Source organism: Phalacrocorax carbo, chromosome 1 (assembly GCF_963921805.1).
Source record: "Phalacrocorax carbo chromosome 1, bPhaCar2.1, whole genome shotgun sequence".
Lineage (NCBI taxonomy): Eukaryota > Metazoa > Chordata > Aves > Suliformes > Phalacrocoracidae > Phalacrocorax > Phalacrocorax carbo.
In genome coordinates, this window is record NC_087513.1 from 121,029,644 (window position 1) to 121,090,591 (window position 60,948).

General features: G+C 47.8%; 1 protein-coding gene and 1 long non-coding RNA gene across 2 annotated transcripts in view; both read right to left on the reverse strand.

Annotated features, from left to right (window-relative positions):
* The window catches only part of SIK1 (salt inducible kinase 1), a 13,623-nt gene extending 10,194 nt beyond the window's left edge, over positions 1 to 3,429 (reverse strand). The window contains exons 1-3 of the mRNA XM_064472599.1: positions 3,269 to 3,429; positions 2,779 to 3,012; positions 1,792 to 1,908 (exon numbers count right to left, since the gene is read on the reverse strand). Coding sequence (XP_064328669.1) covers positions 1,792 to 1,908; positions 2,779 to 2,931 — 270 coding nt within the window. The 5' untranslated portion in view covers positions 2,932 to 3,012; positions 3,269 to 3,429. The remainder of the gene's footprint in view (positions 1 to 1,791; positions 1,909 to 2,778; positions 3,013 to 3,268) is intronic.
* A 20,459-nt stretch (positions 3,430 to 23,888) lies between these two features.
* LOC135317053 (uncharacterized) lies at positions 23,889 to 60,335 on the reverse strand. Its single transcript, XR_010376185.1, has 2 exons — positions 59,957 to 60,335; positions 23,889 to 27,977 (listed from the first exon to the last, which is right to left on the reverse strand). It is a non-coding gene; the product is annotated as an uncharacterized LOC135317053 (long non-coding RNA).
* Positions 60,336 to 60,948: the final 613 nt, after the last annotated feature.

The following is a 60,948-nucleotide window of genomic DNA, read 5'->3' on the forward strand; positions in this document are numbered from 1 at the left end:
TGGCACACCTTTCAAATGCTGCATTTCAGATTTTAAATTACAACGTTTCCCTGGAATTGGACTCTCAAGGAGCAGATATTTTGTTTTGGAATCAGAAGGCTCACAACAGGTTAACAACCAAAAAAGTGTCAATACTACTTCAAAGGTGGCAATTTCCAGGATCCTAACATGTAACCTTTCTGGAAGACTCTTGTTCTCCCCTCACTACAAGTACACACAGACACAAAATAAAAATAAACAAAGAGGGAGCAGAGGAAAAGAGGTTCCCAGTTTAAAAAACTGAAGGAAAGTGTTCTGGGAAAGTTGCCAGCTGGATGAAATTAAGACGCCGTGCTGAAACTAAAACAATGATGAAATAACACAAGAACACACACCCTACATTGGTATGTCATCCAATTCCATCCCTGCTTCTCAGTCTCCACCAAACAGGTAAAGCATCACTTACAACAACAAAGAAAAGAAAACTTCACTGAAAAGAAATTATGGTCCACTACCAACGTCATTTGCTCCATCAAGTGAAGTGGTTCAACCAGATGGAATTTAACCTGCTTTTCTAAAAGCTTCGAAATAGTATTTTCACCCACATCATTCCACCGAAATGAAATCAACCGAACTGTTAGAATGTTTCTCTATATCCCAGACCGCCCTATGGGCAGCAATGACGTCAGATGTTAACACAGAATAATTTTTGTTATGATGGTTAATACTATAAATATCAAGCACTCCATGTGTGTCAAGGTCTTTAAAAATAATGCCTTGCCTAAGCACCTGCCATACTGGCTCTTCAGCCTTACACATTAATTAAACTCTTTTTTCCTTGTCCTTTTTTTTTTTAAGCTAACAAACCCAACGGTAAAATTGTAGCTGATAATAGTGTTTACTAGTGCACACGGACTTTCAGACCTGCTGCTTCATCCCTCTATTCCTCTCTCCCCCCACTGCCCTTCCAGACAGGTCCAGACAGATTGCAATACTTGTCGTCTTCTTAAATCCACATGGCACTATTTAAGATGATTAAGAAGAATTTATACCAAATGCTAATTAGATCAAATATTTAGAATTTGCAAAGCAGTCCTTGCTTACTAGACAGCTGTGATCTTGTTTTCTGCACAAAACATTAATTTGTTCTTACTGTTAGAAATACCCAGCAGTGCAGAGACTGAGCAAATCAAAACTAAAATTCATGTTGTGAAACTCTACAAGGGGAAGGATATTTAAAATTCACTTTTAAATCTACACAAACTGGAAATGAATAACCAAACGGGGCATTTTCTTACATATTCTAAGACACCAATGTTTACAGGCATTTTCTTTTCTACTTCGATTAGAATTCTAATTCTTAGTTTGATTTGGTTTCTTTGGTTTTGATTTTAAATCCCTTCCACTTATGGCAAACTCTACTTTTGTGCTTTCTTCTCTGCTGTCCTACACGAGTTTAAGTCTTCCCCTTAGCAAAAGCACGTAAGAAGTTCCAGTCCTCCAAACTGGAACAGCAACAGAGTTAAGAAAGGCAAGTAAATCACAGAAGCTCAGAGAATCAGTTCCTTGATCTGAAACAAACTTCAGAGTGGTTTTAATTGTAGATTTTACAGTGCGTTTTGTCAAAAAGCTGTCTAACATATCAGTCTTGTTCAAAGAATGACGAACAGCTTTTAAAAAACCGAGAAAGTGTTTTTCAAAAAGTATTTCAATATGCATTCTCTCTGCAAATATTTCATGTAAAATCACGTGCAAGAGAAGAGCACAAGCGTATCTCATCTGCGTGCTGCACTTCAAAGCAGCATCTCTTACCTGATATAGCTTGATAATGTGAGGATGATTCAAAAGCTTCATTATCTGAACTTCTCTATAAATCTTCTCCAAATTGCTTGGGTCTAACCTTGTTTTGTCTATTATTTTTATTGCAACCTGCAGATTTAAAAAAAATCATAAAATAAAATAACCCCGGACATTAAAAAATAGGTTCTCTTACTGCTAAGACCTCTTAAAGAAAAAAAAAAAAAAAAAGAAAAAACACTGGCACACACACACAAACTCACAAAACCAAGTAAAGTAGCTTTTAAAGTACAGACTTGACAAAGCTGGTTCTGTTTTTTCTGAACTGCACAGAATTCACGGTACAGAACGTTTTCATTTTTCTTTTCTACGTCAAAGGATTACACATAAAGTAGCGAACAGAACTGCAGAAATTAGCACCGGACAGGATTCAGTAAATCTTTTAATCCATCCCATGCCAGTGAAAAACAGATTCCTGTAACGGGCTATTTTCTACTGTAGCGACCGATATGATTTTGGCACGCACTACAAATGGAGATACGGTTGCACGCCCGCTAATAAATTATTTCTGCAGATAACACTGCGAGTTCTTTGTTCTTGAAACATACACATTGAATGAAAAAATTAAACTCATCTGAAGTCTTCAGGAGATCCTTAATTTGTTGGACTCACTAGAAAACTAAGACGGAGGAATGCAGTGAAGGTACCGTAACACTCAGAAATGGTGTTTTTTTATATATTCTTGTTCTGTCTTAATTTTATGTGAAATCCTGTGGACACACCAGTAAGTCCTGGAAGCTCCAACCAACGGCCACATCAACCACCGGTGTGCAGCCGACAAGGCGGGCTAAGCCTTGCAAAGCTCGGACTTTGCAAAGCTCGCTGCCGCTCTCTCCACCTCCCGCGGCACTTCACTCCCCGACGGCCGCAGCGGCAGCCCGCCGCCGCCGGCCCGGCGGGTGAGGGGCTCCTCGCCCCCCGTCCCCCCGCCGCCGTACTCACCTGCGTCTTGGTCACCCTGTGCCTGGCCAGTTTGACCACCGCGAAGTTGCCTTTCCCCAAGGTCCTCTCGATATCGTAGAAGCCGACTCGCAGGGGCCGCTGCTGGCCTTGTCCGGCGGCGGGCAGGGAGGTGCACTCTGACATGATCACCATGGTTCAGGCGGGTGGCGGGCAGCGCACGCCGCGCCTAGGAGGGGAGCATCCGCGCTGCCCCGGGGAGGCGGCCGCTCGCACCTGCAGGGAGACGGCGCGGCGCACCCCGTCAGCACCGCCCGCCGGCGCCGCCTCTCGCGGCTCGGCGGGGTCCTTCTCCTCCTCCTCCTCCTTCTCCTTCCCCGGCCCCGCAGCGGAGACGCCGCCGCCGTCGCCCCGGCCCCGCTCACCCCCGGCCGCTCGGCGCCGGCTGCCTGCCCGCCCCGCGCTACCCGTCAGCTGCCGCCGCGCGCGCGGCCGGCGCCCAACCGTCGGGGCGGCCGTTGAGCGGCCGTACCTGACGGGCGGGCGCTTCTCCGCGGCTGCTTGGCGCCGGGCTGTGCCGCCGCCGCGGTGGGGTGTGCGTCAGCGCGCGCGCGTGTGTATGTGTGTGTATGTGTGTGTGCGTGTGCGCGCGTGTGTATGTGTCTGCGTGCGCCGGGGGGCAGGCGGGAGCACGCGGGATGTCCCGGCCCCCACCCCCACCCCCGCCCTGCTCCGCCGGCCCCCCTCCGCGCACACCCCGCCCTCCCTCCCGCCTCTTCCCCCCGCCCACCGCCGAAAGCCGAGACGGGCTCATTGACGTCACTTTGACGCCAGAGAGACGCGCGCCCAGGCGCGAGGCTGAAGGAGAGCGAGACACCGGGCCGTTGCCAAGAAACGGGCGGCGCTGACGCGCGCGCTGATGGAGCCGTCGCCCGGGAGACGGAGGGGCGGTGACGTCAGGGCAGAGGGGGGAGGGACAGCCGGGCGGGGGGGGGCACTGTCACGTGACGCCTCCGTTCGCCCGGCGGGGTCGCCCCCTGCCGGCGCGGCCGGTGCCCGCCTCAACTGCTGGGGCGCGGGGTGCCGGCAGCCGTTAACCGCCCGGCGGCCGCTCGTCGCGGATAAGGGCGGGGTCTCCCCTCAACGCCCCGGGCGCCTCAGGCCGTCAGCGGCACGAAGACCGCCAGGGGCAGGGCGCGCCCGCAGCCGCCGTGCCGCGCCCAGGGCTCGGCGGAGATGAGGGGGCGGCGAGCCCCGCATCAACGCGGGGGCAGCGCCCGGCCAGCCCCGGTGACCCCCACCTCCGCCCCGGCCCCCGGCTGCCAGGCCCCGCTCGCCCCATCCCAGCCACCGAGGCACCCCGCGCCCTGCGCCGGAGCCCGCCGAGGTGCGGGGCCGGCGACAGGGGCCGTCCCGCCGGCAGCAGGGCGAGCGTGGCTGCAGCCCGGCGGAGGGCATTTTTTCCTAGTCCCGAAGCAGAAGCAGGGCTGTGGCCGCTCACCCTTCGCACTAATCCCTGCGGCGGGACACCGAGCCGCCTTCCCCGCAAAAGGACCTACTCCGTTCCCAGTTGTCTCCAGAGGGTGATGGGGGGGGGAAGCTGGCGGGGGCTGCTGCCAAAAGACCCTGCAGGCACCCACGGCTGGGGCCAACGCAGCCTGGGGACAGCAACGCTCTGGGTCCGCCAGCTGGGCAAAGGCAGGAAGGGAAGTCATAATAAAGAGTCTATATATCTATATATGTATATGCAGTCCTGTGATACTTCGGCAGCTTACTCATGTTCTGAATACACCTGTGGCTGTTACCTCTGGTCAGTCTGGAAGCGAGGAGTGGAAGTTACCCTTTGGGGTTGAACCTCAGCATCCTGGAAGCGCCCAAGAGGTTCCTCTCAAGGTCAAATGTGAAGCAGCAGATAGCACCAGGTTCGATCATGTAGGTCTTCAGCCTTCACATAGTAAACGACCAAAATGTTTGTACGTTTGGTCTCAGATTCCAGTTTGACCTTGAAAATAAGTCTTGAATGGTGCCTGCCACATCTGTTACTCAACTTTATCTTCTCTGTTAGAGTCAGCTTAGGGTTTTTTCAGACCAGTAATTCTCCAGCCAGCAGTTGGGCTCCTGACTGGAAGACTGTCCATCTTAGGCTGAACCCCTAGCCTGACCAGCATGGCCAATGGCACATGGGGTAGTGACCCTCTTCTTCCACCCAGAGGCACCAGACAGACTGGATTTGCCAGACTGCTTGAAATAAGGCGATGCCTTGGGTGGAAGAGGTAACAGCTCTTCTTCACGCTGGAGATTTCAAAGCAATCGGTATGGCTGTATTCACCCGTAGTTGGTGGTGTCCTTAGGGTATGTGAGTGACTTCTAAAGGGCTCAAGAGGGACCCACTATGGGAGGAAAGCAAGCTTTTTGTCAGTTTTTGTAAATTTAAAGAAGAGATTGGAGAAATGTGGTGCTCTCTATAAATCAAATTACATGATCTATGAGCTGTGTGTCATCCACACTTGAGAGAGATCCATCAGGACGTTCTAGTGAAGCAAACAGGTCTTCCACCGCTTCTCTTATCTAATGAGCTACACTGCTCGTGTTACCTGCCATAAGCGTGGGTGCTAGCCCTTTGGGAGGCAAGTTATGCTGCAGGCTCTTTCTCTTAGAAACACCGAGGAGTAACACCTGAAATTAACCCCCAAACTTTGTTTATCATGACCATTGCACAAAACTCGTGCTGCCCCTATGCTTATTCACTGCAAGCAGGCAGACTGGCAGTCTGCAGGGCTTGAATGGTGCTGGGTGAGGGCAGCAGCTTGCAGAGCTGGTGGTCGGGAGCTGAAGGACAGGAGCCGCTGACGTGGAGGCAGCGGTGTGACCCAGGTTGCGGTGCTGCTATGCCATTTGCTGTAAGGGGGGTGATAGCACGCAGCCAGACTGGGCTATCGTAACATTCAATTAGTGCTTACACAGTGCCTTGAAAAACTCACATGAAAAGCTGGCTTATTATTATTATTAAGCTAACAGTATATTCTCTGTGGAGCTCCTGAAGAGGAGGTGACGCACAAACAGCACATACAGTAGCAACTGCATGTGAACAGTGTCCCAGGAGTTATAAAGAAAAAAATTACCTTAATAATGGTTCCTTTGCTGTGGTGGAATTTTTCTCCCTTCAATTATAGTTGCTGTTTTCAGTTGAAATTGATTGAGTGTTTTAGGACGGCAAACAGAACTGGGCTTTTTAGAAAGAATGCTCAAGACAGCCAGCCCCAGCTAGGAGCCTAACATTTTTATTTCTTTTTCAAGGACTCATAGATTTTTTCTTCTCAAATGGGAAGGAGTGGACTGGATTTGGTGCTCTCCCTAACATCTCACGTTTTTCCATCCTAAGGAGAGGTGAATGCCTGTGCCATGGGACTGCCTGGAAAGCATTAAGACCTCACCAGAGGGCTACACTGAGGAGAATCCACCATCCTGATTTTAATTACCCGCATTGGATGGAAGAGGCAAGAAGAAGTGGCAAGCGTTACTATCTGTGGGAGGTACCTGCAGTCTCTAGGCCAGAGGGTTGGGTACATAGAGCTTCTGCACTGATGGAGGGAGCCCGTAATTTTTAAGAGTTGTAACACTATTGTATGATTTATTGGAAGTTAAAGGTCTGCATCTATCACTTTTAGCAACCTTTCAGTATTTCTCTTCTGTTTCATACATATGGGTCACAACAGCTTCCAGCAGTGCTGCTCAGAAGTAGTCATTGCACTATTTTGGTAATGTCATAATTACCTCATTTTTCTACCGCTTTCACTACGAATTGATACTGTCAAGGCATTGCGAACCTCTTACACAATCCGTTTTATCATCATAGAGGTGCTTCTGTTGGGAAGGTTGATGCTTTTGGAATTTCTGCTTTAAAACTTCTGCTGCCCTCTGGTGTTTTGGATATCCTGAACAGGGAATCACCTCGGAGAAACATCCCTGGTCAGGAGAGGTATAATTACAGAGCCGGCTCATACATAACGAGGGTAGAAAAGCAAGGAAAGTGGAGAGGTACTTTCCAAAGCTTCTCCACAAGGATGATCCTTTGATTTCTCTAGGAAGAGGGAGAAACCAGGAGGACACAACTGCTAAGATTTTCCATTGCAGTAGCCCTCCCTAAGGGTGGCATAGTCTACAGAGGAGAATATGCATGAAGACCACTGCCTTCCAGAACTCATCTTGCAGATATTTCCAGCAATTCAATCTTTAGTCATTTCACTCAGCATTTTCTATCAGTTTCAAAACAAACTAACAACAATAGCAACTTTCTTCGCTTGGCAAAAAAACCCCAAAACCGAGAAACAGAAGCATTCCTTTCTACCCATTTAACTCTCCACAGCTGAAGTCAGCTGGGTTTGCTGTGGTAGGATTGCTGGGGCAATGCTTGCAGTATAGCTGTTTTTTTCTCTTTTTCTTCTTCTTCTTTTTTTTTTTTTTTTGTGTCCAGAAAACACCAGTGTGATTATTTTGAAAATCAGATTTGTTGGGCTATTTTCAGCATCCTATCATTGACACAATTTAATTGAGTAAAACCTTGCTGAAGTTGATGGAGTTTTTCCTGGTCAAACCAAGACTGACTCTGCCCTAGAAAAAAGTAAAATGGAAGGTGTCACGTTCCAAAAAGTACAGTGACATTTAAATTAAAGAAATTGAGATATTGAACTAAAATACTCAGAGGCTTATTTTAAAGACAAAAGCATTATCTTGGAAAAAAGGTGCATGACTATTTCTAATATGACTTCAAAGTGTCTTTGAATTTGAGAAAATCCAGGCTGTCACTGCAATTTTGGCAAAAACAGTTTAAAGCTAGCATATCCTTACTGAGGCACCACAATGGTATCCAGAAATATATTTCAGACCACTGGAATGTCTTTGGTCATAGTATTGCATCACAGTTACATAATTATGATCACAACAATGATCTTTTGTCATTAAAGTTTATGACATTTCAGAAGTAATGAGGCAATGACATTTCACTGACATAATACATTGAGCCTGTTTTGCAGAATAAAGGTACGTGGGGCTTCTCTTCAGCATTCATCCTTATCTAGGGCTATAAATTAGCTTTTTAAAGGGTCACTGCCAGGTATGGCAGGGTTCTTTACTTTCCTAAATATAACGTGCTACAAAATCTGCCATTAATACCAAGTCTGTGACTGTTTGTGTTTGTATGAAGGGAAGTGCAAACACGGAACAAACAAGGTGGTCTATGCCCTTGAGAGCGTCTTTCTTTCATTGTAATCATTTCCCTTCCATGTTTGTCACTCTAACAGTGCTCCACTGTGTTGTGGCATGTGAACCTGACTGACAACTGGCAAGAAACACATGAAAAGATTATGTAAAAAGAGAAGTGGGCCAGCTTGTTTCCATTGCCCAGGAAAAATAAAATGCAGAAGCTAAACAACCAACATTGAATAGTGGCCTTTGAATTAGGGTTTTTTTCAGTTTTTTAAGCTTAATGACCAAAGGTGGTCATAGAAGTAAACACACCTGTAATCTAACCATGGCTATTTGAATTTAGCCGAAAGTCATTTTTTAGTATGTGGGCTGATTTTCAGAGACAGTGAGCATCCACAGTTTCTGCTGATTTTAATGGAAGATGCAACTGCGCAACATTCCTTAAAACACCCATCTACTAGGTATCCTGTGAGGTGAGGCACGTATTCTACTGAAGGCTTTGACTAAAGAGGAGCCCAAGAACCTTGGGGGCTGAGTACATCTATGTTCAGCTACTCTTACTGTTAGCATCAGGGTTAGCCAGGTAGGCGTCTTCCTGGGTCAGAAGCACATGGAGTTCAGATGCCTATAGGCCGATGCTTGGAAATGGCACTTTGCCACCAAGAGCAGATGTTTTTTATAGACAAAATTGACAACAGATAAGGAAAATATGTAATTCGCCCACTTACTTCATTACTAGAAGGCCAAAAGGACTACAAGATGAAGTGTCTTGCCCATGGTGGTGACGTGGCAAGTCTGTGGCAGAGCTGTGAAATACATTTCTGTCCCCTGACCCCAGGCAAAGTGCTTCAACTGCAAGACCATCCTTCACACTGCAATTAAGTGATTAATGTTAATCTTACAGCTGGTGTAAATAAAGCTATGTACATACTGGGTTTAGTACAGTTTATGCAATAGGCAGTTCTTACATGTGATTTTTCACATCAGGCTGGGCTTTCTGTAAGATTAATACTTGTAATTTAATGTTATTCTCCCACTTCCAGATGGAGTGTGGATGGAGAAGCAGGTCAAACAGAGTCAGCTAGCTTTCTGGTAAACCCAAGGCTTTGTGACTCTTTGCCAGCAGTTTCTGTTGAGAGGGTGCATTACCTCTCACTGTCCCCTGAAACATCCTACACACTGTAGTAGCTCATGTATTGTTTTGTTGTTTGGAGTTTTTTAGGCCATACCTGACAGGGCGGTTTAGCAGTGTAATATCAGTCAGAAGCTGCCAGCTCCAAAGCAAAAAATAAATGGTAAGTAGGCTTCAGACATGAGAGCAGAGGTGGGAGGAAGACATGCCCATGATCCATTTGGCAGGGGGCTTCTTTCCTGTGAAATTATCCTTCCCCTTCTCTGGCCCAGCATCCTCCCTGCTCACTGCTAAACCCCTGTGCCATATGCACAGCTCTGATTTGAAGCTATGGGCCCCCCAGGGCCCGAGGCGGAACTGGAGGCTGAGAAGGAGGCAATGGGTCCAACACTGAAGAGGCTATGGACAGGGTGAGCCGGAAACAACATGCAGCCGGCAGCAGCGGGGAAGCAGTGCTGGATACCCCTTCCAATGGTGAGGGAAGGAAACCCACTGACTCTGCTGCAGGAAGGTTGGTTGTGTGAAAAAAACATGCTGGGGTAGGGACAAGCTGCAGAGGCTGCTCTTTGTGGGTCCCGAGCTGTCAAACAGGAGCTGGGACACCTCGTCACTCCATCGTCTGTGTCTAGTGGTTTCACGGCCCCAGGGCTCCCCCAGCCTGAGGCAGGGCTATTGGTGGGAGCTCCACATTTGAGCTCTGAATAAGCCAAAGCTCAAGGCCAAACTCTCTTGTGCCCCTTTTCCCTTGCCTTGCCTGGGATCTTTTTGGGATCCCTACAAAAAGGTTGGGGCAATTCTGCCAGCCTGATGGAAGTGGTGGGAAACCAGCCCCCATTCAAAAAGTTTGGGAACCCTCCCATGGGCAGGCCAGAAGACTGAAGGCTGTTGCCCTTGGCTTTACGGCTGCTGGGGTTGCCACGAGGTGTTCCTACCTGGGCAAGGCCTACCAGTTATTCTCTAGCCAGTGCAGATGCCCCCACCAGGGGACTGGATGTCTGCCCTGTGCTGGGCCAGAGGGACAATCTCTGAAGGCAGGAAGGTAATTCAGCCTCGTTCCTTTTGGCCTGACCTTCACCAGCATCCTATTGCTTTTTACAGGAGTGCCATAGGATGCGGAGGTGCCCCAGCGGTGCAGCTGTGGGCGATGTGGACACGTGCCCAAGAGGAAGTAGCTTCAGACAATGGAATTCATTGCACACGTATGTTCTTTGTTGATTGCTGTGCTGGAAACAGTGACCAAAATGTGGCAGTTTTGATGTCCCCTCGCTCCAGCCTCCCCTCCCCTCACTTGTGAATGATTCATGCAGAAAGCTACACATCCTTCCCCAGGGACAAAACGAAAAAGGGCCCCCTCACCTTTCCTCAATATCAATGCATTAGCATCTGAAATCCACCATGCTCTTGTTGCAGTTCCAAACGGAAAGGCTATCCTTTTCCTGGTGTCCCAAGTAATTGCTTAATCTGCTTGTGCCTGTCTGTACCTCTGCAAGGCAAGGGGGTATGCACTGGTTGCTTTGAAGAGGGTATTAAGGGCATTTGTCTACTGTATATAGAAAAATCGGGAGCTTCTCCCCACCCCCTTCCCCTTCTTCGCTTTGCTCACTCTGAAAGAAAATAGAAACAAAATAAAAGTCGCATTTGCAGCACAGTGCCGGTGGTACAGTTATTCCACGGGGAAAACCTGATATATCCACCTATTGTCTGAGCCACTACTAAGAGACCTTAGTGAATGAGCAAGTTATGAAAACAGGTATCCTTCCTTAGAGATTAATGCGATATTTGCGTCTGATGTTTCCTTCCATACAGCACAGATTGTTTGTGCCGATGGACAAGTGAGAAATATGGCTTTCCAGAGGGGGGAAGGACTGTTGCAACACACCTTTATTGTCCTTCTCTGGAACAGCACATTAAATTCATTTTCCATCCATCCCTGTAAATACATTTCCTATAATTGCTACTATGTCAGATGCACTGTAATCCGTCCCCTCCTACGTCAGCTGCATTGTTGTAACCCCCCCTCCAATGTCAGGAAAACTGTATTCCTCCTCTTACGTTACTTAGGAGGTGCATCTCTGACATTTTCAACTGCATTCACCCAAAGTCAGACAGAGAACAAAACACCAATTTCTAGACCATGAATGTAATGAGCTCTCCGGCATTTTAAGTGTGCACGTGGGTGTTTGAAAGTAAGGTCAAACACGTTTTACACACTCGGGAGTTGTTTTTTTCCAGTCACAGACCAGACAAAGGTGCCGAGCACGAGAAGCTCAGCAGAGTTTTTGCATGGCATTGAATCATGCATCATACATTCTTACATACTGGTTCTGCACGTAGGCTGTGATGAAGGGGAATACAATAATGTTTCAGAGAAGAAAGGGTTAGCAAAAATCTTGCTTCGTAAGCCCCAACCGATGAAATTACTCCAGTGAAGAAGGAGTGGGGGAGTTGGGGTGGCTCACAGTTTGTGAGTGGGACACCAAGGCAATCTATTTTCCAATATGTATGTGCATGTTATGCTTCAGTCCCAGGGGCTGAGCGAGAGCCGATGAACAATAACACACACAAGACAAATTTCTTATGTGCAATTCTTGGCACAAGCCTACCCTGAGTTTCCAGGGGAGGAGAGTACAGGGCATATGGCATCTAAATATATGCAATCATGGATGACAAGAAACATGGAAGAACTTTTTGGATGGAGCTGTTTGTTAACATCCTGAAAATATCGTTCACAAGACAGATACTGACAAGACAACTCAAAACCAGATGGTTCTCCAGGGATTGTTTCAAAAGAGCTTTAACTTTGGGGTGGAGTAAGCAGTTTGTGCTATTGGACAAGATTGATTGTGACTCCCAAATAGGAAACCAGATGTTCATACTTCACTTAGAACTACCCCTCTTGTTATGCAGCTGATATAACCAGAAAGCACAGAGCTTTGTCCTCGGATTCAGCAGGACGTGTTATCTTCAGCAAGTCTTCATGTTGCACATTCTGGATCAGTTTTGTGTTGGCTCAAACTGTGATTTCTTTCTCTCGATAGCCATTACCTTTCAGAAGATCAGTGACAGAGCTTTTATTTCCCTGTTCAGTTTATGCTTTTCTGTTTGGCAGATGATTCCCCAACCTTGTATTACCTACCTGGAGAAAACCCTTACAATTAGGTCTGCAACTACTGATCTTGGTGGTTAAGATAAACTGGTGTCTTGGTTTAAAGAGATTTTTAGAGACTTTTTAGCAGGTAATTTGGGAGCAAGTATCCTTAGAATCTATTTTCCTTATTAGCATTTTATGTTTTTGACACCATCAAGCTTATGTGAGTATAGAAAGATCATATTCTATAGCTATTTATTTTAAAGAATAACATTGCTAGGTGCGTAAAACTTAGAGGGACACATTAGGAAGAGTTACACACCAATTCTAACTGCAAGGAAGGGTGAGAAGGTCAGGAGCTGAATTCAGCTGAAACTTCTGGTCACCTAGATGTCTACAAAGGACCTGAGCTCTGTGACACGGATTCTTCCAGCCAGAATGATCCTACTTTAGTAAGTCGCTCATGTCAGCAGGAATTTTTGAGCTGAAATCCTCTAAATTCTGTCATTCGTAATGGAAGGAGGAAGAGTGTGAAGAAGGAAGAAAAAAAAGGGTATTGATTTGCACTGGGTTCCTGTGCAAAACCCCTTCTGGCAGGTCTGTATGTGGGCATGTGTGTGCACTACCTGTTGCTGCAGATGGCACATCGCGTCAGGGGTAAGGATCTGGGTTTGAGAGAACAGGCGGTAACAGAGTGTATAGTCTGGAAGGCCTCCGGAGGCATCGTCTTGCTTCACTGTGTGTCAATAAAAACGAACCTGATGGCTAAGCCTTTCTGCAGACTTGTTTGTTAATGACAATAAGAGATACCAGATAAGAAAGACAATATATTTTCTAGTTTGCCCTGTTGACAGCATGAAATGATACTGGTTGTTTGCAATATCAAATGCAATCTAACCTAGGATTCAAGGCTTTAACCTGCTAACGATATTGGTAAATATTTTCCTCAGTCAAAAAGTAAATTTCTCACCTTTGAAGTCAAAATGGTAAACCATAAAGGGATATGTGCCTCTCTGTTAGTGCTAGAAGGCACTTCTGATGCTTTTTGGAAAGCAGAATCAGCTGCCTTACAGAACACGCATTGAAAGGGATAAGCACAAGCTCGCAGTGAACAAAGTATGGGACGGAGCAACACTTATCACCACAAGCAGGATGGGGCTGTGGCGAGAACATCTATTACTGCATCTTCACAAGACAGAAGGGCATTATGGAGGAGCCTACAGCGGGCTCCTCTGTTTTCAGAATCTCCAATTTTTTCGTTGTTTTTCATAAACAGGAGGCTTGTTAAATAACGCAGCAGCCACATGAGTGTTTAGAGAGAATGTACTCATGCAACAACCTTTATGAAAAGGAGATATTGGTTTGGGAATCGGGGGTTAGAAAAAAATGCCAAGACCAAACCCACAGAATGAGGAATGAGTACTGAAGGCATGAAAGGCAGCGCAGTTCACCAGGTGATCCAGTGCCGCTCACTGAAGCCATTCACTGAGGAATTGCCAGTGATAATGAGCTCCCAAGAATATGCATCTAGCTTCATAAACAGAAAGACAATTTCTCTTGATCACGTTAATGGTAAACTGTTTGCCTGCATCAGACAAGAGCAGAGTGGGGATACGTGGCTGATCACCCCTCAAGAGCCTGGGGCTTGAGGTCTCTGACTGCTCACTGCATTTTGAGGAAAACCTGGGAATGCCTGAAGGTGAACTGGAGGAGGTTATCCCTGGAGCCTGGGTGGTGGAAATGCAGTGTCTGAAGACAGCAATACTGGACAGGTACTACAGACTGCGGGACGTCACATCCTCCTAAGCGGAAAGAAACTTGCAAAACTTTGCTGCCTCTCACCAGAGAGGTGGCTACTGAGGAGTGATGCTATTTGCAGTGATGAAGGAGCACCTTTTCCCAACAAATGAGTCAAGGATCCACAAGAACTTGGCATTCTCTGTAGGATGGGCTACTCCAGCTGGAAGCACCACCCTGAATCACCACCAGCTTTCTTCACCCAGGGCTTTGCTCTCAGGCCTACCACATGCAAATAACGTGTGTGCAGACACACACCTGCATCTGGAAGATGAATCCCCTCTCAGTCAGCTTGCTGCTGCACATGGAGGCAAAGCACCCAACGCCTGGCATTACCTACGCCTAGCAGGGGGGAGGATGAGCTACGAGGAGACAGGTGCAGACGCCCCATGTACGGAGGATTTCCACATTTTGTCAGTTCACATTTCCATTTGGAATGAACACTCGGAGGATATGTCCTTGCCAACTGCACCGGCGTATCATCATGTCCTGACACAGAGGGACCAGCAGTTCTGCACTGCCCCAGCAAATGTCACTGGAAAGGACAGGGAAACTGCAGAAATATCGTTCGCGTAGGCTGGTGGCCTTTTCAGTCTCATCGGTGAATCGTTTTACATAAAAGCCATTAGTGGACACAGTAAAAACACAGCGAGTCATAAACCAGTCATCTTAATAAACCTAAGACAAAAAAGGCTAGGTCCCAGCCTGGAGTAATGGTGGCAGTTTTTTGTCACTAGAGTAGCATGAGAAAGCTGGAAGACTCATGCTGGATACGCGTCAAGGAATATGCTGGAGCAGGGAGCAGCTGAGCCATCCTGGGGAGGGAAAACACAGCCAGGCTGTGCCCCAGTCCTGAAGCTGTGGGTGCCAGCCATTCCCCCACCAGATTGGAAAGACCAAGGAGGGACAGACTAAAGCACACAAGGATGCGTTGCAGCTCTGCTTCCTGCGCACCAGTCTGCCCCGCTCCAGCACCTGGCTGACGCGGCCCTGATCACAGCCTGTCCTGGCATCAGTGCCTGGTGCTCAGCGTGCTGCTGGTTAGTTATCTTCCCCTGGCCTGTATCTCTCCCAGCCTGCCCTTGCACCTGTCCAGGTAGGAGACTACACATGTGCATCGTCCCTACCCCTCAGGCAGAGGGGAGCCACATATTCCCCATAGCCAGGATCACCCCAGACCTCTTTGGCAGCCACAACTTTACAGCAAATGTAATGAGATCCTACCTATGTTTCTGTAACCTACAGTCCCCAAGAAAGATGGGAGGAGATCCTATGTTTGTTTTTCAGAGACGTTCCTTCATTCTTGCCCCATCTGGAAGCTGAGCTGGCAGGAAAGAAAGGAGATCAAGCGCTCATGCAAGCAGTGAAGAGCAAGCCATCTGCACTGGAATATCTTGTTTGGATAGGACCTTCACAGCCATAGCTGGGCCACTGGCCATGAGCTTTGCTGTAACTACTGCGCCAGTGTAAGGGATGTTGCGCCTGATCAACTCCTGCATCTGTCCCACCAGTGCTGGCCCACTGCGGGCAGTGCGGCTTAAGGCACCCTTGCCTTAGAGAGAGGGCATTTCCCCCTACTCTTAGTTTGCTCCAACAGTGCATTCCTACCCACAACATAGATGCTGTCTTGGGATGGCAGACCCCCCAATAAAAGAAGGAAAAGAAAAAAACAGCTTTAAAAAGTTTAAAAGAAAGAATATCGTCAGTGACCCCTGCTGGACACAGACACAGGTAGTCCTCTTGGGCTTCCCACAATAGCAAGAGTTAAACCAGAATAATAAAAAAAAAAAGTGGAAAAAACAAAAATTGCAATGTTTCCCCTTCTTCCTGTGTATGTTTCAATGCTTTATGGAAGCTTGCATTTTTCTCTCTGCCTCAGTTGCCAATTGCCCCTTGTTGCAAGCTTTTCCCCTTCATCGCCTTTCTCTCTCTGCCTTTTTTCCCCCATCTGTAAGGTGTTAATGGATCTGTCCCTCCTGGCAGGAACAGCATGTCTGTATGGCACAGGGAGAAGTGTGGACATGTGTAAAGCACCACTGTGCGCTGTTGGCACAGCCTCTCGTTGGGGAGGTGAGCGGAAAGGCTCTGTGGCTGCTTAGGTTTGCTCCGCACAGCAGTCCTGCAGGCACACTACAACAAAATTGCCTTCTGCCATTTGCCAGCAAGCACGCTCTGCCCAGCAGCGGTGACCTGCTCTGGAGGGGCCCTTTCCTGGCAGCCTTGACCTTTCCCTTGCTGCCGGCTGTCTCTGTGGTCTCCATGTAGCTCCTGCCAGGGCCAAGCTCAGGAAGCTTTATATACCTTGCCACCTCCCTCTCCCAGGAAAAGTCCTGGTCCCTTACCCTCTGCTGTTGGATCTTCTGACAGTGAAAGTCTTTGCATAGGCATACAGGGTGCACACCTGAGCCAGGAGGGACCCCGTACTCTCCTTCCTGCCTTTTAAAGCAAGCTCTCGATGTCCAGGCAGGAGCAAGCCAGGCTGACAGGGCAGTCTAAGGGGAAGGGTTGCTCCTGGGGTTCCCAAATGGCTCGGCTTTGTCTCTCAGTGACTCCCTGGCCAACGCAGTTGGTTATCCTTGAAAGCACTTGCAGCTGTCAAGTCTTTCATTAGCTCTTGAGCCAGGATAATTGGTGTGCTCCAGGTTCAAAATAGTTTAAGACAACTGCATCCTGTCCACCTAAAAGTCACCCTGCAGGTTCTTGCAGACAGCCCCCGGCAGCTGGTTAATGTTTACATTTGCTGTTTAACAGCTGTATTTTGGAAAGGGAGAGGGGACTCCTGTAACCTGTAAGCTTTTCTCGACTGCCTTGGAAAAAAAGCAGCATGCTGTCTGTCCTGGCTTGACTGAAAATGCCCTCAGCCAGTGCTAACTGTGCCAAAACCATAATTATCTCGTCTTCCTTGTTCTTCTGGGATAACCGAGAGCTGGTTTTTATAGGCAATAAGAGCAGTGCTACTTCTTTCCCTAACAAGCTTGTGTGAGTTGCTTCTGACGTCTCCATTTCTTGAATCCATGCTCACAAACAAAAGAAATCCCCTACCTGCTCCATAATTACGTGGTAACCGCTGAGCAGAGAGGCGGTATATTCTGCCTGCTTGGAGGCCGATGGGCTTTTGGCTATAGCATCGCCTGCTGTTCAGAGGTAATGGAAGAAGGTGCATACTGCTGCCAGAACACAGATCATGGTGGTGCGGTCTTCAGTTTCCAAAGCTACAGTGCCTTTCTGCGTAAGCAACCCCACGCAGTCAGTAGATCAGTGCATCCTCATTATTCACCCTGCAAAAAATATGAAGTGTCTGCAAAATTTGGCTGAGTGCTTACAAAGGATTTGGACAAGTTCCGGTAGCGCTCCGGGTACCCCCACAGACTGGATGTGGTGAGTCTGGCAGGGTTGACTGCCCACCCACTACGTTAGATTTTCTGCTCAGTGACCAGCATTAAGTTTTGACTTTAATTAATCTATGCACAAGAAGAAAAGAAAAGAAAAAAAAAAAAAAGGGGCACTTCTTTTCTTTCTCATTGCTGTGATCTAGCATTCACCTTCCTCTCTCCCAGCTCCTGGGGAAATAGCCTTTATATCAAACAGTCGTGTCAGCACAAAGATGTGTTTGCCAGGTCAGTAAACAGCAGTTACATGTGAAGCTGCAAACAGTCTGAACTTCTGTTTTAATGACTACAGAGTTTGAACAAATACAGGCAAAGAAGAGTGCGACCCCTCTGCTTCCACTGTCACCCCCAACATCAAAGGCCCTGCTGAGTCGAGACCGACACAGATGTCTGTGGATAGGAACATCCTTTTTGTCACTAGACCATGAAGCAGTAAGTCATGAAGGAGACTGATTCATGAAGAAGACTTCCCTAACACACAGTCTTTGGAGCAGGACCAAGCCCCTTGGTCCTTGGTTGTGTGGAGGAGCCCAATGCAGTAAATGAGCCACAGATAGTCACTTACAAGTAACCTGCATTAATAAACAAAGGAGGACACGTAGCCCTTCTTGCCCATGCTGCTTAACTGCTAGCTCACTCTGTGGGTCTGTTTTGGACTGCCCCAGCTGGCTCTCTCCAACACAAGTCTGCTTGGAAGGGGCCTAATCCTGCACAGTGGAAAAGGGAGTGAGCAAGTGGCAAGTGCTGCATGGGGTCAGTCTCTGGCTTTTTTTGTTTTTTTTTCTTGACTAGTGGGAGTGAGTGCCAGAGGGGCTGAGGTGCTTTTACAGCTGAAATCAGTGAGCTGCTCCCCAGTTTTCAGGATCTGGCCCCTAGGATCTGATGCACAGCCCAGAGCATGTACACTGATTCAATGGGCCCTGGACAAACAATGCTGATTCCCCCCTCCCTGCACATGTGGCATTTTTAATGTCTACATTGTGTTAAATGGTGAAAATGAATGCTCCCCTAATAACTGCTCGCAGGAAAAAGTAACATTATAGTCAAGGTGTCCTGCAGAAATACCATGAGTCACAGGAGGGGTAATTCCAAGACAATCTTGCTGTTAGCTGGGGTCCGAGCTATGAAGAGTTTGTGCAGCTCTCTGAAAACAGATCCTGGCAGGACTCTAAGAGTCTAATGTCCTTTATTTTCCCTTTTTTCTACAAAGATGTGCCTGCCTTGAACCCCAGACCAGCTTTATTGCATTGCCTGAGTTTGCAGGGGTAGAAGTACCCTTTGGATACGTGGCTTGCATCATTAGTCACAGACTTTGAACCTTCTGCTCCCATTTCCTCTGTGGCAAGAGCCTAATCTCTTTCTTTCTGTCACTACTCTGCAGGGCTCAGTCCTTTTGCCACTGCACTGAACAGCACTGCAGCACTGTTTTCAATAGCTCGTCAGGAATCCAGTGACCCAGCTGCAGATGGAAATGCCCAAACTCTTCCAGTACGTACGTGTTAATAACATCCAAACAGTGTTGAGCAATAAAATGCAGCGGGGCTAGTGCCATACTCCTGGAGGACTGCAGAGCCCTGTCTTGGGGGTAGGCACATGAAATGGCCGGCTCTCTATACCGTGCGAGCTTCACTGATGGGTTGGACATGTCGGACAGATGGGCCAGGCACCAAGCCTCATGCATTTAATCTGTCTCTTGGATTGGAAACTTCCTGTGCCAGGGGTTGTGTCACACAGGCAAAAAGTTAAGCATGCCATTGGCTCTTTGTAAATACCACATTAGCAGCTGGCATTGTCAGTGGCCAGAACTTCAAAAGCACAAGCCAAGGGATTGGAGTTCTCTGGGCATAGGGGGGTGGTGGTGGAAACAGACAGGGACAGGATGAGAGGCAACAGAACTGGGTTGTAAGAGGGAAATTACGATTAGGAACTAAAAAAATTTCTTTCCCTGTGAGGGTGGTCACGCACTGGACCAGGCTGACCACGGACACTGTAATCTGCAGCCTTGGAGATACTCAGAGCTCACCTGGATGAGTCCCTGAGTCTCTTGATCTATGTTGGCCATGCTTTGAGCAGGGACTGGGACCAGGCGTCACCCAAGGTCCTGCCTGACCTGCACTTGTCAGTGGTTTTATGACTCTGGCCAGTGCTGGCCAAGATACAGTGATTCAAGAAGACATCCCAAGGATGGAGACTGAGCTAAATTCTCCTCTGCTTTATAACTATTAAATGAGAAGGTACAAAAATCATCTTGCTCACCTCGGGGACTGTGGGGAGCTACTCTGCATCAGGGGTTGTATCTGCTATTGCTTGTCTCTAAGCTACAAGTTTATTAAGGCAGGATTTCTCTTCTGGCTGATAGCTTATTCACAAGAAACATGGTTCCAATCAGCCGTGGAGCATGCAGTTCCTGTTCAGCAGCTGACATTTCAGAAGGGATCACATAAAGCCGTTGGGACCCTGCAGCAGCAGCATTTTGTGGTCAGGGCACAGAGCTGAGCTGTGGGAAACCCGTCTGCCTCTTTCAGACTGAGCAGTGCTGCGGGATGTCCCATCACACAAGGAAGTCTCTTAACTCCTAGGTCATCCTCTCTTTGGTTCCTGGCTATTTAAAGAGCCTGTGGAAAGTGGAACAACTCCAGCAGGAGGGCCTGAGAGCAACCCACTCCCAGAGAGGGCAGAGAAGCAGTCAGGACGCTGTGGAGGAGGCTGGAGACATGGGTTTCCCTCAAGGGGTGAAGCAGTTGGCTCTGCATCGCCCACATCCTGTGTGAGAGCCCTCAGCCCGGGGACATGGAGGCACCGGCATCTTCACGCATCCTGCACCGTGTCCTGCCGCTTCTGCAGGGAGCACCCACAGCAGGAGGGGAATGGGCACCTGGGGGTGTTTGCTGAGGATCAGATGAGGGGCTCCATCCCCAGCAAAACTTAGTGTTCGTTTTTGCTGCCAGAAGGACAAACCAAACAGCCCCCCCAGCAGGAAGGGGGGGGGGGGGGCACAGTGATGCCCGACACACCTTAGCCAGAGAGCAAACAAAAGAGGGAGAGGTGATCAGGATTTATGACTGTGACCCTTGAAGCTTTCAGCACGTCTTACTCTATATAATGGGTAATTTTCTTTGAATGAATTGCAACACCCTAACAACCTCCTGCACTCATTAATGGGGTGGATGGGGGTGTGCCTGTGCATCTGAAAATAAAAATCAAGGATTAAACTGGTGAAAATTATTTAAAAAAAATATGTAGGAGAAAAGCAATAATATGAGAACTGAGCACCAGCATTTTCACAGGAACCGTCTGCTCTTTCCCTTTGGGTCAGTATATTTGCCCAGCACATAAACAACATTGCTCACACAACTCACAAGGAAATCTGACCGGCAGTGCGGGCTGCCTGGGAAGGGAGATATTTTTGTCCTAAGGCCCAAAAGAGGAACAAACAATATTGAACAGAGAGCATAGGTGAAATGCAAAGCAAAGGAAGGCAGCTCCGGGGCAGCGTGGGGAAGATGGGTACATTGCTCAGCAGATGAAAGCAAGACCCCTCATGTTCAGACGGAGCAGCCTGGAGAGATGGGAAGTGGGAGGCGGGAGCGGGAGCCAGAGGTGGGGAGAGTTGAAGAAGAGATGAGCCCCACAGGGAAGGGAAGAGTAGGAGGAAAGTTGAGCAGAGTTGTGGGCAGAAGCTGCTCAGCCCAGAGATTTAAATGTCAGGGTGAAGAGCTTGACCAAATGTGGAAGGGAACCAGATGGCAGAGGAGGGAAGGGGCAGCCCTGCAGGTAGGGAGGGCACCAGTACTGCTGGACGTTGCCGGGGGACCTGCCATGCCCAGCACAGGGTGAGCACAGAGAGAGAGGGGAGGAGAGGCAGCAGAGCAGTGCTCCCATGGAGGTGGGAGACCTCCTGACATCCCCAAGAAGTGCTGGGTGCTGTGGTGGTGGGAACAAACAGCCCTTTCAGGGACCTCCGCAGTAAACAGGAAGGAGGAGATAAAGCTGCAGCTGGAGAGTCTGCTTCGTTTTGAGGGAGATTTCCTCTGTCTTAGAAAGACCAAGCCATGCTTGCAGCTCAATGGCTGGGCCTGAGGGACACACAGCCTACGGATGGAGGGGAGAGCCCCGCTGGCCCCTCGCAGGCAGGCCTGCACTGAGGTGCTTTGTGGTAGAGTGATGAAGGGTGTGGGTGCAGCTGCCCTCCCTAATAACAGCTTCACCCTATCTGTCGTGTTGGCACCTTCTCCATGCTCAGACCCCACCATCACAAACCACCCTGATCTCACCTCCCAGGAAGAGCCCCCTCAGCATTTTGAGATCAGCTTCACACATCCCAGCCACCAGAGGAGAAAGTTTGCCTGCAGTGGCCTCCACCAGGGCTGCTGCCCAGATGCAGTGGCTCAGCCTTGCTGGGTGGCTGCTGGCAGTGCTACTCATACCTTGGGCTGCCTTCCCCTGCATGCTCAACCCTTGTCCCATCCAATCCCATCCCATCCCATACTATCTTACTTCATCCTATCCCATCCTCAGGATAGGAGCAGGAGCTGTGGGAAGAGCTGGCTGTACAGAAGCAGCAGCAATGCAAAAGGAGAAGCAGAAAAATATAAACTGAAGACCCACTATGAAAGTACCAATAGATGGGGCTGTAAACGTCTGGCCCCAGGGAGCACACCTCTGCTGGATCACATCTCTCACCCTGTCTCCTAGTCCCTCTGTGTATGGAGCCAGGTAAGGAGCAGTAAACGGTGCTACATGACCCAGGGAAGCCACGCTTTAATGGTTTTGAAGAACTCTCACACATGGGCTTTCTTTGAGTTCTCACCCAGATTTGTTCTTTGATCCTCCCCAGCGATGGCTGCTGTCAGCATGTATGTCCTGGGCGGCACAGGCAGGGAAGACAGGGCTGCGGGTGCCTTCCTTACTCTGCGATGTAACCTGGCCTGGTGGGAGTAGGGGAAGTCCTCCTGCAGCCTTGCCTGCCATACTGCGCTCACCCTTGCTATCAGCAAGCAGTGGTAATGGAGGGGAAGTGTTGGTTTTCCAGCAAGGATTATTTTCCTAAGGATTCCCATCCCTTGTGAATCACTGGAGTTTTTTCCACTGACTGCAAGGAATGAAATCCTAGCACTGAGGTATTAAAAATTGTGTGCAGTGGTCAGGAATGCTGCTTTATTAGCTTTTAGGACACCATTTGGTTATAAGACCACTTTGATTAGAGTGGAGATACAGCTAATTACAGTTTAAAGGGCACATCTTCAAGTGAAACACATGGGCACAGTTTTCTCTTTCCGAAAGCTCTGCACTACCCCAAAACAAAGTGCTAAGCTGGTATATATTTAGGCCACTGTGGGCTTAATTAAATCTTTTTGTCCATGAGAAGAATTTAAAGTTGGGCTTCAGTGCTAGATGACCATGATCCCACTATGAGTTTTGTACACAGAGGCACTTTGCCCTTTCCCAGAGCTCACTGTGATGGGGCGATGCCAGTCACGGCACAGAGTGCAGCACAATTTCATAGCGCAGTCCCTTCCTCCCAGCTTCCCCAGATGTCAGCAGTCGAGCACTTCCATCCCACACTGTCAGAATGACATGTCAAAGTATTCTCAAACAAACAGACACCAAGTAAAAGTTCAGGGTTTAAAAAACCAACAGTTTGTGTGCAGCTGAAGAAATTCTCTGGGTGGTTACTGCATATCTTTAAAATACCTACTCTGGGGGAAAGGGCTGCATTTACCTACAAACATCCCTTTTCCTGCAAAGAGAGTGCTTTTTCTCTGCATTCTTGGAAAGAGCCCTCCAGATGGGATCATCCTAGCCATCACATGGGAAGGATTTTCAACCACACTAATGTGTGGCGAGATGGAGACTCTAAGTGCTGGTTTAGACATTCTGGAGAAGGTCAAGACCCTGTTTAACTTCCATTAGCGTCACTCCAGTCACTTTTGATCATACTGAATAGCAAAGGAAAAAAGAGAAGGATAAAAATAATCTTAAAGGCTTTTAAAAAAATACCAACTTCTTAAAGAAAGCAGCATTTGCTTTAAAGTGGTGTTAAAGGGAAAGAAAGTGTGAAAGAACAAACATTTCTTCACTGATTCCCAGACTATGGTCTGGGTACAGGGACGACTGAGGTGTGGTTCAGTACTTGTTGGATGCTGGGACCGACTGAGAGCTGCCCTTAGCACTGCTGACGTGGCCGAAAGAGATGGTCAGATACCAGTGGGGAGGTTGGGGTGGGAAATGCCCCGTGGTCCCCCTGCACTTCTGGAGTAGCACAGAGTAAGCAGAATGAAAGTCAGGCTCTGTACTGCATAGCAAAGCACAGGGTTGGAGAGAAAGGCCGTAAGAAATGTTTTCTGTCCAGAAGGAAGAGAAACAGCAGTCGCAAACTCAGAGAGACCACAACAGCTTTGTGCAACGCATAAATGTCACATTGCATTTAAAATACTTGATCATCAGCCTTGCTCAACCAGCAATAAATGCACTGTACTACTTTTTCATATGTTTCCCTCAAATGATCATCTAGCAACAAACACTGTGTTCAGAAAAGCTCCACAGTTGCAGTTCGAGATTTATTTTAACTTTTCAGAAAAACAAAACCTCAGAATCAAAACAAAAAGATCCAGAAGGGACTGTGGGAAACTTTTTCCTAGATAAACGTGAAGTTATATTATTTTGCTCTTTTCACCCTGGCAGTGCTGTTGGGATGCCACCTGGCGAGGATAGAGGATTGTGTGGTCTAATGAATAACAAGGCCGGAGGACCTGAGTCCAGACATTGCCAACATACAGAAGCACCTCAGACAAATTGCTAATTTCCTGTGACTTATTCGCGACAGCAGCTCAGTCCCGGGAATGCGGTGAGCATTTAATCAATTAAGGCTTGATTGCTGCTTCGAAATCCTGGCTTCCCAAATGGAACGCGTGGGGTAATTGCAGAAAGTCCTTTATTCTTCCCATCAGCAGGGACCACACCGCGCTTGCACACATGGCTCAGATGCTTCCCAAGCCTGGTCGGTCCCCCTACCCGTCTGGGTGCCCTGCTGATGTGATGGTTCATGGCTAGAAGAGATTGGTGTGCTGCCCATCACTAGCTGGAGATTTCTCTGAACCCCGCCAGATGGGGCTGTGAGAGGAGGGCCACAAGCAAGCTGAGGACATGCAACCAGAGGAACAGTTTGCGACCCCATCCCTGAGGGGCAGCACTGAAAGGAAGCAGAGGACATGGCTGTTTTCCTGGAAGGAAGGAAGGGACTTGACTTAGAGATAGAGATGGAGGTCGAGATGGAGCAGTCTGCAGTGACTACAATCAATGGAAATGTCAGTGGCCTTTAACAAAAGTCCCCCTTCGCTTTGCAGACCATATAGCCAAAACACTCAGCTGGATGGCGAGCGGAGGCAGCAGCGAGCTCTGCGCTGCCCTCATGCCCCTGTCAGCACTCATCCTGTCAGCTCCCCAGCGGGGGAAGCAGGACCACCCGCAGGGACCCTGGCTGCTGTCCTGGGCCGCAGAGGGGTGAGCCCATGCCCCCCACACAGCGCCCATGATGGGAGGCAGCGCAGCCAGCACGCAGCCACAGGGCTGGAATGGGGTCGTCAGTCAGCTGTGTGGAAGGAAGCCAAGTGAAACTTTTTTAGGCGTCTCAGACAAGAAGAAGGTTAACTATTAATACTAGATAAAGCATTTTCCATCTAAGTAGAACATTTTTAAATGCCCCATTCCCAAACAAGCATTTCTGAGAAATTTGAGCAAAAACGGAGTGTCAGAACCCGTTGGTTCAAGCTCCTCCTGCCTCTGTTTTGACCCCCCTAGGCCTCACTTCCCCCTTTGCCTTCTTTCAAGGAAGAAAGAAAAATGTTGAAATTGGAAGGCTGCCAGCAGGACTGAAATTTCATTTTCCAGCAGCCTCAGCAGCCACACCAAACCCCGCAGGGCCCTAGTGCCGGGTGAGGGTGTGACCTGCACGGACGGTCCTGAGGCACCACGGGGCTGGCGGCTGCAGCCACTGCTGGGCTCTGCTGGGGACCCCGGGGCTCCTGGAGGTGGCATCAAGTTGGGTGGCATTTCTACCCACCCACAAAGTGGTGGGAGCTGTGGGGACTGGGAGCACTGCAGCCTCTTCCTCTGGTGGTTGCTCGTCCACAGGGTGTTAGAAGTGAGCTGATGGCTCCAGAGGGGCTCGATCCTTTTTCCCTGCCAGCTTTGTGCAATCTGCTGTTGAAATCAATGCTCCTGGCTATGGTTTCCCTTCTTCTGCGGGACTGTTGCCCACCTTCAAAGCTAGCACCCATGTGCCTGCTCTGCCTGGGGTGGCCTCATTTTGGAAGGTGCCCAAGGAGGACAACCCATCTATCTACTACAAAATGTCCTGTGTGACATTTCACCATGGCCCACCATGTCCAGATGAGACAGCCGGGTTTGGAGCCCGTGCTGGTAACTCAGTTCCTCGCTGCAAAATCCCTGCGGCCAAAGCTCTTGCTACACTCTGTATTGAAGTGAGGAGCTGAGCTTGCGATGGAAGTCTCCAGACCAGATAGCATCCACTCTCCACTGCGCACAGCTGGGGTCAGCATAAATCAGCCTTTCCTGGGAAGCTGTTGAGCCAGAAGAAAATTGTGCCTCCTGAGAGCAGGAATAAAGCCTCTCCCCTTGCAGGCGAGGCAAGACGATGTGGCAGAGGTCAGGTGAAGCAAACACCCTGTTGCTGCTGGCAGTTTTATGACAGCAACACCTCTTAGGCTTCCAGGCAGCGCTGAAACAGTGTATGCCTTTGAAATGCCGTAAAGGCCAGGGCCACCTTCTCCACCTTTGCTGGGCAAGATGCGTGAGTGCAATGACTTCCCGTATTACAGCACTGTCTTCCTGCCAATCCTTGCTCCTGCTGACGTCTGACGAAAGGCTTGTCAGATAACCTCAGGGGTCAGCCTATGGCCAGGGAGGAAAAGACCAGCAGGGCGAGTGCTTGTTCGCTCCACCACCACAGGCCTCAGTGCGTACAAGAGCAGGAGTGGGGAGAAGCAGGTTGAGAAATACGAGGCCTCATGGAGAACGCAACAGCTCCCCAGGAAATGCCATCAATTCATGTTTCCTAATGAATGTCATTGTCACATGACTGAAAAAAGGAGAAGTGGGTCAGTGTAGAGGCTCTCTCATTACCTTCTCCTGGTCTCTCCTCTTCCCCCACTCTCTCTGGCTCGTCCAAGGTCCTGTCCGCAGGGATTCACCTACTTGTCCCTCTTACCAGGCTGTGGCTGCCACTGTTTCTCATGGTGGAAGAGGTACGTTTTGAGATGCCATTTACTCCCTGTTAGCTTTAGCAATGATTTCCAAAGTACAGAGGAACTTTCTCTGATAATACTCTTTTTTCCAGCAGCTGAGCCAGGACCCCTTCACAACCATGATGAGCACCAGGACCTGTCAGAGGGCTGTGACCATTTTGTGCCATTCCCTCTCCCTTGGCAGACACGTGCCTTGCTGGTGCCTGGCACCAAGGCCTGGGGCTGCCCAGGGCAGTGGCTGTGCTATGCTACCCTGGGAAGAGGCTCAGCTCCTACATGAGCAGATGACACCAAGCTGGGTGGAAGTGTCGATCTGCTGAAGGGCAGGAAGGCCCCACAGAGGGACCTGGACAGGCTGGGTCATGGGGCCGGAGCCAACGGTATGAGATTCAAAAAGGCTCAGTGCCGAGTCCTGCACTTGGGTCACAACAACCCCATGCAACGTTACGGGCTTGGGGAGGAGTGGCTGGAGAGCTGCCTGGAGGAAAAGGACCTGGGGGTGTTGGTTGACAGCCGGCTGAACAGGAGCCAACAGTGTGCCCAGGTGGCCAAGAAGGCCAACAGCATCCTGGCTTGTATCAGGAATAGTGTGGCCAGCAGGAGCAGGGAGGTGATCGTGCCCCTATACTCGGCACTGGTGAGGCCGCACCTTGAGTACTGTGTGCAGTTTTGGGCCCCTCACTACAAGGAGGACATCGAGATGCTGGAGCATGTCCATAGAAGGGCAACGAAGTTGGTGAAGGGTCTAGAGAACAAGTCTTATGAGGAGCGGCTGAGGGAGCTGGGGTTGTTTAGTCTGGAGAAGAGGAGGCTGAGGGGAGACCTTATTGCTCTCTACAACTACCTGAAAGGAGGCTGTAGTGAGGCAGGGGTCGGTCTCTTCTCCTTAATAACAAGTGATAGGACGAGAGGAAACAGCCTCAAGCTGCGCCAGGGGAAGTTTAGGTTGGATACTAGGAAAAACTTCTTCACCAAAAGGGTTGTCAAACATTGGAACAGGCTGCCCAGGGAGGTGGTTGAGTCTCCATCCCTGGAGGTATTTAAAAGAAAGGTAGATGTGGTGCTTGAGGATATGGTTTAGTGGTGGACTTGGCAGTGATAGGTCAGCGGTTGGACTTGATGATCTTAAGGGTCTTTTCCAACTTTAACGATTCTATGATTCTACAATTCTATGAGGGTAGAGGTAGCTGGATTGTCTGGAACACAGCTAGGGGGTTGAACTTCTTCAAAAGGTTGACTTATTCTGAGAGCTCAAGGCTGTCTCCAGTCATCTGCAGCCTCTTGGGCAACCCCCACGTACTCCAAAGCATCTCCAATTGCTGTCCATCAAGGGGGATGATGCAGCCCGGGCATATTCAACATGACTGAGTGAGAAAATGGGAAAAATAGTTCAGTGACAGGCAGCAGTTATTGGTATGAGTACCTCTAACAAAAATATCCCAATGCTACTGCAGTTCTTAAATTCTTAATCCCTGTCCTACCTTGCAGCTCTGTGCTAAAAAAACAGCCCACTTCTGTTTCCTCATGAAGATCATTGGCTGCCTCAGTGGAGAGAGGATTTAGCAGATTCTTCTTCTGGAAGAATACTTTCACTTTTATAGGGACACACCGCAGACACAAACATATACATGCCATCCATATGTATATTAGATAGTCATGCATGCAGCTGCCCTTTTGTTTCAGCTGTAAGCACACTTCTCCCACAGAGTGCTTCCTCCCACAGCTTGTGTCACAGCCTTTATCCCAACTCACTGTCTCCACAGGGCTTCCCTCATGCCTCTCTTAGCCTCAGGCTCAAATGCACAGGAGCTCCCACACACCTCCTGTCCCTGCCATGGTCTGCACAGACCACCGTGTGCAGCATCCCACAGCTTGCCTTCTGAGATGTTCAGCAGGCTCCAGTAAGACTGAACTGAAATGCCTTTAAAAGCATTTAAGGGGTATCACCCTACAGCCTGCAGCAGAAGCACAGTCTGTGGGGCTAAGGAGCCAAAGTCCCTCACCTGTGACCCCCCCACGTAGGTAGCAGACAACAGAGAGTTGAAAAAGTGGTCAGGAAAAGCCCCCTCACAAAACCTGAGGCACTGAACTGTGTTATATTCCATCAGGAAAAGTGCTGCCAGCCCGCTAACTGGGGAGGGGGCATTTACCACCCGCAGCAGAAAGCGTGGCTGCCACCCCATGCTGGAGGCGTCCTCCCCCAAACAGCACTAAAAGTCACGTACTGCCCCCTTGGATAACCTGCCCGGGACATGCTGAGCTCCACTGTGATCCCACCAGGAGATACTGTGGGTAGGAGCCCACCGCTGTCGCTGGGAAGAGGCCATGTTCCCACAGTGCCCAAGTCAGCACTGGAAAGCCACTCCTTAGGGAAGATTAATGATTTAGGAATAAACTGAAGCCTCTATTGTGTTCTGAGTAGGCTGTCGTATTTATTTATCATGACAACGTCTGAGCCCCTTCCGGTAATGCACTCAGCTATCTGATGAATGTTCAGCATGTTTGTCCTCTTGTCCTCCTCTCAAAAAGAGAAGTGCCAGCCTGCCCAATTGCTTGGACAGTGGGAAGCACTCGCTTAAGTGCTGGACACCATTTATCAGATAACAAGGTAGTCGTATTATAGGCATTCAGAACAGGGTCTAACAACCCAAGGCAGTCATGAACAGGCACCACTCATGGTCCATTGAAAGCTTAGAAACACAAGCCCTTAAAGAAGGAACACAAGTCCTTGAAGAAGGATTCCCAGTTGGTTTGGTAGCTCCCTCTGAAATCTGGTGTAGCTGTTGAACACACATAGACTATTGGGACCAATTTAGGCTCTTCAGTTTTCCTCAGTGATTCCTGGAACTGTTCTGGGATAGCTTTTTCTGGATAAGCCTGCCAGCACCCCTGTCCCAGAGTACACATGTGACTCAGCTCATCCATTTCGGCTGAGGTGCCCAAGAGGAGGTACTGTGCTTTAAATTCACAGCTGTCACTAATACCAGAGAGATGTTACATATGGACAGGCCCCTGTGAAAAACAGAGTGTCCTGGAAACGTTCATGGTCATCTCCTATTGCAGGCAAAGGGGTAATAAGGCACACCACATTTCAGGAGCAGGACCCAAGCTATAAACAGAGGAACAGGCAGAAGTTAAGGGTGAGGCATGCTTACCTCCCCATCAGCTAAACCAAGGGGCTGCAACTCCTATGGAAAGTGCTTAATGAGAAAGGAAAGAGTGACTGAAATATAACATAATCCACATTCAGGATATTTTGTGAAACCAGCACACTGAGAGATCCCTTCTGAGAAGCCTTGAAATGGGATGACCTGAAGGCGGCTGGTTTACAGGAATACGCAGCACGTAGCATGGTCTCTCCATTAGCTGGATGGAGGGAACGGCTTAGTCACTGTTAGGGGAACCATTCACAGAGAGCTGAAACCTTCACCTCCTGTTGCAACAGAGGAGTTGTTGTTTTTTTCTTGCCCACCGCTTATGTCACCATTTGTCCGTGGCAGACAACTCTCCCCCACTTCCCAGCAAGCTTTCTGTGTCACTGAGTCACACCGTTCACGTCCCTGCAGGGAGGTGCCCAAAAATTAATATCTCACGGGGAACATTGCAAATACCTTGGCTGAACAGCTGCTGCGGCACAAGGGAGTACATATTCATGGGGGCTGATATTTGGGTAACGCTGCAGCCTCTTGCTGAAATTACAGCTCTTTATAAGAAGCAACAAGGGTCCTCCAGGGGCTTGACTCAGTGGCCATGAGGTAAATGCCTTTCATCAGAGGCCAGCCGAAAAGCTTGCTGAGATCAAAGGAGACTCATGCTGATCCCAGTGGGTTTTTACACAGGGATTAAGGGTCTGGGGTTAGGTTTGAAGAGGAATTAAGATGTTACTTCTGTTCATGAGCTAACGGTGGGTCCATCATGTCAAAGTCTTCCTGGCAGCAGTACCCTTGCAGCTAAGGGTTTGAGAATTAAAACCTCTGAGTAAAAGGATTTAAACCCACATTTCCCATCCCATGTGACACTGCATAGCGCGCTAGGGTCGGAAGAGATGATCTCATTCCCTCCTGCTGAAGCCGTTCCACTTGACGTAGATAAATTAAGTATTGATGCAAGTATTGATTACTGTTGTGCTACATATTGGAAAACCTGTCCTCATCTTTAGTGGACATTTTTCCATTTCACTATAATTAGATATATCCAGGCAGATATTCCTCCCACTGAGGAGGCGAGGCTGGATTGTCACAAAGTCCTATAGATCAAGACTAGGGCTGGTGGGGAAGGCAGTAGAAGAAGGCACCACTGCCTTGGTAGGCAGGAGGAGAGCACTGCCCAGGACACACAGGGGCTGGCAGTGAGAGCAGTGCCACCAGCAGAGCCCACGCCTGAGGACTTGCAGCTGCCAGTTTGAAGAGCAGAGTGAGCGCAAGGGGGGAGATCCTCTGAGAGGGTAACAGTGCATGGGAAATCACTGGTTGGGACGAGGAGGACCCCAAGTAGGATGTTTCTAAGGAAAACGCTCCTCTGGCACTGTGCCTCTGACTGGGACTTTTCTATTAAACAGCATTTATGAAGCCACTATATGAGGCCATGTCTGCAATGGAAGTATTTTACCAACATGGGTTCAATAATACTGGCAAGGCAGATGGTTTTTATTGTTCTATGGGTCAACATATTATAGCTACATGCATCTCCTCGAGCAAAGCCGGGCAAACTATTGCAGCAAACTGGTGGTCACTGTGATTTTGTCAGGGAGTTTTCAAACTGCCTTGGTGAGGATCACACCTCTTCATACCACAGCTTAACCCAGCACGTCTGTAGTATAGACTTGGTCTGCATTAATCACATCCTCTACCTGCGCACAGACGCCTTTTGAAAACACCTTAATTCTTTTACGTTTTGGAAGCTCTTCATTTACAGGATGCAAACAAAGTGGAGTCAAAGAGTTTTACAAATACTAAAGCCCTGAAAACAGAGCAGGGCAAAACAGTTCCTCCCACTGTGCAGTTTGATCTATGACCCTTTCAGATTTTGCACTGAAACCCAAGGTTAATACAGGTCTTACAGCACTGAGCCATTTTCAGCAGAAACTGAGTGGTTTCAGTTAAACACATGCTAAAGTGATATACAAATACAACAGTTTCATCTCTATGAGGCAAAATTAGAAGGAAATGTACTTTTGGTCAAAATAGCTGATGGATCTTTTGATCAGAACTAGATTTTCCAATGAGACTGCAATTAAGGTACACCTACATCAGAGGTCAATCTGCCTGGGCCACTCACAAAGCGTAGCAGCAATCTACCCTGTGGTTCTGGCCTGGTATCATTGATAATCTCTGGGCTTTTTGAGATAAGTCATGGAGCTGTGTGCCAATGCTGTTCACTGGCATAGGGTGCATTCCCTTCAGAATTAGGAAGTAAACAATAGGTAAGATAAGAAATGTCACGTTATTCACAAACAGTGAAAACAAAAATTAAATAGGCCAGTTTTTCATAAGATCACGTAAGCTAGAGCTCCACTGTTTGTCAATAAAGGCATCCTTGAGCATTTACTGGCACTGAGGGAGACAACTGAAATGTTGCAATTTCTGCCTCTCTGTAGGGTGAATACTTGCACACAGTAGAGCTTTTTGCTGTTCTTATTCTTCTTTCCTGAAATCAACTGAGAAGTGCATGATTTCTCACTGAAAACATCACCAGTTTCTGCGATTCTGCCAGAATCAATAGATTCCAGCAATGCCTTTGATGTGGAGATGTGTTAGTGAAACAAACTCACCACAGTCTGTTTTTAATGCTTTCGGCATGTATGGTCTCATTGGAGAAGAGTGGAGAGAGGGAAATGAAACAAAAACACAAAATGCATTTTACATGACACCTTATCCCACCCAGAAGCAGAGAAGCACTTAAATCTCACAGTTGCTCTCTGAATGGTGCTTCTGTCAACAGTTTAAGGCAACATTGCCTAAAGTGGCATTTATCTTTGGGGCTATCTATCAGATTCCTTTCTAATTTTGTTATGTGCATGCTCCTCGCTATTCACGCCATACATGGCTAAAGGGAATCTTTGTTGCTTCTCCACAGGTTATGGAAAGGTTAGGACTGAGCACTGTACATCCTTTTGCTTCCTAAATATCAGACACTTAATCCCAAAGGCTCTGTCATGGAGGCAGAAATACACCTATAAGGATACCTTCTCTCCAGTCTGCCCGTAAGGTTACCTCTGCATGCAAAACCTGGTGGCAGCATGAGAAGCCTTTTCTGGAAGCCTGCCCTGAGGTCTGCAGTGTAAGGATGAGCTTATGCAGGATTTCAGGCAGAAGTGAGCCAGTTTCTTCCTGCTTTAGGTTTGTGTTTAAAGCTTGGCAAGAGGGATTTATCTTTGCACTGACTTGTCACCAGGTATTCTGAGACAGGTAAGAATGAAATCAGGTCCTGGAGTGACCTGGGTGGTGGTTCCAGTTCTGGCCAGGTGTCCTTTTCAACTCGTTGCCCTGCTCCCATTCCCCTAGGTGTACAGAGTTGTCTCTTTTGGTGGACGTTTTGAGAACAACCACACAGCCCTTAACACATAATTAATCTGAAGTCCATTAAAACTGGAAGGCAAATCTCTGCTGCCTTTGGCTCATCAGTGGACAAGTGTTGGCTTACCTAAGGTGGCAGAGGGACATGTTCAATAGTTTCTTCACTCTGGCCTATCAGACAAAAATTAGGGCCTTGGTGAACAACATCAACCATTTCTAGTGCGTTACAGGTGTTTGCATGCCAAGGAGGCGACACGTCTCTTCCCTCCACTGCCCCCAAGGAAGAAGGTCCAAGTGCTGCACGGTGCCACAGCACTATCAGTAAGGTGCCTTAGGAGGCAAGGCCCCGTCTGCCACTGCTGTTTGAAAGGGACTGCCTTAGTAAGCAGAGCCCCAGCTAGCCTGGGGAAGGACTTGGCAAAGATGGAGCAAACCCATCCTTTACACCAGCACACACAGAGCTGAGTCTCCATGGTCAGTTCAACCCCAGGAAACCCACTGTCCTCTGCCACTGAGGGGCAGAAAACCAAAGAATTGAGCAGGACAAGTGGTAGCTTCCTTCTTTAATGACCTGATGGGAATTGCTTGCACAGAGAATAACCATTTGATGTTGAATGCCATCCCAGGCCTCTTAACCATGATACACGGATGCACAGAGAATCCCTTCTGTAAGGATACCTGTGCACATGTCCCACTCACCATGCAAAAGCTCAGGCTACAATGAATTGTCAGGATGGAGGAACTGAGCCTGGACTTTGGGACAAAAGTAACTCTTACGATCCTTCAGATGAGGAGACAGAGGAATAACCTGCATCGACAAAAGATCTGAAGAAACAAACTAAGAGAAAAGGAAAGCACCACATGTGGTGAAAAGCCTGCATGTTCCTCAGCTCTCACAGCTTCTCCACCTCCTTGAGAGAACACGAGAGCTTGATTGATTCTTCCGACTGCAGGAGAGGAGGCAACCAGGGAACACTATTAATACCTCCGACTCCAAGGAGTGAGCAGTCATGGTTTGCATCTCATGAATTTCAGTAGGAGTCTGACCGAAACAGAAGGCTCCTTTGCTCTTTATGGCGCACAAACAGCTGTTCGAGAAGAGAAAGATCTCTGCAGTGGATGAGTCTGCCGTAAAAGTCATCCCTAGATTTTCGGGAATTTCAGGCGGTTGGATCCCTTCTATACCACAGCTGTCCAAGCAAAGCTGAGTGCAAACACACACACCCCCTCTCAGACAGACGCCAGTAAATCTGATAGAGAAGACAAAGTTAACACCAGGCTAACTAAATTAACTTAATGAAGTTACTTCTGATTCACACCTGCGCGCCCAGGAGAAGAATCAAGACCTGCGCGCTCAATCTATTTCACTGTGTCATGGTGTTGCAACGCTAGAGCAGATTAACGAATACATGCTAAACCAGGGACAAATGTCTGGGAACAACTTCACAGATAAATGGTTAAATTCTGGGCTGTTTTACAGTGGTGTAAGTCAAGAGAGACAACATTACCATTGGTGGCACCTCTCTGGTGGAGATGCGCTGGTCTGACACACAATTCATACTCACACCAAGGTAAGCAGGAGCAAAAAACAGCCAGCACCATTGGCCAAACAGCACATGAGCTCAGATGTCCCTGCTCCATACCTGCTCGCAGCAGATAACATTTCCAGTAGTTCCATTTACTCACTCCTGTGCAATAGACTCCAAAATCTTGTAAGAGCCATTGAAATCTGGTAATGGGCAGTTAAAAGCCAGCAACAAAATGGGATGACTGCTATTTTGCATTTAACAATTAGGAGAACTATTAATCCACACATGTCACAGGGAGAAATAGCAGGCTTTCTCCTACACGAACAGTCTCACGGGGTTTTTCTCAGCCCTTTGAAATGTCTGTACGCACGCTGATGTGCCTATGTGGGTGTGTAATCGTGCCTCTGTGCAGAGTGGGACATACAGTGAGACACGTCTTCATTGAAGACAGGGTCACTTATGAAGGGGTTGGGGTTTTTTTAATCTTTCCCTGACCACAGCGAACGTTTAAGGGCTGTGAGAACTTCCTTTGCTACTTGTGTGCCTGGTAAGGACACACTTCTGAAATAAAAACTGGAAAGGAGAATTGCTCCACCAGCGCTCCTTCCTCCTGCCCCACCAGGGCAGCCTCTGCTGCAGCACTTTTTGATGACTGGCTTTTGCTACCTCATCCTCCGGTAAAGCCAAGGCAGCATTTTACTGCAAAGCCCTGTGTGTGCCTGTGCATGCGTGCAGCTGAAGGGGACTTCTCTCTGGTGGGAACTCAGAGTAGGATGGGCACAAAAGCTGCACAGCCACGTGCTTGGGGATTATGGGAAGGAGAGCGGTGGGCATTAATAAACAGGAGGATGAATGTATGTGTCCACGCTCCCTGGAAATCCCCAGGCTGCCACTACAGCCTGCCTAGGGAAGGGTTAAAAGCAGAGCTCTGGAAAGTTTGGCCAGATGACTTCCTGATGGAGTTTATACAAGTATAGCGTGCGCAAGGACGTATGTGCCTACGTGCCACTTCTCCCGAAGCAGCCTGAGCTGAGCAGAGGGAGGAAAAAAAATAATAAAAACATCACAGATGGGACGAGGCTGAAAACAAGCGCCTGATGAATGTGCAGGGTCATGACACCCCTCTCGTTACAAACCTGCCAGACAAATCTCTGTGATGCCTCCTCTGCCGTGTAGCCCCCTTGCAGCGGAGCAAGAGCACAGAGGGCAGAGGCTGGGGTGAGGCAGGGCAGGGGGAGGCAGAAGAGGACATTACCACGGGTAATTCACAATTTCCCAAAACAGCTGCCAGTTGTCCAGCTCTCAGGACATCCCCAGCAGCCAGGGGCATAATGCATTCATCTGCAATCACTGGGATGCCAGGGTGATGCAGGGGTGATGCAGAGGTGATGTCAGGATGATGCCAAGATGATTCCAGAGACATAGCGGGGTGATGCTGGGGTGATGCCTACAGGTGCAGTCAGGAGGTGAGTTGGTATGTAGGTACATACACACAAGTTGGTGTTGTAAGACCTAGCCCGGTTAAAAATATCAGTGAAGCACTAACACAGGCTTGTTAGCACGGCTTGTAGAAACCTGTGCAGGGCTTTGGTACTCAAGCTGTCCCCTCTTCCCTGCTAGCTGTGCGTGTGCTGTCTAGATGGCAAGCCCACAGGGTTACCTTAATACACTCTTATGCATATCCTATTGTGGAGTTGTGGTAGTCAGAGCTGCTAACCATGAGGGAAGTGGGCTTGCATATACACAGAAACTTAATTCTCACTACTATGATTTCTTCCAGGGAAGGCTTTGCAAAGATGGCTAATGACAGCTTTAGTCTTCCTGTAGCTGGCTACCCTGCACCCCTTTCATCCTGGGCTGTACCTAGTACTCTCTGAAGCAGCAGGAATTAGTTGTTGCACCCAAGAGGTCAGTAGTTCATGCAGTAATTTAAAACAAGCTTATCTTCTAACTCTTTACTCCAACTTTGTTTTAGAGTCAACACTTCAGTATGGCAGCTATATGGAAGTGGAGGTATCTCCTAAGACTTCTCAGCATGTGTAAGAATAGGGGAGTGCAGAGCTGGCACAGGACCCAAAGCAACACTTGAGGTTAGCTTCAGCTGCCTTGATACTGTGAGCCATGTGCTGAGTAGGAGCCCTCGCTGGCCTCCCGAAAGAGAGGAGGGGGACAAGGAGGTAGGGACAAATCAAGGACTATGTAGAGTGGCAAGAAACTCCGTATTGCTCCTATTTAACAGTAGATCAACCTTACTCTCAATTATGTCATTTCTCTAGAGCACATTTGCCGCCTCCTCCTTCAAAGCAGGGTGAGAGGGCACCATCTATGAAAGGATTAAGCATCAGTCCCTTTAGGGATGCTTAGTCAGTGAACCCATGCTTCTCATTACATACTTTCAACCTGCTGTCATCTGATAATCTTGTGGAAGGGTTTACAAGTTTGTGCTGTCTTAGAAATTCCTGCTTGTTCATTGCAGCTGTACTCAGAGGGGATGCTCTGTGCACAATAAGTCTTTCAGTGAGACCATGGCTAATTGCCTCAGGAGGTCAAAAGGAAGGTCTTCTAAAGTGCTACCATTGCAAATCCTGCCTGCATTCCCGGAGTCAAGCCAGGTTGCTTACAGATCCATCATTAGCACCAATAATTTACACAAGGTGAGGCAAAAATAAAAAAAAATACAATTCTTTTCCCAATAGTTGTGCTGACATTAGAAAATAAGACATGTAAATAGTAGAAATTTGCCATCTAAGTAAAATGTGCGTTTTATTAATTGATTTCTTTCAGATCAAAATACTAACACTGAACACTATCATTTGACCATCCAGATTCAAAAAGTCACATTCTTTTATTCAGCTGGTCCCTATTATTTTTTTATTGAGCCCTCAAACTTATCTTTGACTAGAACAACTACAAATACTAAATTATTGAGTGCAATTCTCTGGAAGGCAGTTTTGAATTTTGACTTACTCTGTCCCTTTTCTGGATATTCCCACCTTTATATTTCTATCAAAGATCTCTGTCATTTCTATCTTGTTTCTCTAATGCCCAAAGCAAAAGAAAACTATTGACTTAGTCCGGTGCAGCACAAGTAGGGGAATTAGGAGGAAGATATGTTACATTTTGCACTGGTATCAAGAAGTCTGCTGAAAATAGGAAGCCAGGGAGTTGATTTTTGCAATGGCAGATTCAGAACGATTTTCTACCTCTTTGCATTTTACCCTTTCTACAGGATAGCACAGGATCAAGCCAGGATGATTAGCACGAGGATGAAGTGAGATAGCGGAAAAGAAGTGACTTCATCTCAATGCAAGCATTTCATACTGGATTGTCTCACGCTTGAGCTGATGTGTTAAAGAACAGAGCTGTTTACCTGTGTGTGGTAAACTTAATTTACACTGGTACACAGCCTGCATTGCACTGTAACCAGAAGTGTCCCTGCTCCTGGATCGCTGCCTGAAACACAGTCAGCGAGCACAGAGCATGGTTCAGACTCCCTACCTGAACGACAGACATCTAATGCCAGCAACTACAGTAGTTTCCCTGTTCGGTTGAAAAGGACGGGCAGCATCGAACAATGGGCGGATTCATACCAGATTTATTCCAAAACCTAAGAATGAAATCCATCTTTCCTAAGAAACAAGCTCCCTTTTCAAAAAGAAGAGTAATTTAAGGTCAAATACTTTCATCCTAAGCAACATAAAATGAAGAATAGCAAAATTTGGTTGGCATCCTGTGTGGTTTACCAGTGGTCCCTCAGTTAGGGGGAGGAATGCAACGTCCCGCCTGCACAATGCAAAGGCCAGCAAGCCCTGTCGCAACACCGCGTGGCAGCAGAATGACATCAGGTCACATTACATGGGAGCGTGCCATGCAGAAAAGGTCATACCCTGGGCTCCAACCCAGCCTGCCCCACTTGGAAAGAGGGTTTCTGTACCCAGTGCTGGCTGCCTTGTTCTGGAAAATGCCTGCTCAGGCTCAGCTTCCCACAGGGCTGTGGGCAGATGCCACCCAAGCCCCCGACAGCAGCTGATCCCTGGCAGGGAAGCTCTGAGCAGGCACAAGCAGTAGGGAAAAATAAAGGAGTCAAAAGAGAGGGCTCATTTCTTAGAAGGAGAAGAATAATGGGTCACTCTGGGTCTGGCCAGCCAGTACAAGGTGTCTCACAAACACCAGACCTACCTGAACTGAAGTGGCTGCCGAGAGCTGCCCAGAAATGAGCTTGACCCTCTTAGGACAACCACAGCTGACAGAATCCATTGCAGGACAACTTCTCCCTCTCTTTCTTTTGTTTGGGGCAGTGCCTGAACCACTGCAAGCTAAATGTAGACCCAGAGAGGCAGGCAGATACCAACAATGTCAGGCAATGCCCCCATGGAATATAAACAGTCACATCTGTGTCTTCCCCACCTGGTACAAATTGCTGTGTATCACCTGTCACCACGTTATAAAGCAGCGAGCTGTGCCCTTGCAGGTGCCAGCTCCCCGTGAGACAGCTCCATGACCCTTGCCTATCCATTAACCTCTTTGCAACAGCAGTGAGGCTGGTGTCTGCCCAGTACCATGGACCCCTGGGGAATGGTGGGCAACGTGGACCCCAAAGCATGGCTGCGGGGCACGGGCCAGCATTGCCAACCCAGAATGATCTCACGTAGTCTTGAAGTGAAAACCAACCTTCTTAGGCAGGAACTGCTTGATTTCACATGAGATATCCAGGCACCCTCCAGCACCTGTGGCAGTGACCACCACTGGAAACTGAGCTGGTGTCCCCTGTTGGTGCCACACTGTGCCTTACTCTCCCACCCATGCAACTATCGGTACCCAGAGGAGTGTGTTTCCAACCTCACAGGGACTGTGCCGTACCTAATTTGTTAGTTTTGTGCCTTCCAGTTTCGATGCTTGTGGACCTGATGGTCTTACTGCTGCGGCAGGTTGAAAAGGGAAGGACATCCTAAATTCCCCTAGTTTTGTGGACATAACAGGGCTCATGTGGCTGGTAATGAGGTCTGGTACATCCAAGGCATGGTTCAGCGCTCATGCTGAAACACTCAAAGCCTGGCTTAGGGCAGGAAAACGAAACGTAGATGCTAAACCACTTCCACTCCCCATCTTTAAAAATACCCCACGGCTTTCTTCCCTACATAAGGTGCAACACAGTCATTTGCATCTGTTAGGCAGAGAGGCAGAGAGGGAGGGCACTCAAACAGCTCACAATGTTTCTTATCCATTTGGCACCCGTGCAAATGGTGATACCCTGGCAGAGTGCCAGGCTCAGTGAACAACCCTTCAAAGAGATATACATTGTCAGGTGTTGGGACCCTAAAATTAATGGAACAGAACAGATTAGGATAGGATAGGATAGGTTATTTCAGTTGAAAGGTACCTAAAACAATCATCTAGTCCAACTGCCTGACCACTTCAGGGCTGACCAAAAGTTCAAGCATAGAATCATAGAATCATAGAATGGTTTGGGTTGGAAGGGACCTTTAAAGGTCACCTAGTCCAACCCCCCTGCCATGAGCAGGGACGTCTTCAACTAGACCAGGTTGCTCAGAGCCCCGTCCAACCCAACCTTGAATGTTTCCAGGGATGGGGCATCTACCACCTCTCTGGGCAACCTGTGCCAGTGTTTCACCACCTTCATTGTAAAAAATTTCTTCCTTAGACCTCCTTTAGTTTAAAACCATTACCCCTTGTCCTATCACAACAGGCCCTGCTAAAAAGTTTGTCCCCATCTATCTTATAAGCCCCCTTTAAGTACTAAAAGTCTGCTATAAGGTCTTCCCAGAGCCTTCTCTTCTCCAGGCTGAACAACCCCAGCTCTCTCAGCCTGTCCTCGCAGCAGAGGTGCTCCAGACCTCTGATAGTGGCTCTCTTATGGACCCACTCCAACAAGTCCACATCTTTCCTGTGCTGAGGGCTCCAGAGCTGGACACAGCACTCCAGGTGGGGTCTCAGCAGAGCAGAGTAGAAGGGCAGAATCACTTCCCTTGAGGTGTTATTAAGGGCATTGTCCAAATGTCTCTTAAACACTGACAGGCATAGGGCATTGACCACCTCTCCAGGAAGCCAGTTCCAAGCTTCCTAGATATCAGCTCTGTATGGGCCACCAAATCTAGCCCCTGCTTACACACACAAGCATCTTTCACATCCTTTCTCATGCCTTCCTGTGGCCAGCATAGCACCTGCACCCCAGCATCCAAAGTACATCTGCCTTCCCCGTACTGGACATTCAGACAGGATACTTGGCTCAAAGCTTAGGCTGCTTAAGCTGGGCTGCAGATAAAGTCCTGTCTCTACTGACGTCCATGTCAGTCTTAACTTTGGCTTCAATGAGGAGTTAACATTGCCCTATACATTGATGACTTGCTGTTTGGCAGCGACCATGCAGGACATCAGGCAGAGGCCACAGCCATTCTTGTCCTTATACTGCTCTGACAAGCAGTTTGCTGTGTGACTCTCAGTCACACCACTTTTTCATGCCTCAGTTTCCCCCTCTGTATCTAAAAGGAAGCCCAAGTTGAAAAATGCACCTTCCCCTTCTTTATGAAGTCCTTTGATACAGACATCTAAGTACAACATAAGAGCTAACATTGACCTTCACTTTCCTTTACTGTGTCCAGACCTATTTAGTGCCTATTTATGGCAACCTGGTCATTAGCACTATAAGAACAAATTCAGCACAAAGAAAGCTTTAAACCACTGAAGTGGGGTGTGCCGGGCTCTTAGAACAGCTATTGTACAGTACTTTCCTCTTTGCCCTATCAAAAGACAAAAGCTGCATTTGATGATTGAAGACACAGAAACCAGAATAGCAATGGGAGGTCCTCCTGCAAGAAAGGAATTCCATATTCCTAAACCCCACATTTCTCCTTTCCTCCTTGGACCTCCCCACAGGGGGATCGGTGCAGGACTTTTCCCCCAGCTTCCAGCTCACTCCTTTCAGCCCCTCAAATCAGTCCTGGGCTAAGCTATTCCAGCATTGTCAAAGAGCTTGTGATTTGCACATTTTTTTTGTCGGTCTGTTTTCAGATAAACAATGGAGCAGGCAACTGATGTGAGATGTGGACAGTCTCTTTGTCAGGCAGGGAGCTGCTGCCACTTGCTGGCATCCTGTCGTGTACAAGTGGAAAGGTTTTTCCTTCTGCAATTCTTCCCATGGAAGGTTTCATGGGTGAAAACACATTGAAAGGAGGTGATGCACTTCGTGCTGAGCCTGGAGGAATTTTTCATGTGTGGTTTCAGGTTCCCTTATAGCTCTCTTAGCACCCGTGGGCTTTACTATTGCAGTTTTCCTTTTATTTTCTCTCTGTCCGTCTTCCTGGAGCCGGCCTGCTCAGCTCTGGCTCTAAAGCCAGGGGAAGACCAGAGGCCTTTGCTTCACTGAAACTCAGAGACAATGAGAGGACCTGAGTTAACCAGATCTTTCACAGCTCTCAGGCTGAACTAAAATCAGGCTGGAGTGGGATATTCATGTTCAGATGCGAACAACAGTGAGATTGCTTCAGAGAGAAAACCACCTAAGAATCCTATTGTGAAAACATAATGTCCTGGTGGGTTTAATTTTAATGAAAACGATTGTGGTAGCAGCTTGATATCCCTTGAAAACCCATGCACAGGTGTTGCTGTACGCTTCTATGGGAGAACTTATCTTGGGCCGCATACCTCCGGGACACAGGGCTCTACCCACCCTGGGGACAGTGATGCACAGACATCAATATGATGGATACAAAATGTCCGTTTATTTAACTGCGTCACACGCTTATATAGCTCTTGCGCTTCCTGTTCCTGCCACTCCTATGGGGAGGAGTCTATCTTTCCGTCACAGCCCGTGATCTTCCGGTCGCCGATCCCTGTCTATTCCCCTACACACAGGCACCCACTGTACATACACTATCTATATATTTCGTCACTCAGTCATTTCTTGTCTTTCATTCAATTCCATTTCAAAATGCCCATCTGGCCTATGTTTCCAGCAACATAGCAAACTAACTCCAGTCTTGATCAGTCCTAGGGATGCATCCACAATTCTGTGTAAACAATGCTGTGGGAGACATGGGTTTAGTAATATATTCCAACTCAGCTATGATGGGAATGGAAATCCATACCCTCCTCAAAGAGGCACTAGGTTGGGCAAGTAGATGCAGCGAGGAGGGAAATACAAAAGCGCAAAGACTAGGTCTTACAAACTGGGCACTTTACTCCAGGTGTCAGACCCCGTTGATGCTTGGAGGATGCTGTGCTCTCTGAACAGACCTCTTCTGGCACCCATGTTTCCTGGGAGAAGAGGCTTAGAGGTATTTTATGGTTGACACAAGCTGTAAAGAGGGGATTCATTCCTCCCAGAAAGTGAACCCCAAAATGACTGGGGAACACCTTTCTTCCCAGGAGGTGAAACTATGCTGTGAATCATGTAAACGCAAGGCATACCTGCCCTGAGAAAGCTCCATTTGTTTGTTGACTGTTGGTTTAGCTGGAGATTAGATAAAGCTTAATTAATGCAGTCCAGTTATGCTTTCTAGGTTAAATTCTCGACACACAGATAAAAATTATTACAGAAAGTCACAGGCTTACTCCAGCAGAAGTCAAAGGAAGAGAGGGCCTTTTTACAAAACAAACCTTATTAGCGAGTTGTTATCTGGTCCATGCTCACAGCCTCCTTTGCTTAGCAGACCAAGAGTATCACCCTGGGAAAAGCCCTAGAAACAATCTCTCAGGCATGCCCTTTTATGACCCCAGATATCTATTTTCTACATTCATTTGCAAATATTCTGCAGTATGTTGGAGTTGGTCTTTTATCATTAGGAAAACATCAATTCATTTACATGTATGTTCACAGAATCACAATGACTTTGCAACTGTCTTATCAGAAACCTTCAGGGTCACAGTGACCTGTAAGTACGTATTAACAGCAGCCTCATTCACAAAAATCTTACCAAAACCTCATTACCTTCCAAGCAGATTCTGATCAAACAAATTAACACACCACGAGCCCTTCTTGCCTTTCACCTGATTTACAAACACAATGCCATCTTCTGGGTCAGATCAAATCACTCCTGTTTCTGTTACACTGATCAACCAAGTTCCCAAAGAAACTGGAGTCAATTCTTTCCAAAGCCTTTTTAGGAGTCTAGTTCCTGCCTGGTTATGCCACTACAGCTACCCAAAACATCTGTATGGTCAAGTGGCAGCCAAATGGAAAAGAAATGGACTGAAGCCAGTATGGTGACCAAAGGAGAAAATAATACTAAGCAGTAGCATGACTGCCTCAAGCTCCCCGAAACACCTCTGGAAACAGGACTAAATAACAAAAAAGTACCTTGAAGTTTGAAACACCTCAAGATTATGAACCAAAGTAGGCAACACAAGGGAGAGGAAGGGAGCCAGGCGTAACAAAGGCAGAAGCAGTTTTTTGAGCCCTTCCCCAGAGAAAACAAAGCCTGCAACCCAGGGCTGAGGATAGCAAAATGCAGCAGAAAGACGATGAGAGAAGGGAGCAGCTGAGGCCAGCTGATATCCAGAGCTATGGCCACAACATCAGTGGGAGCACAGCCAAAATGACATGAAATCTGCAGCAGCATTGCCAAAATAGCATCCCCCTGGCTGAAACGCCACGAGCCTCTGGGTCAGCTACAGGCCAGCTACCGCAACCGAGTCAGGCAGTTCCCAGGGGCTATGCCTCCTGTTATCATGCTCAGTGCTATGTCAAACCATTTGACGGGTCCGTAGCACCTTTCAGCAGGACAAGAGGGTCACTAGAAGAGCACGGCTTGTGCAGCGCAAGCCAGGGGGCATGGTGAACAACCTGGTGAACAACCCCTGCTCTAACTCTGCTGCATTTGTAGCTGAGGAGCCAAGCGTGTGCTCCCAGCACAGTGAGGACGGGCCTCCTGAGGAGAAGAAGCAGCTGAGAAGAGGAAGGCATTCAAACCAACCAGAGGAGGCTGTCAGTGCTGCCTGTGGAGCTGGCCAAAGGAGCAGAAAGGGTAAATGGGAAGAAATAATGATCAGTTAAAATATTTGTATTACACACGGAAGAGAAGAAAATGGAAAGGGAGGTAAAGTATAGCATGCTAAGACTCCAAATAGGTATTTCCATTTTTCCTCTATAACACATCCCCACCCTTTCTGCCCATTTTCCTATGGAAGCCAAGCACTCCAATTCCCGATCCCCCCGACTTTAATAACTTTCAAACTTATTGGCCAATTTTGATTAAATTTACTGAGACACAATGATATCAAGGATGATTTCATTCCCATAAGAGTTGCCCTGGTCAGGCAGAAAAGAGAATGTATCCTATTTGAGAGACCAGTATAAACTCACCATTTACCAAGCAACCGAGAATCCATGTGTGCACGTGCCTCTGCAGGGGTGTGGAAGAAAGAGGACGAGAGAGGTGTCCAAATGCCAGTAACAGCTCTGGTCAAGTTCATACGGTCGTAGATGTTGAGGCCAGTCAAGCTCTAGACACTGTCTTGCTGATGATGTGTTTGGGAGGCACGCTACTTGCAGCGGCACAAAACAAGCTCTCCTTTTGCTTGCATGTGCATCACATTTCAGATTATGCCCTCAATTGCTAAGGTTGGGGAAGCACTGCCCTAACCCCTAACCACACACCTGCAGACACCTGCCTGCCCTTTCTATGTGGGGGAAGAGCCCTTTCCTGTCTCCAAAGCACAAGCAAGAAGCTCCCACCTACAGGCAAGTGGGAGGCGACTCGACACAGGTGTTCTCCTCCTGCTTTTTGGCTATATACAGGCAGTGCTAAAAACCAACCTGCATAAACCACCGGAATAGGAACAGAAAGCATAACAGAATGATCATATGCCTGGTAGGAGGCCAAATGCTGACAGCAAAGAAGCCTATACGGGCTTGTTAACCTACTAAAATAACATAACTCTTTTCCCACCAGCACATTCATCCATGACTTCTGCCACAACAGGTCAGTAAAGATTTATTTACCAGGTCTGCGGCACAAAGGGTAGGAAATGCTAGCTGGACCCTGCTGGGAGGCTGGAGAAAAATGCAGTAAACAGCAGCAAACTGTTGTGCTGGTGGTGAGCATAAGTGCTTCAGTGCTTTTCCTCTTGCTGAAACCTCCGATGGTGGCTATAAATCTTTTGCTGCCACTTGCAGTGGGTATTTACTAATTACAGCATCAGCACATGTTGTACTAGTCTGTCGGTCCTCAGGATAGCCTAGCAAAGGAGCAGAAATAGTTTTGCAACAAAGGCAGGTTCAAGGAATGAATGCCTCAGCACTGATGTCTCCACTGCTCTGGCTGCCTGTGGAGTTGGAAAACTAGGAAACTAAGGATCACAATACAGAGAACAAGGACGTTAATTCTGCCTAAATAACAGACTGCATTTCCTCTACCCGGCTGTTCTGGGGAGCTAATTACACAGATTCCCAAATCAAAGAAATATAAAACAGTCTGCAAACGATTGCAATGTTGATGTGTTGGCAGTCCAAACCATGACATATGGTCCTTCAGTATGCCATCCTAGAGAACAGGCTCACGAGCAACGCTCATTACGCAAAATAATGTCGTAAATAACAGAAAGAGGCTGATTTTAGAAATGTACTTGAGGTGGCCTCCCTGCTTAGCCCCACAAGAAGACAGACAGCGTTTCACAGAGCTGCTGCCAGCCTGGTGATAGGTTCCCAAATGTACCTCCCTTGAGGGGGAAGGAAGGTGAATCACATCCAGACAGGATCCCAGCTCAGTCAATACCCACACACAACCTTTGCTAAAACAGCACTAAGGTTGCAAAGTCAAGATTTCAGCACTAATGCTCGCTGAGTACCGTGTGGATGTGTGTGCCACCAGCCCTGTTTCAGGAGCTCCCCGTGGCAGTGTGCGAGCCCTCACACCACTCATCAGCAGGATCCAGACCTCAAAGTTCACCACCAGGACCCCGGCTGTGGACCTTGTGGAGTAAGGGATGTCTGCACAGACCACCTGTAGGCCAGGAGGGGAGAGGGGTAAGACATGAGCGCCTGAAGGGCTTTCACATACCTTCGCCCACAGCAGCCGCATGGAGGTTTGGTCATCTGCGATCCCAGCTGAGGAGGTGAGCATCGCTCCTGGTGACACAGGGCTTGCGCCATTCCCCAAAAGTGAGACCCTTCCTCTCTCCTCCTCCTTCATGCTGCCCTTGCCTGAGCTCTTCCTCTTCATCCCAGCAGCACCTCACTTTGTACCTTTGCCACCTGACCCACCGCCATCACCCCACCTCGGCCCCTGGTCAGCCCCTCAGTTTGTATCTACCCTCCATGGGCACCCTGGTACTAGCCCAGCCAGCATGCCTGGCTTCGAGCAGAAACCCCGAGGACCAGACCAGCGCTCCTCCCTGGCAAGAGCAGAAGTGAATTTCCCTGGGCAAAGGTTAAGGACAGAACTGATTTATTTTCTCCTTCCCCTTGGGGCTACAAAGTTCAGCTGCACAGAGCAGCATCTGCACATCGAGCAGCTTGGGGAACTGAGATCAAAATTTCGGCCCAGATGACAGGTAACCTGGGCTCCCATTCCTGCATCCTCAACCCACCCTCCTGCCCCATCAGAACCACAGGGCGGTAGGGAAAAGGCATGGGGGAGTGCAACCCACCACACCACTCCTCCCTTAAGGTCATAATTTTGCTGCTTGTAGCCCTGGGCGATGGATTATTTTTACGTGCCCGACACTTGCTCTGGACGCAAGCAATTTGCTGTGGAGTTTATTATTCCAGGAGAGGCTAAAGGGGCACAGTGCCGTTGCACTTGCCTGCCTTACTGCACACTGAAATCCCAAATTCTGGCACGCCGAGGGCCCCAGGGTGCCCTCCTCCACACTGCCTGTGTCTGGGCTTCAAACAGGCAAACATAACTCTGGTAATGCAGAGGAAAGCTTGAAGAGGCCACAGGAGCCTTGTCCCTCTTGGGAAGGAGGCAGCAGATAAACAGGATTAGGGAATTTTGCATAGCTCAACCTGCCAATTTCTGCAAAAAGGAAATGTAGGCAGTGCCTGCAGCCCTGATTCAGAGAAGCCTTTGAAATGCCTGCCAGGCAAAACATGTTAAGATACGAGCTGCCTTTCCTCCATAACAGGGTGCAGTGGAGGGAACAGCCCTCCTCTGTGGAGCCCACCCAGCGCCGGGCACAGTTTGTGGTGTGTAGCTGGACGGTGAGAGCCCTGGGAGCCAGGCAAGGCAGGCCTGATCCTGCGTCACTAGCTCCAACTACTGCTGGGATTCAAACAGGGAGGTCAGCTGCAAGATGTTCTGTTATGGGCCGAACCTAAAAATGTCACTAAGAATTGGTTTCACAGGGAAATCTTGAATTTTTTTCACCTGTTGGTTTTGGTTTTTTTTTAAAGAGCAGACCTGAAAACTAAAATATTTGAAATGGGGTAGGAAGGGGTTGGATTTGGGGTTTTCTTTGGAGAACGTGTTTAGATCTCCAGGTGAAAATGGTTAGTTTTCAACTTTCCATCAGAAAGGCAGCTATTCCATGGGGAAATACTGGCCTGCACCTGCTAGCTCTGACACCTAGTCTCACAGCAGCCCGCATATTCTGCAGTGGTTTGGACTTTGTCCTGCAGGAACATGGTATTAGAGGGGCCACCCTAGCATCACATAACTCTGACCTTAGGAGTCTCGCACCCCCAGGATGAGAGGACATGTCTGTAACTTGCCTCTGCTCCGGGACAAGAGGAAACTCCATCATCTCTCCCCAAAAGCAGAGTTCCCGGCATTCTCTCCCCACTCCTGGTCATGGCACCAGAGGATAAATGCTGATTTTTCAAGTGAGCTTTCTGCAAGCAAGCACACTGTGAAGCCCACAAAGGCTCCGTTCATTAAACCCAGGGGGAGCATACTGGGAGAAAGGGCAGGAGCACTGTAAAAGTAGGTTGCTGCTGTGTGATCAGCTCCATGGTGGTCCGACCCAGCTTGTACAGTGTCACTGGACTGCCGTGTTGGTAATACTTGGCATTATCACAGGCAGCTGTGCCTTTTTGCCCTTCAGGCTTGGCTGGGGATGGTGCCTTGAAAGCACAGAGCCAGGTTTGAGCAGTTTAGCGGAGCTGGGGAGAGGGGAGAGAAGAAAATCAGAGCAGAAACTACCACAGCCTAAGCACTCCTTGTGGCGCACCATAGGGGTGCTCTGACAGGGACAAGGACCCCCACTGAAGCAACAGTAGCATCCATGATCCTGGCCAGAGGACAAGCAGCTCTTCCCACTGCCTCTGCCACAGAGCCAGAAATCTCCAGTGAAGAGCTGGGGTAGGCACATGGGGACAGAAACTGTCATGAAATGATGGAGCTGGTCTGGAGCATGGCAAAGCCCAGCCCAGGGTTTCTGAGGCAGGACCAAGCCGTCCCTTGGAAACACGGATGAAGGGATGCACAGACGAGGTCTGCGGCAGTACGCGTGTCCCCTGGGGTGGGAATGAAGCGACTGGTGCAGGTGGTGGTGGTGTATGGTGGTAAAGATTTCCTGAGTGCCCGAGGTGCTCATACAGGAATTGGCCGTGTCTCTACAAGCGAGGGGAGCGGGGCAGCCCTCAGGCAGCTGCCAGCAGCAGAGAGTGAGGCTGGTGTTCCCCAGTGGGGAGCGTCAGGTCAGTGTGGCCAGTCTCGTCTTTGCAAGAAGGCTGAGTCTGCAGGCCTTGCACCTACAGGGCCAAATCAAACCCCAGCACACGTGAACACACAAAAAAAGCTGCACTCCTGGAGTATTTAGTTCTAACCAAGTCCATCTAAAATGAAGAAAACTCTAAGCTTTTAGTTCAGATACATTTTTTAATTATTTATTTGCAGATTTATTCGAAAAGCTTTCTTTCAAAGTTGGTCTGGACAGCCTTTCATTAAAACTACTTTTCTCCTGCACAAGTGGCACCCACCACTAGCGAGTTATATGAGCAAAGAATTAAGTGAAGAATTATGTCTAGTTTCCCTGCATCTGATCAGAATTTTCCCTCTTTAGCATTGTATGATATTTTCCCTCTCCCTTAGGGTACACTTGTCCTTGGATGAGATTTTAGTGTTACTCTTAAATCCTATTTGGATGGGCTTTTAGCAAGCACCAGACAGCTGAAAGCTTGGTTGCACAGCATGCAAGATAGGACCATTTGGTACGCGCTGCATAGAGGAGGCATGGGGAGAAGCTGCTTCTTCAGACAAGGTCTCAAGTGTGGTGGGCAGGTTTCCAAAGCAGTCCACCCCTTCCCTGCTCTCCTGGGCCTGGGGGGCTGCAGGTAACCTGCTTTGTTGGCCCATTCCACAGAGACCCATGTCCAGTCACATCGTCCACCTTCATGGCCCAGCTGTCACAGCGTGCTCAGACAGGCCCTGTTGGCTCTCAGGAGCCAGCAAGCACAACAAGCACAATGGCGAATTGGCAGAGGCATCACCCAGAGGCGATGCCCAGAGCTGGGAGGAAGGTGGAAGACCTGGTGTGGAGGAAGGGATGGTGGCGCCAACAATGCTGTTCAATGACATGCCTATGGAGATCCTGGCAGCTGCCATGCTTGCTAGCAGGCCAAGAGATGGCCGTGCTGATTGGCAAGCTGAGCTGTGTCCTCTGCTGTCCCAAGCATTGATGCAGTTGGATGCTAAATGTTCATAAACATTGGACCTGAAGCTTTATCCATGATGGAGCCCTGAGAGGAAACTCAACTCCCTCTCCAAGTCTTTCTCTCTCAGCTATAATGTATTTCAAGTTACATATATGCAGAGGTTGCTTAGGACATTAGAATCAGGCAAGAGAAGCTGTAAGTAAACAAAAATTGTCAAAGAAAAGTTAAAAAAAAATCAAATATCCCACAGCAGTCCGAAGTAATAGCTCAGCTGCTATAAAAAGTGAAATTAAACAGGTCAATCTGTAGAGCTGTGCCATCTTATGCCAAATAAAGGACCTAGCTTCTCATCTGCTAGACTATTTCAACATTTGCTTTTCCAAGAATCCATCTCTCCACCAGTAATGATGTCAAATAAATCTTCACTAAAATGTAAAAATGTTTATGATTATACTTGCTGACCCGTCCCTTTATTAAATGAGGACAATAGGATGATGCCCTGATATTTGCTAATGGGTTACTCCCATCTAGCCTTTTCTTGTTTATCCAGATCATCTGTTTTCATTTCATCATACAATAGTTGCCAATAAAATTAGGTCAATTAAATTAAAGGTCTATTATGTTCTTTGATATCAGGCTGAGACCTTTTTTCTTTCCTCAGTCAATGCTCTGAGAAGATTTTTGACAGGGCAGCTGGGAAATCTGGAGCAGATTCTCATCTGCTGTAAATTGGTTTAACTTTTCAGAAATCAACAGAGTGACATCAGCTTACCCCAACTGAGGGCCTGAACCCTGATGTGTATGAATAAGCCTCAAGCCTGTCTTTGGGCCAAGATTTAGATCTGGAATTACTCCCTCAGGCAATCTCAAAGACCTTGTATACTTAGCAAAGTGTTAGCAGTTACCTATAGCATATACGGTGCTGTTACACCATAATCTCTTCCCTATGTAAATACTCCTATTCCAGTATAAAAATGACCTTTTAGATTTAACTTTAAATGTGAGCTATTCCCAAGAGGTGTAAGTGAAATCAATAAAAGACTCTAATGTCATATAGTAGTGACTGCATGAAGCTGCCTGCTTTGGTTTTCTGATACAAAACATTTTGCTGCATTTTTTTCCAGTTTAGACATGACCTTAATATCTCATTCAGTGGTTACTAAAATAAAAAGGCAAACAGAGGAGGCATGTTCTATGTCTTAACAAAATCCTAAGCTTGAAATGCCATTAAAGTCTCTTAAGAACGGGTAGTGCATATTACAACTATAAATGGTCTAATTTGCAGACAACCCCTTCATTCTGCAACACCTTTGAAAGTGAATTCTCATTTCTGGACCAGGCTTCCAGTGAATTTTTGCCAAAATCAGTTGCTTCTTTGAAAGCAATTTTAGCTATTCATCCTTTATGAAAAGGCTAAGGCAGGGTGCCCATAGTTTATTTCCCTGCCTTACCTGAGACAAATGCTTTGTGAAGAGCTGAACACGCCCCACACACAGAACAGGTAAGTGAGGGGAGCTCAACCAATTTGACTATCCCCGGCGTGACTCATGACTGGTGGGGTCCCCAGTCCTGCCTCATCTTCTGTTCACCTACAGCACCTCTCACATGTCTGATAAAAACACAACAGGGAACAGCCTCTCTTGTGGTGGGGCAGGACGGATGCCTTCAGTCAGACAGAGATGCTAGGTTGCAGACAGGGGCTCCAACCCATCCAAGGGAGCGCCTTGGGGCAAGATATCTTGTAGGAGACATACAAATTCGCTTGTACCTCCTAAGCAGTTGCAACCGGTAGGTAAGCCATTAGAGGCACTGGGGACATGGCTTGGCAAGGTCTGGGGGCTGCAGTGTGAGGCCAGGCTCTCAGTCACCAGGAAGCCTTGGACTGCAGCCTCTACCAGCAGGACACGTGGCCTGCCTGGTGGAAAACCTGTACTGTGGCAATCGCAGCAGGGCGAGGGGATGGAGGAGCTCCTTCTTTAGGCACAGATGTGTAGCAGCTGCTTGTGCAAAAGGCCTTGTGCTGGCACATGGTCAGGGAGAGAGATGAAGCTGCCAGAGCATCTGGAGACTACCTCAAAAGAGGCTTACCAAAAGGTGCTGGGCTGCAGTCCCACATATTCCTGGTGGAGTGAGGGACACCAACTGGAACTGGCCGAGTGGTTTCCTTCAGTCTCATCTCATAAGGTGTGGCTGAGACTTGCCTTTCTAGAGCCTGAAATGGCAGGGGTTGGGAAGACAAAGAGTATCATATCTGTCTTAGAGGCCCAAGATATTCTGATTAACCCTTTAGATGGCATAGAGAAGTAGGCTTGCTCACATCGCCCCAGGATACATTTTCTTTTTTGTGTTTTAGTGTCTTCCCCTAATAATAAAGAAGGACTGCCAATCTTTTCTGTAAAATTCTTACAGGGCTAGTGAAAATGTTGAGAATAAACCTAACCAAGATACCATCGTCTAGGTTAGGTGACAGTGCTGGATGCTTTTTTCAACTTGAAAACAGAGAACCTCCCTTAATCCTCTCTCTGAATGCTCTGTTGCTCTGTGAGAAGACATCTGTAAACCTTTAACTTGTCATATCAGTACTGCTATTATATTTGCATCTCCAGCCCTATCTTAGCAATCATTCTGAAGAGCTGGTGCACACGTAGAAACTGTTTTAACTGTCTTCCTGCAGACTGGATGGTAAAGGTAGCACAATCCTCACCAAGCCTAGACAAACTCTGCTGTGAAAGGAAGGCAAATAAAGACCTGGAAGAGCTCCTTCACAGAGATTGAGAGGAGAGAAAATGTTTACCCGAAAACCTTAAAACAAACTTGGGAATTAACACTGAACAGATTTGTGTGTATTTCAAAGTGAGAGACTTTGTAAGCAAAGCTTTATTTAACTCTCTGCTGTCACAAATTCAAACAGAGAAACAGCTCCTAACCCTAATTAACTCAAAATGTTTGACATCTTAGAAAAGCTTTGAAGTACAGAAGGGCTTTCTATCAGCCAAACCTACAGTGCAGACCAGAAGTTTCCCTATTCAAACTTCAAAGTTTTTCAGTTTGCATCAGGCATTGTATAAACTACATGCAACCTCACACAAGATCCAGCAATGTATTTTGCTCCTAGAACGCACTTTTTCTAGCACAAAAGCTTTAAAGTGATCTCTGCATTTCTAACTGTATGCAGAAAATCCCAACTTCTTTTCAGACCCAAGGGACATGAAAATGAATACAGGACATATTACCACACTGGCAAAAGGCAAGGCAAAAATGTCCCTTGCATGGTGTTGCAAGGGGGGTAGGATAAGCGGTCAGGGGCAAATCTTCCTCTGAGCTGATCTCCTCTCTGCCTCTGAGCAAGGGATGGACCAGAGATATCCCAAAGTTTCTTGTCACGGCAGTCCCTATTCATTTATGGGTTTCCGACTCTAAACAGTCTCTGAAACAATGCGAACAAGACTTGGTTGCTCATTGCCTGTTAGTGACCCTGATGCATGCAGTTTCGTCAGCTCTGTGTAGAGCTAATTTTTGCTGAACAATCACAGCTAAGCTGCTGGAAAGCAGCATGTCATCAATTTCAAGAACTGTAAAGGTGAGCTTCCTCCCAGGAGATCCACACCCCTCCTGTAATTGTCAAATTAATGGAGCTACGTTGGGGTAAAAGTGATGTAAATGAAGAGAACACTTACTTGGCAATTTATGTGCTGTATCAGGAAAACATTATCACTTCTGACATATCAGGCAGATTCTCTGTTCACTGACACCTTTGTAACGTAACACTGATTTTTATTAAATCCTTAGGCAATGATTACATCAGGAGAGCTACACCACTGAAAAAAAGCTGCAGCATTTCCCACACGTGGTCCACGTTAAATATCAGCGACGTTGACTTCCATGGGGTTATTTCTGTGTAGAAGCGAAGCAGTAGAGCTCAGATGCCTGCATTTTTGTCAACTTTACAGTTACTTCTAGTCACTCACATGGAAACAGCATCTTGAGGTGCTTTACTACACTACAGCTTACAAAACAAACAGTGGTAGTCCCAGTGGTGCCACAGGTAACTACTGCTTCTCATCATGTGAAGCCTGAGAGCCACAGCCAGGAGAGCTTGGTGTCACAGCAAGAGAGAAAGGGAAGGGCATGCTTATATTTGACATGCTCATGGAAGGAACAGGATTTGACCAACAAAGGCAGCAGCAGAATGACCTCTCCATCCCCAGATATGCATCATGTCTATGGTTCACCGATTCACTCACGATGGTGGATTTTAACAGGAAGTAGAAGAATAAAAGTACACACTTGCTGAACAAGATAATCTGAGTTTGTATATAGAAATCTTTTCCATAAAGACAGATCTTTCTTTAGGTCTTTAGATCAAGGCCTTCATATCAAGGTGCCCCAATAAGGGTTAATGCTCCCTTTGACCAAAACTGAAGCTTTGCTGCAATAAGGATTAGCCTGGGAGCTCTGGAAGAAAATGCACCACACTCTGGGTAAGCCAGGGTGGTGTGCTCGGTCACGGAGCTGCCCAAAGGGTTTGCAAATGAGGGACATCTGGACTGCTAAGTCACACATGCAGAGAAAGCCTCTGCTGCAAGCCATGGCCAGATGGCAAAAGCATGCAAGAAAAGCTCTGTCTCATGTGCCTCTCATACAGGACGTGAGATTTGAGAGTATAATACAGGAAATCTGTGTTGGAAGAGGTGGCTGAGAGGCTTAGCCCTGACTGATGGGCGAGGGGTGTCCACTACTAAAAACAGCAGAGGTGTGCAGCTCCTGTGCAGGATGGGGCATGCAGCAGCAGCTCCCATCTGTGGCACCCACACACCCTGGGGGACCCTGTCCACCACCTGGGCAGCACCCCATGTTTGCTGAGGAAAGATGCTGCAGGTCATCTCTGGCCTCTCCACTGGGTTCTCTTCAGGCCAGAGCTGCCGATGAAGTCAGCTGCCTATTTTAAGAGGTCTGCCTTGGCTGGTCTCCTCTCCTGGCTGTTGAGGCTCAGCCTGGGCCTTGCTGCACCTGGCTGCGGGCATCTCTGTGTGGGGAAGTAAGCACTCTCCCTGAAGGCTTTCCCCTGGAAGAGTGGAAAACCACCAGCAGGTCTCGGCAGGAAAGCGCAATTGTTCTAAGAGAAAAGAACGATGAGATAATGCATGGACGGGGGGGGGTGGCAGTGAGAGGAAAGAGCAGTCATTTAATAGTCTGATTTACTGAGCAGGGGTTATTTACAACAATATCCACAGTGCAGTGATAGAGCTGTGGCTTTTGTGGGGGTGATGTATCTAAGCCCAGTTCTAACAGGCAGGGGGGATCCTCTGTCACAGGTCCTGGCTTTCCTTTCCTGCCAGGTAGACTGGACACCTGGAGTGCTTTTTTCTTCCCCTCCTCCTGTTTGCTAATGGGAAGAGGAATTCCACCGCATTAATCTGGGAGCAAAAGCCGAGAGAACAAAAAGCAAACATTGCAAGACTTACAAAATCACAAAAGCTGGCAGCACTGTGTAGATTCGTCTGTACGTTACTCATTCTAGAATAACTAGGGAAGACTTAACCAGCCCACTGGCAGAGACAGGGACACGTGGTGCCTTGTAAAATTCAGAGAAAGAACAAAGTAAAAAGGTAGCACAGCCCAACTCCCTGCAGATGCAGAATTGCAGCGTGAGAGTCTTGTGGATCTGTCTCTCCCTGTGAATGCCCTTGTTCCCTGCTGTATCCCCAAATCCTTGCAGATTTCAGCACAAACAGGTACTCCTTGAGGCCTTTACTAAACTGCAGAGGAAACAAAGTCCATATGACAGGAGCATGAATTAAGAAAACGGGCTTATTAACTCCAGGCAGTGGCCAAGTCAATGTGTCTAGACTGCATCCAGTAAATGCTCCTTGTGCCATGTGGGAAGACCAGCTTTGATTCTCACTGCCTCTGGCATTTCAGTGGCAAGCAGCATTTTGTGGTATAAACTTGTCCTTAGTTCACTCACAGTTCTCCACAGTGCTCTTGGGACTTGTTTGATATAATGATCTCCTCAGTGTCACCACAGTAAGGACGTGGGAGCCACATCCTGTGTTCCTCATGAATTTGATACTTTCAGGGCTGCAGAAATATCCACTCTGACGCTAACATCTCAAAGAAAAAGTTAAAGATGCCCTTTCCAAAACGTATCATAGTTGGATGCTTTGAGTCTTCTCTCAAGTCCAGAGCTTCAAAACCAGTTCCCCATGTGGAGTCATGGCTTAAATGAGAACAACAGTTTGCATTTTGTTTCTAGACAGCCGTTTATTAAAAATGCCAAGACAAGCAACTTTCCAGGGAATCACACTAGCCCCATTTCTACCTGCTGAAGGACAGCTGTCTTAACCAGCCACTGGTCAGACCCTTCCCCATAGAAGCATACCAAGCCTAACATCCTGCAGCATCTAGGTCTCCCCTCTTTCACTCCAGTTTGGGTTAGGAAGCATTGAAAGAGGCCTGATATATAACTGTAGGAAACAAAATATTCTTAGACACAGTGGTTGTAGTAATATGGTACCTCTGCAGGACAGAAATAAGATGATTTCTTTTGACAGGAACCAGCAGCAACAGAACCACTGACACTGTTAAAAGTGTCTGTGGCCAAGGAGTGAGAGCCATCTGACAAAGCTAAGTAAATACATTACAGCAACCAAGATAATCCCAACAATGTGGCAGGTAAACACAACAGGTTTTTCTCTGTCTATACATACACACATGCACATCCATATGTACACATGGACACATGCAAGTATATATGTTCAGGTAGAAGCATTATTCAGACAGAGGTCTAATTTTAAGCTGATGATGCCCATTAGTGCAAGGTGCAACCAGCAGTTTGGAAGCACTTGGAAGCATTTCCTTTTGTGGGTGCAGAGCTGCTAAATTGCATTGTAGAGGAAGCAACGGCTCTCTCTTAGGGACACTGTGCTGCACAGCCCCAGAAGGCAGGCTGGAGTCTCCACTTCCCCATGTGCCTTTCATTGCAAGTCAGAGCTAGGCTGCAGTTAGGATTTGCTGCCTTATCACCTCCCCCTGCTCCTTTCACTGGAGTTTACATCAGCCCGCATCTGGCCTGGCTCATTTAAACAAAGCCATCAAAGAAAATGTCACTGTGTTTCCCATGCACAAACGGATTTAGAGAGCCCAGCATAGCAAACAGCAATGTAAAACTCACTTGCTTCACAAGTACAGTCCTGCTGATGTAAATCAGAATACATATGCCAAGGGAAAGTTTAACAGTCACCTGGAAAAAACATTAACTTCAGTTACATCTATTTTCTAATGGCATATTGTGTATGTAACAAAACACCCACAAATAATTTTGGGACCCGGGATGTTCCCCCTTCTAATTGTTTTCACCATGGGGGCCGCCAGAGCTCTTACGTGCGCTTTCGACTGCCGCTGTGAAATATGTGTTCCCTGTTTGTTCTTGTTCTGCCTCTGCAGGAAATCAGAGACTCTGGCTTCCTGTAGGCTGCAGATGCTTTATTCTTTGTATTCCCCAAATAGGAAGTCCTGGGGTCATTCTGCCAAATCTATGGAAACTTAATTTTATTTCAACACAGGATTAATCACTAGGAAGTGTCAGGACATTGATGGTCTGATAACAAGACAGTTACAGCAGAAACCTTTTACGGGCACCAGGGCTAAAGCATTTGGCAACAGACATGAAGCTGTAAGTCTCTGCATCAAATGGGGAAGGAAGGCTACCTGATGAGAATTAATGCCGGCAATTGTAATAGTGGTGGTTTTTTTAGTGCCCTGTAAACCTTACCAAACTTTTAAGCCTTTTTATTTTAAGAGGAAGGTAGATTGTTTTTGATGACTAACCCCTGTTTCTGATGACTAAGCTCTATGTTTTTTCTCTACAAATCACAACAGTCTGCAGTGAACGTCCTCTCACTTACCACAGCCCGGCAATGGCACACCTCCGCTCAGGAAGGATTCTGATTTGCACCCTTGGAAGTCACAGATCAGTCCCTTACTGCCACTGCATGTCAGGGGGTGTGGATTTCTCAGGCTAATGGCTACAATGGGAACACTCGAAAAACCAATTGCTAAGTTTAAGTCCATAAGCAATTAAACGGAGTTTCACCAAGTGTGCTCAGACTTTCTGTTTAAACACAGCTAATGCCACACTGCTGGGAGGCTAGAAACTATTATTATTCCCATTGTAAAGGCTGGGAAGAGTGAGGTGCAAAGACCGGGAGCTTGGTCTACTGCCCAAAGAGTCGGGCTCTTCGTCAGCACTGAGGGACTGACAGCATCAGTCTTTCTGCATTGCCCAGCTTTTGCTCAGGGTTCCAGAGTGCTTGCAGAAGAATTGCATCCAATTTTAACTGATCAAATCCCAACAGCATGACCTCCATAACAGTTCCTCCTGGATTTCCACCTGTGTGGGCAAGCTGTTATAAGCCCCGTCTCTCGTACTGCACCCTGCTCGGCTCATTAGACATTTTTACACTTCTTCTGAGGTCTAGCTTTAGGGACAGGTACAACCCTGTTTTATCATGGCACTGGGCTGTGTTCATCTTAGCCGCAGCTGGGACAGAAATGCAGGTCTGTAAGGGATTAGCATGTTTTATGGCAAGCAGTTAAGGACAAGACAGGGTTGTGCAAAACATTTCATGAATATAACGTGACCTCCTGCCTTAGAGGAAGAGATCTGTCTAAATCATAGGACTTTGTGAAGACAGTATGCTTCTAAAAACATAATTCAGTTTATCATTTTCTACAAGAAGTAAACAGGGAGGGAGGAAAGCAAGAATCCCTTCACGGAGACCAGCAGGCATGTGGTGCCCTGCCGGAACTCCTCTTGCACGGTATACAAATGGAGCTGTCACCTCCTCCCTTCTAAAAGCACTGCAGCAACTGAATATTTCAGTTTCTACCCTTTTGAGCTTGTGTGAAATCTGCTACAGAAAAGCAGTCAGATCAGCCCACTGTGCTTTGCATGCCTCCTCCATCTCCACTGTCTGAAGCCAGAGATAAGAAAAACCAGGTGAGTAAAGGGGTGCCCTCTGCATCCCATGTGGCTGCACCCATCTGCCATCACCCTTCCCATGCAACAAAGCTGAGATGTTCACCAAGGTCTTGAGCAACCTCACAGGCCATTTCCCCTGGCAAATCCAACCCTACAAAAATGTCCCTTGATAAGCAAGACTAAAATATCAACACTGTGCCCTGGGAATAAACTGTTAGATACACAATTGGTGGAGAGGGCAAGCCTTGGGGCAGGATTGCACCAGTCTTCTGTATGAACCCAGCTCGGCAAAGCTCCCCGCTCCTTGTAATTAATCCCCTTTTCATTCAGTGATGTATCATGGACATTCACCTAAATCCAATAATAAGCCATGGGATTTGAGCATGAATTTAATATTAAACCCATGGTTAAATGTTCCGCTGAATAGAAATGGAGCCAAAAATTGGCTTATGTGCTCTGCAGAATAGGAGCAGCTTGCTGCAGTTCAGCATCACTGGAGAAAGGAGATTACTCTGTGAGGATGATTCACTTCACTCAAGCCCAGACAACACCAAGCTCTGCAAGCCAGATACCACCCTGCTTGTAAAGGAGACTTGAGAAAACGAGAGGCTGGAATTGAGCAGTGATGCATATGACGACTGCCAGAAGACACCCAGGACGTGAAAATAACAAATGCAAAAAGCTTCACTGCAGAGCGTCACTCCCTCAGGGGTCTACATGAATCTGCAGAAACGCTGCATGAATAAAGTGGTGACCTTACCTAACTGACGTATGGCAATTGAGTCAAACCACCGGCACTTCAGTCAGCTTCACTCAGGAGCACTTGTCTACACTACAGAGCCTTTACTAGCAGCTAAACTGGCTGATTTATGTCAACAGCATCTCCTAAAGCAGACTACGCTTATATTTGGAAGGGGGTGTTTTGAAAGATTTATCTTAATGTACTCCCTGAGTATAATAAACTGTTTTTCTGCTAGTCTAAATTCAGCTTACTCAGTGGGTTTTCCTGACCTACCTAACCTGGTCTGGAAAATAATCTCTCTTCCCCAGAAAACCTTCAGAACATCAGCTTGACTGAGGAGACTGATGCAGCAGCAAACACACATAAAGACGGCAGCCTAGGAGAAATGAAATATGAAGACAACAAGAGCCAGGAAATTTGGGATAAAAACCAGGCAAGGAAAGGCTTACCAATGGTAAATCATTTTTGTTACAGACAAAACCCTACGGAAAAAAAAGCTAAATAGCTTATCACAGAAAGAGTCATACTAAAAGCCTGTCACAGAGAGAGTTTACATTAGGGGACAAACAAAAGACATCAAGAAACGCATAAAGTGTTGCCCTGAAGGATGTGTCCTTTTCAGAAATGGCCGGGCTCTGAAGGACAGAGCAATCGGGGATGAGAAGGAAGCTGAGAGATCTTGCTTAAAGGATCCTGCTCAAATTTCTTGAGATATCTGTTTCAGTATTTAAAGTCTGAACTGGAATAGCCCCCCAGAAAGTGAATAACAGCATTTCTTCAACTGAAGGGTTTTACCAGAAGCCCTGTGAAGATTTATGGTGTGCATGTGTGTAGCACAGGGCATGAGCTGGTTACAGCCCCCAGTGGTGGGTGCAAGTGGGCTCTAGCTGACCTCCATACCAGCCAGATTGAGTTGTGGCAAGCAGAGATCTCCTGAGCATGGGACTGTCACCAGTGAGATGCCTTCAGGGCCAGACCAGGGCCCTGGAGCAGGCTGCTCTTGCAATGTG